Source organism: Trichomycterus rosablanca, chromosome 3, assembly GCF_030014385.1.
Source record: "Trichomycterus rosablanca isolate fTriRos1 chromosome 3, fTriRos1.hap1, whole genome shotgun sequence".
Classification (NCBI taxonomy): Eukaryota; Metazoa; Chordata; class Actinopteri; order Siluriformes; family Trichomycteridae; genus Trichomycterus; species Trichomycterus rosablanca.
Genome location: NC_085990.1, coordinates 4,423 through 76,511, shown reverse-complemented (window position 1 = coordinate 76,511; position 72,089 = coordinate 4,423). Strand labels below are relative to the sequence as shown.

Here is a 72,089-nt window from a genome sequence, read left to right as displayed (position 1 = left end):
TCGGTAAGTGCGTTCACACGCGTGTTTTCCGTCGATTGCGCGCGTGCGAGACAGAAACAGACCCTATCCGAGTGTCTCTTCTTCTTTTTCTTCCCGTAGAATCTCTCAAGAATGGTTCGACGGAGAACTTGCATCAGGTCTTTGGCCTGTTGACGGGTTATTTCATATCCTTCTCCGGTCACAGGGCCGGCGTTCTCAAGAACCTGAAGGTGGAGGAGGTGTGCACTGCAAAAAATCAAATCTTGACAAGGCAGAAAATCTTAAAAATAAACAATAGATCTTGTTTTTTTTATTTTAAGATTAACTGACTTGACTAGATTTGCATGTGCAAGATTAATAATCTAGATTTAAGAAACTTTGTCTACAATTGTCTTAATTAGAAAAATTTGCTAATTATACAGACTTCTTACAATGAAACAAGAAACTTTTTCTAGAGAACTGAAAAGTATTGACCCTCTCCACTACGTAAAAAGAAATTTAAGACAATTTTACTTAATTTAAGAATACAATGTGTTCTGAATATTTCTTTTTTAAGATTATAAAGCTAAACATCCCCACTCATGTTTCCCTTAATTTGATGACACATTTTTATGTGACTGACAAGAATTCTATTGGTATTTTCGATTTGCTGTTGGGTTTCTTTTAACCAAATGCTCATTACACAAAACACAAATTTCAAAAAAGGTGAAGCATTTTTTTTGTTTTATAACACATTTTACAAAAAAGTGCAAATAAATAAAGTACAATAGTGCAAAAAAAAACAAAGACATACAGTGTATCACAAAAGTGAGTACACCCCTCACATTTCTGCAAATATTTTATTATATCTTTTCATGGGACAACACTATAGACATGAAACTTGGATATAACTTAGAGTAGTCAGTGTACAGCTTGTATAGCAGTGTAGATTTACTGTCTTCTGAAAATAACTCAACACACAGCCATTAATGTCTAAATAGCTGCAACATAAGTGAGTACACCCCACAGTGAACATGTCCAAATTGTGCCCAAAGTGTCAATATTTTGTGTGACCACCATTATTATCCAGCACTGCCTTAACCCTCCTGGGCATGGAATTCACCAGAGCTGCACAGGTTACTACTGGAATCCTCTTCCACTCCTCCATGATGACATCACGGAGCTGGTGGATGTTAGACACCTTGAACTCCTCCACCTTCCACTTGAGGATGCGCCACAGGTGCTCAATTGGGTTAAGTCCATCACCTTTACCTTCAGCTTCCTCAGCAAGGCAGTTGTTGTGTTTGGGGTCGCTATACCTTGGTAGACTTTGCTGGACCTTGGTAGACTTTGCTATACCTTGGTAGACTTTGCTATACCTTGGTAGACTTTGCTGGACCTTGGTAGATTTTGCTATACCTTGGTAGACTTTGCTGGACCTTGGTAGACTTTGCTATACCTTGGTAGACTTTGCTATACCTTGGTAGACTTTGCTATACCTTGGTAGACTTTGCTGGACCTTGGTAGACTTTGCTATACCTTGGTAGACTTTGCTGGACCTTGGTAGACTTTGCTGGACCTTGGTAGACTTTGCTATACCTTGATAGACTTTGCTATACCTTGGAAGACTTTGCTGGACCTTGGTAGACTTTGCTATACCTTGGTAGACTTTGCTACACCTTGGTAGACTTTGCTGGACCATGGTAGACTTTGCTATACCTTGGTAGACTTTGCTGGACCTTGGTAGACTTTGCTATACCTTGGTAGACTTTGCTATACCTTGGTAGTCTTTGCTGGACCTTGGTAGAATTTGCTGGACCTTGGTAGACTTTGCTATACCTTGGTAGACTTTGCTATACCTTGGTAGACTTTGCTATACCTTGGTAGACTTTACTATACCTTAGTAGACTTTGCTGGACCTTGGTAGACTTTGCTGGACCTGGGTAGACTTTGCTATACCTTGGTAGACTTTGCTATACCTTGGTAGACTTTGCTGGACCTTGGTAGACTTTGCTGGACCTGGGTAGACTTTGCTATACCTTGGTAGACTTTGCTATACCTTGGTAGACTTTACTATACCTTGGTAGACTTTGCGATACCTTGGTGGACTTTGCTGGACGTTGGTTGACTTTGCTGGACCTTGGTAGACTTTGCTGGACCTTGTTAGACTTTGCTATACTATTGGTAGACTTTGCTGGACCTTGGTAGACTTTGTTATAATTTGGTAGACTTTGCTACACCTTGGTAGACTTTGCTGGACCATGGTAGACTTTGCTATACCTTGGTAGACTTTGCTGGACCTTGGTAGACTTTGCTATACCTTGGTAGACTTTGCTATACCTTGGTAGTCTTTGCTGGACCTTGGTAGAATTTGCTGGACCTTGGTAGACTTTGCTATACCTTGGTAGACTTTGCTATCCCTTGGTAGACTTTGCTGGATCTTGGTAGACTTTGCTATACCTTGGTAGACTTTGCTATACCTTGCTAGACTTTGCTATACCTTGGTAGACTTTGCTGGACCTTGCTAGACTTTGCTATACCTTGGTAGACTTTGCTGGACCTTGCTAGACTTTGCTATACCTTGGTAGACTTTGCTGGACCTTGGTAGACTTTGCAGGACCTTGGTAGACTTTGCTGGACCTTGGTAGACTTTGCTATACCTTGGTAGACTTTGCTATGACTTGGTAGACTTTGCTATGCCTTGGTAGACTTTGCTGGACATTAGTAGACTTTGCTGGACCTTGGTAGACTTTGCTATACCTTGACAGACTTTGCTGGACCTTGGTAGACTTTGCTATACCTTGGTAGACTTTGCTATACCTTGCTAGACTTTGCTATACCTTGGTAGACTTTGCTGGACCTTGCTAGACTTTGCTATACCTTGGTAGACTTTGCTGGACCTTGCTAGACTTTGCTATACCTTGGTAGACTTTGCTGGACCTTGGTAGACTTTGCAGGACCTTGGTAGACTTTGCTTTACCTTGGTAGACTTTGCTGGACCTTGGTAGACTTTGCTATACCTTGGTAGACTTTGCTATGCCTTGGTAGACTTTGCTGGACATTAGTAGACTTTGCTGGACCTTGGTAGACTTTGCTATACCTTGACAGACTTTGCTGGACCTTGGTAGACTTTGCTATACCTTGGTAGAATTTGCTATACCTTGGTAGACTTTGCTGGACCTTGGTAGACTTTGCTATACCTTGGTAGACTTTGCTATACCTTGGTAGACTTTGCTGGACCTTGGTAGACTTTGCTGGACCTGGGTAGACTTTGCTATACCTTGGTAGACTTTGCTATACCTTGGTAGACTTTACTATACCTTGGTAGACTTTGCTGGCCGTTGGTTGACTTTGCTGGATCTTGGTAGACTTTGCTGGACCTTGGTAGACTTTGTTATAATTTGGTAGACTTTGCTACACCTTGGTAGACTTTGCTGGACCATGGTAGACTTTGCTATACCTTGGTAGACTTTGCTGGACCTTGGTAGACTTTGCTATACCTTGGTAGACTTTGCTATACCTTGGTAGACTTTGCTATACCTTGGTAGTCTTTGCTGGACCTTGGTAGAATTTGCCGGACCTTGGTAGACTTTGCTATCCCTTGGTAGACTTTGCTGGACCTTGCTAGACTTTGCTATACCTTGGTAGACTTTGCTGGACCTTGGTAGACTTTGCAGGACCTTGGTAGACTTTGCTATACCTTGAAAGACTTTGCTATACCTTGACAGACTTTGCTGGACCTTGGTAGACTTTGCTATACCTTGGTAGAATTTGCTATACCTTGGTAGACTTTGCTGGACCTTGGTAGACTTTGCTATACCTTGGTAGACTTTGCTATACCTTGGTAGACTTTGCTATACCTTGGTAGACTTTACTATACCTTAGTAGACTTTGCTGGACCTTGGTAGACTTTGCTGGACCTGGGTAGACTTTGCTATACCTTGGTAGACTTTGCTATACCTTGGTAGACTTTGCTGGACCTTGGTAGACTTTGCTGGACCTGGGTAGACTTTGCTATACCTTGGTAGACTTTGCTATACCTTGGTAGACTTTACTATACCTTGGTAGACTTTGCGATACCTTGGTGGACTTTGCTGGACGTTGGTTGACTTTGCTGGACCTTGGTAGACTTTGCTGGACCTTGTTAGACTTTGCTATACTATTGGTAGACTTTGCTGGACCTTGGTAGACTTTGTTATAATTTGGTAGACTTTGCTACACCTTGGTAGACTTTGCTGGACCATGGTAGACTTTGCTATACCTTGGTAGACTTTGCTGGACCTTGGTAGACTTTGCTATACCTTGGTAGACTTTGCTATACCTTGGTAGTCTTTGCTGGACCTTGGTAGAATTTGCTGGACCTTGGTAGACTTTGCTATACCTTGGTAGACTTTGCTATCCCTTGGTAGACTTTGCTGGATCTTGGTAGACTTTGCTATACCTTGGTAGACTTTGCTATACCTTGCTAGACTTTGCTATACCTTGGTAGACTTTGCTGGACCTTGCTAGACTTTGCTATACCTTGGTAGACTTTGCTGGACCTTGCTAGACTTTGCTATACCTTGGTAGACTTTGCTGGACCTTGGTAGACTTTGCAGGACCTTGGTAGACTTTGCTGGACCTTGGTAGACTTTGCTATACCTTGGTAGACTTTGCTATGACTTGGTAGACTTTGCTATGCCTTGGTAGACTTTGCTGGACATTAGTAGACTTTGCTGGACCTTGGTAGACTTTGCTATACCTTGACAGACTTTGCTGGACCTTGGTAGACTTTGCTATACCTTGGTAGACTTTGCTATACCTTGCTAGACTTTGCTATACCTTGGTAGACTTTGCTGGACCTTGCTAGACTTTGCTATACCTTGGTAGACTTTGCTGGACCTTGCTAGACTTTGCTATACCTTGGTAGACTTTGCTGGACCTTGGTAGACTTTGCAGGACCTTGGTAGACTTTGCTTTACCTTGGTAGACTTTGCTGGACCTTGGTAGACTTTGCTATACCTTGGTAGACTTTGCTATGCCTTGGTAGACTTTGCTGGACATTAGTAGACTTTGCTGGACCTTGGTAGACTTTGCTATACCTTGACAGACTTTGCTGGACCTTGGTAGACTTTGCTATACCTTGGTAGAATTTGCTATACCTTGGTAGACTTTGCTGGACCTTGGTAGACTTTGCTATACCTTGGTAGACTTTGCTATACCTTGGTAGACTTTGCTGGACCTTGGTAGACTTTACTGGACCTTGTTATACTTTGCTATACCTTGGTAGACTTTGCTATACCTTGGTAGACTTTGCTGGACCTTGGTAGACTTTGCTGGACCTGGGTAGACTTTGCTATACCTTGGTAGACTTTGCTATACCTTGGTAGACTTTACTATACCTTGGTAGACTTTGCTGGCCGTTGGTTGACTTTGCTGGATCTTGGTAGACTTTGCTGGACCTTGGTAGACTTTGTTATAATTTGGTAGACTTTGCTACACCTTGGTAGACTTTGCTGGACCATGGTAGACTTTGCTATACCTTGGTAGACTTTGCTGGACCTTGGTAGACTTTGCTATACCTTGGTAGACTTTGCTATACCTTGGTAGACTTTGCTATACCTTGGTAGTCTTTGCTGGACCTTGGTAGAATTTGCCGGACCTTGGTAGACTTTGCTATCCCTTGGTAGACTTTGCTGGACCTTGGTAGACTTTGCTATACCTTGGTAGACTTTGCTGGACCTTGGTAGACTTTGCTATACCTTGGTAGACTTTGCTATACCTTGCTAGACTTTGCTATACCTTGGTAGACTTTGCTGGACCTTGGTAGACTTTGCTGGACCTTGGTAGACTTTGCTATACCTTGGTAGACTTTGCTATACCTTGGTAGACTTTGCTGGACCTTGCTAGACTTTGCTATACCTTGGTAGACTTTGCTGGACCTTGGTAGACTTTGCAGGACCTTGGTAGACTTTGCTATACCTTGGTAGACTTTGCTATACTTTGGTAGACTTTGCTGGACCTTGGTAGACTTTGCTATACCTTGGTAGACTTTGCTGGACCTTGGTAGACTTTGCTATACCTTGGTAGACTTTGCTATACCTTGGTAGACTTTGCTATACCTTGGTAGACTTTGCTATACCTTGGTAGACTTTGCTGGACCTTGGTAGACTTTACTGGACCTTGGTATACTTTGCTATACCTTGGTAGACTTTGCTATACCTTGGTAGACTTTGCTGGACCTTGGTAGACTTTGCTATACCTTGGTAGACTTTGCTATACCTTGGTAGACTTTGCTATGCCTGGGTAGACTTTGCTGGACATTAGTAGACTTTGCTGGACCTTGGTAGACTTTGCTATACCTTGGTAGACTTTGCTATACCTTGGTAGACTTTGCTATACCTTGGTAAACTTTGCTGGACCTTGGTAGACTTTGCTGGACCTTGGTAGACTTTGCTATCCCTTGGTAGACTTTGCTCTACCTTGGTAGACTTTGCTCTACCTTGGTAGACTTTGCTATACCTTGACAGACTTTGCTATACCTTGGTAGACTTTGCTATACCTTGGTAGACTTTGCTGGACCTTGGTAGACTTTGCTATACCTTGGTAGACTTTGCTGGACCTTGGTAGACTTTGCTATACCTTGGTAGACTTTGCTGGACCTTGGTAGACTTTGCTATACCTTGGTAGACTTTGCTGGACCTTGGTAGACTTTACTGGACCTTGGTATACTTTGCTATACCTTGGTAGACTTTGCTATACCTTGGTAGACTTTGCTGGACCTTGGTAGACTTTGCTATACCTTGGTAGAGTTTGCTGGACCTTGGTAGACTTTGCTATACCTTGGTAGACTTTGCTGTACCTTGGTAGACTTTGCTGGACCTTGGTAGACTTTGCTATACCTTGGTAGACTTTGCTATACCTTGGTAGACATTGCTGGACCTTGGTAGACTTTGCTATACCTTGGTAGACTTTGCTATACCTTGGTAGACTTTGCTGGACCTTGGTAGACTTTGCTATACCTTGGTAGACTTTGCTATACCTTGGTAGACTTTGCTATACCTTGGTAGACTTTGCTGGACCTTGATAGACTTTGCTGGACCTTGATAGACTTTGCTATACCTTGGTCGACTTTGCTGGACCTTGGTAGACTTTGCTATACCTTGGTAGACTTTGCTTTAACTTGGTAGACTTTGCTGGACCTTGGTAGACTTTGCTATACTTTGGTAGACTTTACTGGACCTTGGTAGACTTTGCTATACCTTGGTAGACTTTGCTATACCTTGGTAGACTTTGCTATACCTTGGTAGACTTTGCTATACCTTGGTAGACTTTGCTGGACCTTGGTAGACTTTGCTATACCTTGGTAGACTTTGCTATACCTTGGTAGACTTTGCTATACCTTGAAAGACTTTGCTATACCTTGACAGACTTTGCTGGACCTTGGTAGACTTTGCTATACCTTGGTAGAATTTGCTATACCTTGGTAGACTTTGCTGGACCTTGGTAGACTTTGCTATACCTTGGTAGACTTTGCTATACCTTGGTAGACTTTGCTATACCTTGGTAGACTTTGCTGGACCTTGCTAGACTTTGCTTTACCTTGGTAGACTTTGCTGGACCTTGGTAGACTTTGCAGGACCTTGGTAGACTTTGCTATACTTTGGTTGACTTTGCTGGACCTTGGTAGACTTTGCTATACCTTGGTAGACTTTGCTGGACCTTGGTAGACTTTGCTGGACCTTGGTAGACTTTGCTGGACCTTGGTAGACTTTGCTATACCTTGGTAGACTTTGCTATACCTTGGTAGACTTTGCTATACCTTGGTAGACTATGCTGGACCTTGGTAGACTTTACTGGACCTTGGTATACTTTGCTATACCTTGGTAGACTTTGCTATACCTTGGTAGACTTTGCTATACCTTGGTAGACTTTGCTGGACCTTGGTAGACTTTGCTATACCTTGGTAGAGTTTGCTTTAGCTTGGTAGACTTTGCTGGACCTTGGTAGACTTTGCTATACCTTGGTAGACTTTGCTATGCCTTGGTAGACTTTGCTATGCCTTGGTAGACTTTGCTGGACATTAGTAGACTTTGCTGGACCTTGGTACACTTTGCTATACCTTGGTAGACTTTGCTATACCTTGGTAGACTTTGCTGGACCTTGGTAGACTTTGCTATACCTTGGTAGACTTTGCTGGACCTTGGTAGACTTTGCTATACCTTGGTAGACTTTGCTGGACCTTGGTAGACTTTACTGGACCTTGGTATACTTTGCTATACCTTGGTAGACTTTGCTATACCTTGGTAGACTTTGCTGGACCTTGGTAGACTTTGCTATACCTTGGTAGAGTTTGCTGGACCTTGGTAGACTTTGCTATACCTTGGTAGACTTTGCTGTACCTTGGTAGACTTTGCTGGACCTTGGTAGACTTTGCTATACCTTGGTAGACTTTGCTATACCTTGGTAGACATTGCTGGACCTTGGTAGACTTTGCTATACCTTGGTAGACTTTGCTATACCTTGGTAGACTTTGCTGGACCTTGGTAGACTTTGCTATACCTTGGTAGACTTTGCTATACCTTGGTAGACTTTGCTATACCTTGGTAGACTTTGCTGGACCTTGATAGACTTTGCTGGACCTTGATAGACTTTGCTATACCTTGGTCGACTTTGCTGGACCTTGGTAGACTTTGCTATACCTTGGTAGACTTTGCTTTAACTTGGTAGACTTTGCTGGACCTTGGTAGACTTTGCTATACTTTGGTAGACTTTACTGGACCTTGGTAGACTTTGCTATACCTTGGTAGACTTTGCTATACCTTGGTAGACTTTGCTATACCTTGGTAGACTTTGCTATACCTTGGTAGACTTTGCTGGACCTTGGTAGACTTTGCTATACCTTGGTAGACTTTGCTATACCTTGGTAGACTTTGCTATACCTTGAAAGACTTTGCTATACCTTGACAGACTTTGCTGGACCTTGGTAGACTTTGCTATACCTTGGTAGAATTTGCTATACCTTGGTAGACTTTGCTGGACCTTGGTAGACTTTGCTATACCTTGGTAGACTTTGCTATACCTTGGTAGACTTTGCTATACCTTGGTAGACTTTGCTGGACCTTGCTAGACTTTGCTTTACCTTGGTAGACTTTGCTGGACCTTGGTAGACTTTGCAGGACCTTGGTAGACTTTGCTATACTTTGGTTGACTTTGCTGGACCTTGGTAGACTTTGCTATACCTTGGTAGACTTTGCTGGACCTTGGTAGACTTTGCTGGACCTTGGTAGACTTTGCTGGACCTTGGTAGACTTTGCTATACCTTGGTAGACTTTGCTATACCTTGGTAGACTTTGCTATACCTTGGTAGACTATGCTGGACCTTGGTAGACTTTACTGGACCTTGGTATACTTTGCTATACCTTGGTAGACTTTGCTATACCTTGGTAGACTTTGCTATACCTTGGTAGACTTTGCTGGACCTTGGTAGACTTTGCTATACCTTGGTAGAGTTTGCTTTAGCTTGGTAGACTTTGCTGGACCTTGGTAGACTTTGCTATACCTTGGTAGACTTTGCTATGCCTTGGTAGACTTTGCTATGCCTTGGTAGACTTTGCTGGACATTAGTAGACTTTGCTGGACCTTGGTACACTTTGCTATACCTTGGTAGACTTTGCTATACCTTGGTAGACTTTGCTATACCTTGAAAGACTTTGCTATACCTTGACAGACTTTGCTGGACCTTGGTAGACTTTGCTATACCTTGGTAGAATTTGCTATACCTTGGTAGACTTTGCTGGACCTTGGTAGACTTTGCTATACCTTGGTAGACTTTGCTATACCTTGGTAGACTTTGCTGGACCTTCGTAGACTTTACTGGACCTTGGTATACTTTGCTATACCTTGGTAGACTTTGCTATACCTTAGTAGACTTTGCTGGACCTTGGTAGACTTTGCTGGACCTGGGTAGACTTTGCTATACCTTGGTAGACTTTGCTATACCTTGGTAGACTTTACTATACCTTGGTAGACTTTGCGATACCTTGGTAGACTTTGCTGGACGTTGGTTGACTTTGCTGGACCTTGGTAGACTTTGCTGGACCTTGTTAGACTTTGCTATACTATTGGTAGACTTTGCTGGACCTTGGTAGACTTTGTTATAATTTGGTAGACTTTGCTACACCTTGGTAGACTTTGCTGGACCATGGTAGACTTTGCTATACCTTGGTAGACTTTCCTGGACCTTGGTAGACTTTGCTATACCTTGGTAGACTTTGCTATACCTTGGTAGTCTTTGCTGGACCTTGGTAGAATTTGCTGGACCTTGGTAGACTTTGCTATACCTTGGTAGACTTTGCTATCCCTTGGTAGACTTTGCTGGACCTTGGTAGACTTTGCTATACCTTGGTAGACTTTGCTATACCTTGCTAGACTTTGCTATACCTTGGTAGACTTTGCTGGACCTTGCTAGACTTTGCTATACCTTGGTAGACTTTGCTGGACCTTGCTAGACTTTGCTATACCTTGGTAGACTTTGCTGGACCTTGGTAGACTTTGCAGGACCTTGGTAGACTTTGCTATACCTTGAAAGACTTTGCTATACCTTGACAGACTTTGCTGGACCTTGGTAGACTTTGCTATACCTTGGTAGAATTTGCTATACCTTGGTAGACTTTGCTGGACCTTGGTAGACTTTGCTATACCTTGGTAGACTTTGCTATACCTTGGTAGACTTTGCTGGACCTTCGTAGACTTTACTGGACCTTGGTATACTTTGCTATACCTTGGTAGACTTTGCTATACCTTAGTAGACTTTGCTGGACCTTGGTAGACTTTGCTGGACCTGGGTAGACTTTGCTATACCTTGGTAGACTTTGCTATACCTTGGTAGACTTTACTATACCTTGGTAGACTTTGCGATACCTTGGTAGACTTTGCTGGACGTTGGTTGACTTTGCTGGACCTTGGTAGACTTTGCTATACTATTGGTAGACTTTGCTGGACCTTGGTAGACTTTGTTATAATTTGGTAGACTTTGCTACACCTTGGTAGACTTTGCTGGACCATGGTAGACTTTGCTATACCTTGGTAGACTTTGCTGGACCTTGGTAGACTTTGCTATACCTTGGTAGACTTTGCGATACCTTGGTAGACCCTGCTATACCTTGGTAGACCCTGCTATACCTTGGTAGACCCTGCTATACCTTGGTAGACCCTGCTATACCTTGGTAGACTTTGCTGGACCTTGGTAGACCCTGATATACCTTGGTAGACCCTGCTATACCTTGGTAGACCCTGCTATATCTTGGTAGACCCTGCTATACCTTGGTAGACCCTGCTATACCTTGGTAGACCTTGCTATACCTTGCTAGACTTTGCTATACCTTGGTAGACCCTGCTATACCTTGGTAGACCCTGCTATACCTTGGTGACTTTGCTATACCTTGGTAGACCCTGCTATACCTTGGTAGACCTTGCTATACCTTGGTAGACTTTGCTGGACCTTGGTAGACCTTGCTATACCTTGGTAGACTTTGCTGGACCTTGGTAGACAGTGCTATACCTTGGTAGACCCTGCTATACCTTGGTAGACTTTGCTATACCTTGGTAGACCCTGCTATACCTTGGTAGACCTTGCTATACCTTGGTAGACTTTGCTGGACCTTGGTAGACCTTGCTATACCTTGGTAGACTTTGCTGGACCTTGGTAGACCCTGCTATACCTTGGTAGACTTTGCTATACCTTGGTAGACTTTGCTATACCTTGGTAGACCCTGCTATACCTTGGTAGACCCTGCTATACCTTGGTAGACTTTTCTGGACCTTGGTAGACCCTGCTATACCTTGGTAGACCCTGCTATACCTTGGTAGACTTTGCTGGACCTTGGTAGACCCTGCTATACCTTGGTAGACTTTGCTATACCTTGGTAGACCATGCTATACCTTGGTAGACTTTGCTGGACCTTGGTAGACCCTGCTATACCTTGGTAGACTTTGCTGGACCTTGGTAGACCCTGCTATACCTTGGTAGACTTTGCTATACCTTGGTAGACCCTGCTATACCTTGGTAGACCCTGCTATACCTTGGTAGACCCTGCTATACCTTGGTAGACTTTGCTATACCTTGGTAGACCCTGCTATACCTTGGTAGACCCTGCTATACCTTGGTAGACCCTGCTATACCTTGGTAGACTTTGCTATACCTTGGTAGACTTTGCTATACCTTGGTAGACCCTGCTATACCTTGGTAGACCCTGCTATACCTTGGTAGACTTTTCTGGACCTTGGTAGACCCTGCTATACCTTGGTAGACCCTGCTATACCTTGGTAGACTTTGCTGGACCTTGGTAGACCCTGCTATACCTTGGTAGACTTTGCTATACCTTGGTAGACCATGCTATACCTTGGTAGACTTTGCTGGACCTTGGTAGACCCTGCTATACCTTGGTAGACCCTGCTATACCTTGGTAGACCTTGCTATACCTTGGTAGACTTTGCTATACCTTGGTAGACCCTGCTATACCTTGGTAGACCCTGCTATACCTTGGTAGACCCTGCTATACCTTGGTAGACTTTGCTGGACCTTGGTAGACCTTGCTATACCTTGGTAGACTTTGCTGGACCTTGGTAGACCCTGCTATACCTTGGTAGACCCTGCTATACCTTGGTAGACTTTGCTATACCTTGGTAGACCCTGCTATACCTTGGTAGACTTTGCTGGACCTTGGTAGACCCTGCTATACCTTGGTAGACCCTGCTATACCTTGGTAGACCCTGCTATACCTTGGTAGACTTTGCTATACCTTGGTAGACCCTGCTATACCTTGGTAGACCCTGCTATACCTTGGTAGACTTTGCTGGACCTTGTTAGACCCTGCTATACCTTGGTAGACCCTGCTATACCTTGGTAGACTTTGCTATACCTTGGTAGACCCTGCTGGACCTTGGTAGACTTTGCTATACCTTGGTAGACTTTGCTATACCTTGGTAGACTTTGCTGGACCTTCGTAGACTTTACTGGACCTTGGTATACTTTGCTATACCTTGGTAGACTTTGCTATACCTTAGTAGACTTTGCTGGACCTTGGTAGACTTTGCTGGACCTGGGTAGACTTTGCTATACCTTGGTAGACTTTGCTATACCTTGGTAGAGTTTACTATACCTTGGTAGACTTTGCGATACCTTGGTAGACTTTGCTGGACGTTGGTTGACTTTGCTGGACCTTGGTAGACTTTGCTGGACCTTGTTAGACTTTGCTATACTATTGGTAGACTTTGCTGGACCTTGGTAGACTTTGTTATAATTTGGTAGACTTTGCTACACCTTGGTAGACTTTGCTGGACCATGGTAGACTTTGCTATACCTTGGTAGACTTTGCTGGACCTTGGTAGACTTTGCTATACCTTGGTAGACTTTGCTATACCTTGGTAGTCTTTGCTGGACCTTGGTAGAATTTGCTGGACCTTGGTAGACTTTGCTATACCTTGGTAGACTTTGCTATCCCTTGGTAGACTTTGCTGGACCTTGGTAGACTTTGCTATACCTTGGTAGACTTTGCTATACCTTGCTAGACTTTGCTATACCTTGGTAGACTTTGCTGGACCTTGCTAGACTTTGCTATACCTTGGTAGACTTTGCTGGACCTTGCTAGACTTTGCTATACCTTGGTAGACTTTGCTGGACCTTGGTAGACTTTGCAGGACCTTGGTAGACTTTGCTATACCTTGAAAGACTTTGCTATACCTTGACAGACTTTGCTATACCTTGGTAGACCTTGCTATACCTTGGTAGAATTTGCTATACCTTGGTAGACTTTGCTGGACCTTGGTAGACCCTGCTATACCTTGGTAGACCCTGCTATACCTTGGTAGACTTTGCTATACCTTGGTAGACCCTGCTATACCTTAGTAGACTTTGCTGGACCTTGGTAGACCCTGCTATACCTTGGTAGACTTTGCTATACCTTGGTAGACTTTGCTATACCTTGGTAGACTTTACTATACCTTGGTAGACTTTGCGATACCTTGGTAGACTTTGCTGGACGTTGGTTGACTTTGCTGGACCTTGGTAGACTTTGCTGGACCTTGTTAGACTTTGCTATACTATTGGTAGACTTTGCTGGACCTTGGTAGACTTTGTTATAATTTGGTAGACTTTGCTATACCTTGGTAGACTTTGCTGGACCTTGGTAGACTTTGCTATACCTTGGTAGACTTTGCTATACCTTGGTAGTCTTTGCTGGACCTTGGTAGAATTTGCTGGACCTTGGTAGACTTTGCTATACCTTGGTAGACTTTGCTATCCCTTGGTAGACTTTGCTGGACCTTGGTAGACTTTGCTATACCTTGGTAGACTTTGCTATACCTTGCTAGACTTTGCTATACCTTGGTAGACTTTGCTGGACCTTGCTAGACTTTGCTATACCTTGGTAGACTTTGCTGGACCTTGCTAGACTTTGCTATACCTTGGTAGACTTTGCTGGACCTTGGTAGACTTTGCAGGACCTTGGTAGACTTTGCTGGACCTTGGTAGACTTTGCTATACCTTGGTAGACTTTGCTATGACTTGGTAGACTTTGCTATGCCTTGGTAGACTTTGCTGGACATTAGTAGACCTTGGTAGACTTTGCTATACCTTGGTAGACTTTGCTATGACTTGGTAGACTTTGCTATGCCTTGGTAGACTTTGCTGGACATTAGTAGACTTTGCAGGACCTTGGTAGACTTTGCTATACCTTGACAGACTTTGCTGGACCTTGGTAGACTTTGCTATACCTTGGTAGACTTTGCTATACCTTGCTAGACTTTGCTATACCTTGGTAGACTTTGCTGGACCTTGCTAGACTTTGCTATACCTTGGTAGACTTTGCTGGACCTTGCTAGACTTTGCTATACCTTGGTAGACTTTGCTGGACCTTGGTAGACTTTGCAGGACCTTGGTAGACTTTGCTTTACCTTGGTAGACTTTGCTTTACCTTGGTAGACTTTGCTGGACCTTGGTAGACTTTGCTATACCTTGGTAGACTTTTCTATGCCTTGGTAGACTTTGCTGGACATTAGTAGACTTTGCTGGACCTTGGTAGACTTTGCTATACCTTGACAGACTTTGCTGGACCTTGGTAGACTTTGCTATACCTTGGTAGACTTTGCTGGACCTTGGTAGACTTTGCTATATCTTGGTAGACTTTGCTATACCTTGGTAGACTTTGCTGGACCTTGGTAGACTTTACTGGACCTTGTTATACTTTGCTATACCTTGGTAGACTTTGCTATACCTTGGTAGACTTTGCTGGACCTTGGTAGACTTTGCTGGACCTGGGTAGACTTTGCTATACCTTGGTAGACTTTGCTATACCTTGGTAGACTTTACTATACCTTGGTAGACTTTGCTGGCCGTTGGTTGACTTTGCTGGATCTTGGTAGACTTTGCTGGACCTTGGTAGACTTTGTTATAATTTGGTAGACTTTGCTACACCTTGGTAGACTTTGCTGGACCATGGTAGACTTTGCTATACCTTGGTAGACTTTGCTGGACCTTGGTAGACTTTGCTATACCTTGGTAGACTTTGCTATACCTTGGTAGACTTTGCTATACCTTGGTAGTCTTTGCTGGACCTTGGTAGAATTTGCCGGACCTTGGTAGACTTTGCTATCCCTTGGTAGACTTTGCTGGACCTTGGTAGACTTTGCTATACCTTGGTAGACTTTGCTGGACCTTGGTAGACTTTGCTATACCTTGCTAGACTTTGCTATACCTTGGTAGACTTTGCTGGACCTTGGTAGACTTTGCTATACCTTGGTAGACTTTGCTATACCTTGGTAGACTTTGCTATACCTTGGTAGACTTTGGTAGACCTTGGTAGACTTTGCTATACCTTGGTAGACTTTGGAAGACCTTGCTATACCTTGGTAGACTTTGCTATACCTTGGTAGACCTTGCTATACCTTGATAGACTTTGCTATACCTTGGTAGACTTTGCTTTAACTTGGTAGACTTTGCTGGACCTTGGTAGACTTTGCTATACTTTGGTAGACTTTACTGGACCTTGGTAGACTTTGCTATACCTTGGTAGACTTTGCTATACCTTGGTAGACTTTGCTATACCTTGGTAGACCTTGGTAGACTTTGCTGGACCTTGGTAGACTTTACTGGACCTTGGTATACTTTGCTATACCTTGGTAGACTTTGCTGGACCTTGGTAGACTTTGCTATACCTTGGTAGACTTTGCTATACCTTGGTAGACTTTGCTATGCCTGGGTAGACTTTGCTGGACATTAGTAGACTTTGCTGGACCTTGGTAGACTTTGCTATACCTTGGTAGACTTTGCTATACCTTGGTAGACTTTGCTATACCTTGGTAAACTTTGCTGGACCTTGGTAGACTTTGCTGGACCTTGGTAGACTTTGCTATCCCTTGGTAGACTTTGCTATACCTTGGTAGACTTTGCTCTACCTTGGTAGACTTTGCTATACCTTGACAGACTTTGCTATACCTTGGTAGACTTTGCTATACCTTGGTAGACTTTGCTGGACCTTGGTAGACTTTGCTATACCTTGGTAGACTTTGCTGGACCTTGGTAGACTTTGCTATACCTTGGTAGACTTTGCTATACCTTGGTAGACTTTGCTGGACCTTGGTAGACTTTGCTATACCTTGGTAGACTTTGCTGGACCTTGGTAGACTTTACTGGACCTTGGTATACTTTGCTATACCTTGGTAGACTTTGCTATACCTTGGTAGACTTTGCTGGACCTTGGTAGACTTTGCTATACCTTGGTAGAGTTTGCTTTACCTTGGTAGACTTTGCTGGACCTTGGTAGACTTTGCTATACCTTGGTAGACTTTGCTGTACCTTGGTAGACTTTGCTGGACCTTGGTAGACTTTGCTATACCTTGGTAGACTTTGCTATACCTTGGTAGACATTGCTGGACCTTGGTAGACTTTGCTATACCTTGGTAGACTTTGCTATACCTTGGTAGACTTTGCTGGACCTTGGTAGACTTTGCTATATCTTGGTAGACTTTGCTATACCTTGGTAGACTTTGCTATACCTTGGTAGACTTTGCTGGACCTTGATAGACTTTGCTGGACCTTGATAGACTTTGCTATACCTTGGTAGACTTTGCTGGACCTTGGTAGACTTTGCTATACCTTGGTAGACTTTGCTTTAACTTGGTAGACTTTGCTGGACCTTGGTAGACTTTGCTATACTTTGGTAGACTTTACTGGACCTTGGTAGACTTTGCTATACCTTGGTAGACTTTGCTATACCTTGGTAGACTTTGCTATACCTTGGTAGACTTTGCTATACCTTGGTAGACTTTGCTGGACCTTGGTAGACTTTGCTATACCTTGGTAGACTTTGCTATACCTTGGTAGACTTTGGTAGACCTTGCTATACCTTGGTAGACCTTGCTATACCTTGGTAGACTTTGCTATACCTTGGTAGACTTTGCTATACCTTGGTAGACTTTGGTAGACCTTGGTAGACTTTGCTATACCTTGGTAGACTTTGGAAGACCTTGCTATACCTTGGTAGACTTTGCTATACCTTGGTAGACCTTGCTATACCTTGATAGACTTTGCTATACCTTGGTAGACTTTGCTTTAACTTGGTAGACTTTGCTGGACCTTGGTAGACTTTGCTATACTTTGGTAGACTTTACTGGACCTTGGTAGACTTTGCTATACCTTGGTAGACTTTGCTATACCTTGGTAGACTTTGCTATACCTTGGTAGACCTTGGTAGACTTTGCTGGACCTTGGTAGACTTTGCTATACCTTGGTAGACTTTGCTATACCTTGGTAGACTTTGCTATACCTTGGTAGACCTTGGTAGACTTTGCTGGACCTTGGTAGACTTTGCTATACCTTGGTAGACTTTGCTATACCTTGGTAGACTTTGCTATACCTTGGTAGACTTTGCTATACCTTGGTAGACTTTGCTATACCTTGGTAGACTTTGCTGGACCTTGGTAGACTTTGTTATACCTTGGTAGACTTTGCTATACCTTGGTAGACTTTGCTGGACCTTGATAGACTTTGCTGGACCTTGATAGACTTTGCTATACCTTGGTAGACTTTGCTTTAACTTGGTAGACTTTGCTGGACCTTGGTAGACTTTGCTATACCTTGGTAGACTTTGCTATACCTTGGTAGACTTTGCTATACCTTGGTAGACTTTGCTGGACCTTGGTAGACTTTGCTATACCTTGGTAGACTTTGCTATACCTTGGTAGACTTTGCTATACTTTGGTAGACTTTGCTGGACCTTGGTAGACTTTGCTATACCTTGGTAGACTTTGCTGGACTTTGGTAGACTTTGCTGGACCTTGGTAGACTTTGCTATACCTTGGTAGACTTTGCTGGACCTTGGTAGACTTTGCTATACCTTGGTAGACTTTGCTATACTTTGCTATACTTTGCTATACCTTGGTAGACTTTACTGGACCTTGGTAGACCCTGCTATACCTTGGTAGACCCTGCTATACCTTGGTAGACTTTGCTGGACCTTGGTAGACCCTGATATACCTTGGTAGACCCTGCTATACCTTGGTAGACTTTGCTATACCTTGGTAGACCTTGCTATACCTTGGTAGACTTTGCTGGACCTTGGTAGACCCTGCTATACCTTGGTAGACCCTGCTATACCTTGGTAGACCCTGCTATACCTTGGTAGACCCTGCTATACCTTGGTAGACTTTGCTGGACCTTGGTAGACCTTGCTATACCTTGGTAGACTTTGCTGGACCTTGGTAGACCCTGCTATACCTTGGTAGACCCTGCTATACCTTGGTAGACTTTGCTATACCTTGGTAGACCCTGCTTTACCTTGGTAGACTTTGCTGGACCTTGGTAGACCCTGCTATACCTTCGTAGACCCTGCTATACCTTGGTAGACTTTGCTATACCTTGGTAGACCCTGCTATACCTTGGTAGACTTTGCTGGACCTTGGTAGACCCTGCTATACCTTGGTAGACCCTGCTATACCTTGGTAGACTTTGCTGGACCTTGGTAGACCCTGCTATACCTTGGTAGACTTTGCTGGAACTTGGTAGACCCTGCTATACCTTGGTAGACTTTGCTGGACCTTGGTAGACCCTGCTATACCTTGGTAGACTTTGCTATACCTTGGTAGACCCTGCTATACCTTGGTAGACCCTGCTATACCTTGGTAGACTTTGCTATACCTTGGTAGACCCTGCTATAACTTGGTAGACTTTGCTATACCTTGGTAGACCCTGCTATAACTTGGTAGACTTTGCTATACCTTGGTAGACCCTGCTATACCTTGGTAGACTTTGCTATACCTTGGTAGACCCTGCTATACCTTGGTAGACTTTGCTATACCTTGGTAGACCCTGCTATACCTTGGTAGACTTTGCTGGACCTTGGTAGACCCTGCTATACCTTGGTAGACTTTGCTATACCTTGGTAGACCCTGCTATACCTTGGTAGACTTTGCTATACCTTGGTAGACCCTGCTATACCTTGGTAGACCCTGCTATACCTTGGTAGACCCTGCTATACCTTGGTAGACTTTGCTATACCTTGGTAGACCCTGCTATACCTTGGTAGACTTTGCTATACCTTGGTAGACCCTGCTATACCTTGGTAGACTTTGCTGGACCTTGCTAGACTTTGCTATACCTTGGTAGACTTTGCTGGACCTTGGTAGATTTTGCAGGACCTTGGTAGACTTTGCTATACCTTGGTAGACTTTGCTATACTTTGGTAGACTTTGCTGGACCTTGGTAGACCCTGCTATACCTTGGTAGACCCTGCTATACCTTGGTAGACTTTGCTATACCTTGGTAGACCCTGCTATACCTTGGTAGACCCTGCTATACCTTGGTAGACTTTGCTATACCTTGGTAGACCCTGCTATACCTTGGTAGACCCTGCTATACCTTGGTAGACTTTGCTGGACCTTGGTAGACCCTGCTATACCCTGGTAGACCCTGCTATACCTTGGTAGGCCCTGCTATACCTTGGTAGACCCTGCTATACCTTGGTAGACTTTGCTGGACCTTGGTAGACCCTGCTATACCTTGGTAGACCCTGCTATACCTTGGTAGACTTTGCTATACCTTGGTAGACCTTGCTATACCTTGGTAGACTTTGCTATACCTTGGTAGACCCTGCTATACCTTGGTAGACCCTGCTATACCTTGGTAGACCCTGCTATACCTTGGTAGACTTTGCTGGACCTTGGTAGACCTTGCTATACCTTGGTAGACTTTGCTGGACCTTGGTAGACCCTGCTATACCTTGGTAGACCCTGCTATACCTTGGTAGACTTTGCTATACCTTGGTAGACCCTGATTTACCTTGGTAGACTTTGCTGGACCTTGGTAGACCCTGCTATACCTTGGTAGACTTTGCTGGACCTTGGTAGACCCTGCTATACCCTGGTAGACCCTGCTATACCTTGGTAGGCCCTGCTATACCTTGGTAGACCCTGCTATACCTTGGTAGACTTTGCTATACCTTGGTAGACCCTGCTATACCTTGGTAGACTTTGCTGGACCTTGGTAGACCCTGCTATACCTTGGTAGACCCTGCTATACCTTGGTAGACTTTGCTGGACCTTGGTAGACCCTGCTATACCTTGGTAGACTTTGCTGGAACTTGGTAGACTTTGCTATACCTTGGTAGACCCTGCTATACCTTGGTAGACTTTGCTATACCTTGGTAGACCCTGCTATACCTTGGTAGACTTTGCTGGACCTTGGTAGACCCTGCTATACCTTGGTAGACTTTGCTATACCTTGGTAGACCCTGCTATACCTTGGTAGACTTTGCTATACCTTGGTAGACCCTGCTATACCTTGGTAGACCCTGCTATACCTTGGTAGACCCTGCTATACCTTGGTAGACTTTGCTATACCTTGGTAGACCCTGCTATACCTTGGTAGACTTTGCTGGACCTTGGTAGACCCTGCTATACCTTGGTAGACCCTGCTATACCTTGGTAGACTTTGCTATACCTTGGTAGACCCTGCTATACCTTGGTAGACCCTGCTATACCTTGGTAGACTTTGCTGGACCTTGGTAGACCCTGCTATACCCTGGTAGACCCTGCTATACCTTGGTAGGCCCTGCTATACCTTGGTAGACCCTGCTATACCTTGGTAGACTTTGCTGGACCTTGGTAGACCGTGCTATACCTTGGTAGACCCTGCTATACCTTGGTAGACTTTGCTATACCTTGGTAGACCTTGCTATACCTTGGTAGACTTTGCTATACCTTGGTAGACCCTGCTATACCTTGGTAGACCCTGCTATACCTTGGTAGACCCTGCTATACCTTGGTAGACTTTGCTGGACCTTGGTAGACCTTGCTATACCTTGGTAGACTTTGCTGGACCTTGGTAGACCCTGCTATACCTTGGTAGACCCTGCTATACCTTGGTAGACTTTGCTATACCTTGGTAGACCCTGATTTACCTTGGTAGACTTTGCTGGACCTTGGTAGACCCTGCTATACCTTCGTAGACCCTGCTATACCTTGGTAGACTTTGCTATACCTTGGTAGACCCTGCTATACCTTGGTAGACTTTGCTGGACCTTGGTAGACCCTGCTATACCTTGGTAGACCCTGCTATACCTTGGTAGACTTTGCTGGACCTTGGTAGACCCTGCTATACCTTGGTAGACTTTGCTGGAACTTGGTAGACCCTGCTATACCTTGGTAGACTTTGCTGGACCTTGGTAGACCCTGCTATACCTTGGTAGACTTTGCTATACCTTGGTAGACCCTGCTATACCTTGGTAGACCCTGCTATACCTTGGTAGACTTTGCTATACCTTGGTAGACCCTGCTATACCTTGGTAGACCCTGCTATACCTTGGTGGACTTTGCTATACCTTGGTAGACCCTGCTATACCTTGGTAGACCCTGCTATACCTTGGTAGACCCTGCTATACCTTGGTAGACTTTGCTATACCTTGATAGACCCTGCTATACCTTGGTAGACTTTGCTATACCTTGGTAGACTTTGCTGGACCTTGGTAGACCCTGCTATACCTTGGTAGACTTTGCTATACCTTGGTAGACCCTGCTATACCTTGGTAGACTTTGCTATACCTTGGTAGACCCTGCTATACCTTGGTAGACTTTGCTATACCTTGGTAGACCCTGCTATACCTTGGTAGACTTTGCTATACCTTGGTAGACTTTGCTGGACCTTGGTAGACCCTGCTATACCTTGGTAGACTTTGCTATACCTTGGTAGACCCTGCTATACCTTGGTAGACCCTGCTATACCTTTGTAGACTTTGCTATACCTTGGTAGACCCTGCTATACCTTGGTAGACTTTGCTATACCTTGGTAGACCCTGCTATACCTTGGTAGACTCTGCTATACCTTGGTAGACTTTGCTATACCTTGGTAGACCCTGCTATACCTTGGTAGACCCTGCTATACCTTTGTAGACTTTGCTATACCTTGGTAGACCCTGCTATACCTTGGTAGACTTCGCTATACCTTGGTAGACTTTGCTGGACCTTGGTAGACCCTGCTATACCTTGGTAGACTTTGCTGGACCTTGGTAGACTTTGCTATACCTTGGTAGACTTTGCTATACCTTGGTAGACCCTGCTATACCTTGGTAGACCCTGCTATACCTTGGTAGACTTTGCTGGACCTTGGTAGACCCTGCTATACCTTGGTAGACTTTGCTGGACCTTGGTAGACCCTGCTATACCTTGGTAGACTTTGCTGGACCTTGGTAGACCCTGCTATACCTTTGTAGACTTTGCTATACCTTGGTAGACCCTGCTATACCTTGGTAGACCCTGCTATACCTTGGTAGACCCTGCTATACCTTGGTAGACTTTGCTGGACCTTGGTAGACCCTGCTATACCTTGGTAGACTTTGCTGGACCTTGGTAGACCCTGCTATACCTTGGTAGACTTTGCTGGACCTTGGTAGACCCTGCTATACCTTTGTAGACTTTGCTATACCTTGGTAGACCCTGCTATACCTTGGTAGACCCTGCTATACCTTGGTAGACCCTGCTATACCTTGGTAGACCCTGCTATACCTTGGTAGACTTTGCTGGACCTTGGTAGACCCTGCTATACCTTGGTAGACTTTGCTGGACCTTGGTAGACCCTGCTATACCTTGGTAGACTTTGCTGGACCTTGGTAGACCCTGCTATACCTTGGTAGACTTTGCTATACCTTGTCCGGTTTCCGGTGGTACGCACACTGAGACTGTAGCCTAGTTGTTTGTTTGTAGCCATTAGCTAAATAACTTTTTATATACGTATGTTTTAAACGTTAATCTTTTGCACGTAGTTGATATAGAGTGTTATTTTGTCTATCGTAAAAAAGCGCTTGTGTTTACGCTTGTTTACTAACGTAAATCCGTGCTTGTGAAAACTTCTGCTACCGGCATCCGAACGAAGCCGGTTTTAGTTTGTTTTGTAATTCAGCGCATAAACATTTTATTCATCCAGAATTAAAACCGCTTTCTGTCCGCACGAAGCGCGTTTGTGTTTGTTTGTTTTTGTATTTTAGCGCTTAAACATATTTGCTTTGTGGAGAGTTAAAGCAGAGTCTGTTCGTAGGAACCGCGTTCTGTTTATTTATTTTGTACACCAGAGCATAAACACCGTTTTCCTTTAGAATTACAGCCGGTTTTGTCGGAAACAAAGCGCGTTTGTGTTTGTTTGTTTTTGTACTTCAGCGCTTAAACACCTTTGTTTTGTGGGAAGTTAAAACCGTTTTCTGTCCGTAGGTACCGCGTTCTGTTTATTTGTTTTGTACACAAGCGCATAAACACCGTTTTCCTTAAGAATTACAGCCGTTTTATCCGAACGAAGCGCATTTGTGTTGTTTGGTTGTTGGTTTTTGTATTTCAGCTTATCAACGCCTGTTTCGTCCGGAATTAAAGCCGTTTTTCTGTGACTACCAGCAGAAGCGCCGGTGAAACCAACATAAACATCAACTCCAACATAAACATCAACTTCAACTCATCTTCTAAAGCTAAGTATTGTTATTATGGCCCCAGCAGGAGCATTATTTCCCTGTTCCGAGTGCAACATGTTCAGTTATTCCTTCTCCGTGTTTAGTGATAACTTTAAATGTGATAAGTGTAGATTAGTTGTTAGTCTGACGGAGAAGATCTCAGTGTTAGAAGGGCGCATTCGGGCATTAGAACAGACTACTACTAGTGAGGGCTTAGATTCAGCTGTAGCAGTCCCGAATGCCAGCAGTTCAGGTATAGAACCCCAGACTCCGGCATTAGAGCCCTCACAGCGGGGCGACTGGGTGACGTCTCGGCGACATAGTCGTAGGCAGGGCTGGACTGGGAACAATATTCAGCCCTGGACTTTTTTCTTGACCAGCCCACTACAAGCACATCGCGCCACACATATCAGCCCCTAATCAAATGTTAGATGATTGATATTAATAGTTTTCATCTACTGTATGTTACCACTAAAGTTAATAACTCACTATAATAAAAATTAAAATAATAAAAAAATAACTACAAACAAATATATATATTTCCAACACTTTCCTTTGGGATTAATAGTTCTATCCATCTATCACACACATAAAATTTACAATTTCTTAAATGGTTCTATTGGATTTCCCCATCCTGTTTCATTAAACCGCAAGAAATAAAATTAAACCTTTCTTTCATTTAACCTTTAACACTGGTAAATATGCTTTTTTCGCACTTTTATTCACATGTGATTCACGTTTGTTCCAAATTAGTGCATTGCTCCGATGAGCAAAGAAATAAATCGCATGTGTAAATACTTTACATGTTGACAAGGGAAATTAACCATGTGCGCTATGCACATAATCACTCTAAAAATTTCCTGAACAACTGCATTTTCCTTTCTGTATTATAGAGGACAATATAGTGTTTACTTTTTCTGAAGAGCAGAGACTAATGGTACCATCTCAAATTATATCCACCGCGCTATGTAGTGCACTATGTTGGACATGATATCATAGAACTTTTACAAAAATCGTCCTTAAAACGGCTGGTTTAAAGTCCCTGGTATTATTAATAAGTAGTAGATAACTACTTATTATTCATTCAGTGACTGTTAAAAGAAATGTTTTGTACTGTTAGGAAGTACCCTAAGTAGGGCATAGGCGACATTTGAGATGGGCCCACAGTCTCTTCTTAAACGGCGTTACTAACGAAGCAGAGTCACTGAACACTAACTAGAACTTTTCCTTTTCTGCTCTGTGGATATGCTGTAGTTTCTCACTGCCAAACAGGTTGTCCAGTTTCCTGCACTTTTCTGCATCTGCTTGCAGCTTTTTCTGTGTTTTATCACGGGCTTTTTCTGCACCTCCTTTACACTTTTTCGACCCTTTCTCCATCTCGCACTCATTCATAGTTTTTGTACTGGTGATTGTGATTACGGTTTATCCTGGGGGAGGGACATTTCTGTGATTGGCCAATGGACATGCAGCGAGGATACTGTGGTGGGCCAATGCACACTTCAGGATTATTATTCAGGAATATTTAAAACAGAATTTATTTTTCACTCTCTCAGCGGCCCACACACAGAGCGGCCCACCGGGAAAACTCCCGACCCTCCCGATGGCCAGTCCATCCCTGGTCGTAGGGCAAAGCACCGACCATCTCAGTTGCACGTGTCCAACAGGTTTTCCCCACTCAGTGAGCCACCCACTGAGCAGCCTGTTAATGTAAGTGCTCTGGTTATAGGAGATTCTCAGCTCCGACACGTGCGTATTGCGACCCCCATAGAGACACCAGCAACCATAGTCACTTGTATTCCGGGGGCCAGGGCGCCTGACATCAGAGCAAATCTAAAAGTGCTGGCTAATGCTAATCGTAGATTTTCGAAGATTGTTATCCACGTCGGCACTAATGATGTTCGTTTACGGCAGTCTGAGGTTACTAAGAGTAATGTTAAAGAGGTGTGTGAGTTAGCTAGGTCGATGTCTGAGGCAGTAGTGTGCTCTGGCCCCTTACCGATTCGACCCAGTGTCGAAACCTACAGCAGGTTGTTGTCGCTGAACCGCTGGATGTCTAAATGGTGCTCAGAAAACTGCATTGATTTTGTAGATAACTGGTCCACCTTTGAGGGAAGGCCTGGTCTTTTGAAGCGGGATGGTGTCCACCCCACGTGGGAGGGTGCTGCTCGCATTTCTTGCAGCATAGGTGACAGGCTTTACCACCGCGTTAGTGTAGCGGCAGATAGTGTTAAATGACTATCCAGAGCCAAGACCAGGCAGCAGACTAACAGGCCTAACCGACTGTCTGCGAGTCGCCATCGGACGTCACCCGGAATCCTTAGGTCACAAACCATTGAGACTGTGTCTGTTTACCGTGGCAGGTGTAAGCCAAAACAAAATCAAAAAGTATGTCATAATAACTTAATTAAAATTAATCTAAATGAGCATCATGAAAACTCTAGTAAGGCTAAACTAAAGTTAGGACTTCTAAATATCAGGTCACTGGCATGCAAAACAGTAATTGTAAATGAAATAATTACAGATAATTGTCTTAGTGCACTTTGTTTAACCGAGACCTGGGCTAGACCTGATGAGTATCTAAGTTTAAATGAAGCACCTCCTCCGGGTTACAGTTATGAACATAAGCCACGTCTTAGTGGTCGTGGTGGAGGAATAGCCACAATTTATGATAAAGACATAAGTCTTACTGTAAACTCAACTCCCATAACAAACTCGTTTGAAGTTCTTATCTCTGACATAACCAATAAATGTTCATCTGATAAAACTAGTATGTTTAAACTGGTTACTGTTTATCGACCCCCTGGTCCTTACTCAGAATTTCTTAACGAATTTGCCGATTTTCTTTCTAAATTAGTCTTATCAACTAAGAAAGCTCTAATTGTTGGTGACTTTAATATTCATTATGAGGATAAGTGTAATCCACTCAAAACTGCGTTTGACTCTATTTTAGAATCCTTAGGCATCACCCAAAATGTAACAGGACCCACTCACGGCTGTAAACATACCTTAGATTTAATGGCTTACTTATGGTATAAACATAGACAACCTGGAAATTGTACCACAGAATGACTTAATCTCTGATCACTCCCTACTAATTTATGAAGTGTCCCTGTCCAATAATATACAGCAACCACATCGTTTTAAATGTAAGCGCACTATTACATCTGCAACTGCAGCAGCGTTCATAAACTGCCTACCAGAATTACCAAATATATCAGCATCAGAACCTAAAGAACTAGATCAGGCGACTCAAAACCTAGAGACCGTACTGCGCACAACCTTAGATAACGTAGCCCCACTCAAAACTAAACTGATTAGGGAGAAAAAACTTGCTCCATGGTACAATGACCACACATGCGCACTTAAACAAGCAGCACGAAAATTAGAACGCAAGTGGCGTCACACTACACTGGAGGTGTATAAGATTGCTTGGAAAGATGCTCTAACTGAGTATAAACATGCACTTATAAAAGCTAAATCTTTATATTATTCGTCCCTAATAGAGAAAAATAAAAACAATCCTAGATTCCTTTTCGAGACAGTGTCCATATTAACTAAAAACGCCAATGAAACTGAATCTAATATACCGCCTGACTGTACCAGCGATGATTTTTTAAAATTCTTTAATGACAAGATAGAAAAAATACGACTTCAGAGTCAGAGTGTGTCACCTGCCAATGTTAAGTATGGACTCACTCCGAGCAGCATTGGTGATAACAGTGATGATAACAGTAACGAGTTAATCCAACTAAATTCCTTTAATCCAATCTCCCAAAATGAACTAACTGTGTTGATTAAATCATCGAAGTCATCATCGTGTATACTCGATCCTGTTCCAACTCGTCTACTTAAAGATTTACTCCCAGCTATTGTAGAGCCCCTGCTTACATTAATCAATGCATCCCTTAGCCTTGGATATGTACCTAAATTGTTTAAAAGTGCTGTTATTAAACCCCTGATTAAAAAACCTAATCTTGATCCACATGTACTAGCTAATTATAGGCCAATTTCAAACCTTCCTTTTGTCTCAAAGATATTAGAAAAAGGTCGTTTCCAAACAGCTATGTTCTTATTTGAATGAAAATTGTATTCATGAAAAATTTCAATCAGGATTTAGACCCAACCATAGAACCGAAACCGCATTAATTAGAGTAGTTAACGAGTTGTTAATGTCTTCTGATAATGGATGTGTCTCTTTTCTTGTTCTATTAGATCTTAGTGCAGCGTTTGATACGGTCGATCAGAACATTTTACTGGAGAGGCTAGAAAATACAGTAGGTGTTAAAGGACTCGCACTCTCTTGGTTTAAATCATATCTGACTAACCGCTCGCAATTCGTTTATGTAAATAATAAATGCTCGGAAACTACAAAAGTAAAGTATGGTGTTCCACAGGGGTCGGTACTGGGACCGCTATTATTTACACTCTATATGCTTCCACTAGGTGAAATTATTCATAAACATGGCATAAACTTTCACTGCTATGCAGATGACACACAGCTGTATATATCAGCCAAACCAAATGATACTGACACAATCAGTAAGATAGAAGATTGTGTAAACGACATAAAAAACTGGATGTCGTGTAATTTTCTTTTACTTAATTCAGATAAAACAGAGGTTTTACTTGTTGGCTCTAAAGCTGCAAGAGACAAGTTGTCTAACCTGGTGCTAAACTTAAACACGTTCTCTGTTACTCCCAGCCCAGATGTAAAAAACTTAGGTGTCACAATAGATTCAGATCTCTCATTTGATACACACGTTAATAATATTACTAGAGTTGCTTTCTATCATTTGCGTAACATTTCTAAAATAAGAAATATACTATCTGTTAATGACGCCGAAAAACTGATCCATGCGTTTATAACTTCTCGGTTAGATTATTGTAATGCTCTTCTAACTGGATGCTCTGGTAGATCCTTAAACAAACTCCAATTAGTTCAAAATGCAGCAGCTCGAGTGCTAACTAGAACTAAAAAATTTTACCATATTACTCCTGTTCTATCATCTCTACACTGGCTGCCAGTTAAATTTCGCATTGATTACAAAATACTTTTACTAACTTATAAAGCGCTACATGGTCTGGCTCCACAGTATCTGAGTGAACTTATTAATCACTACAGCCCAGCGCGTCCACTTCATTCACAAGATGCAGGGTTACTTATAGTTCCTAAAATAAAAAAGATCACGGCTGGTGAAAGAGCGTTTCTTACAAAGCTCCACAACTTTGGAATAATCTTCCTGCCTCTGTTCGGGATTCGGACACGTCTCAATGTTTAAGTCTAGACTGAAAACATATTTATTTTCTCAGGCTTTTGATTAGTATAGACAAAGGCGCAGAGCTTGGGGGTTCTTGGTCATAGAAACTTGTGGTGATCAGGGATGTTGGGTTGCTGTCGTTCTGCCTCTCTTGTCCGATCACTCAGGTTTGATGACGGTGGGGAGATGGGCGCTGATGTCCTGTGAAAGCCTTCATGACCTTGTTACCTGCTCGCTCTCCCTTTTAGTTATGCTGTAATAATTAGGGCTGCCGGAGTCTAAAACTCTCTGTAAAACTGTTTGTCAACTAGCATTGTACATTATTAACTACATTCTCTGTTGTTTTACCCCGAGGGCATTCTGATGGAAACCTGTTTACCCGCCGGGGTTAAGGATTAAAGTCGAGACTGCCGGGACAACGATGTTGCTCCTGTCAGATGTGACGGGTCTGGAGTAATTGCAACGACAAGAAATCACTACAGACTTTATTGAAGACTAGAGCGGATAACAACTCTATTATTATTTAATTGTTTATTTATCTATTTATTACCAGTTATGACTTTTAGATCATTTAATTCTGTGTTTGTATGATTTGTGTAAATCGTGTATTTATTTAAAGTATCCTCCAGGCCACCCAAGAAGGATGGGCCCTGCTGAGTCTGGTTCCTCTCAAGGTTTCTTCCTGTAATTTTCAGGGAGTTTTTCCTTGCCACAGTCGCCCTCGGCTTGCTCAACAGGGGTTTTTGTATCTGTCGGTCCTGGATTTTGTAAAGTTGCTTTGAGACAATGTATATTGTAAAAAGCGCTATATAAATAAAGTTGACTTGACTCTAAGGTCTACCAAGGTCCACTAAGGTCTACTAAGGTCTACCAAGGTCCAGTTAAGTCTACCAAGGTCCACTAAAGTCTACCAAGGTCCACTAAGGTCTACCAAGGTCCACTAAGGTCTACCAAGGTCCACTAAGATCTACCAAGGTCCACTAAAGTCTACCAAGGTCCACTAAGGTCTACCAAGGTCCACTAAAGTCTACCAAGGTCCACTAAGGTCTACCAAAGTCCACTAAGGTCTACCAAGGTCTACCAAGGTCCACTAAAGTCTACCAAGGTTTACAAAGGTCCACTAAGGTCTACCAAGGTCCACTAAGGTCTACTAAGGTCTACCAAGGTCCACTAAAGTCTACCAAGGTCCACTAAGGTCTACCAAGGTCCACTAAGGTCTACAAAGGTCCAGTTAAGTCTACCAAGGTCCACTAAGGTCTACCAAGGTCCACTAAGGTCTACCAAGGTCCACTAAGGTCTACTGAGGTCCACTAAGGTCTACAAAGGTCCAGTTAAGTCTACCAAGGTCCACTAAGGTCCACTAAGGTCTACCAAGGTCTACCAAGGTCTACCAAGGTCCACTAAAGTCTACCAAGGTCCACTAAGGTCTACTAAGGTCTACCAAGGTTCAGTTAAGTCTACCAAGGTCCACTAAGGTCTACCAAGGTCCACTAAAGTCTACCAAGGTCCACTAAGGTCTACCAAGGTCCACTAAAGTCTACCAAGGTCCACTAAGGTCTACCAAGGTCTACCAAGGTCCACTAAGGTCTACCAAGGTCCACCAAGGTCTACCAAGGTCCACTAAAGTCTACCAAATCCACTAAGGTCTACCAAGGTCTACCAAGGTCCACTAAAGTCTACCAAGGTCCACTAAGGTCTACCAAGGTCCACTAAAGTCTACCAAGGTCCACTAAGGTGTACCAAGGTCCACTAAGATCTACCAAGGTCTACCAAGGTCCACTAAAGTCTACCAAGGTCCACTAAGGTCTACCAAGGTCCACTAAAGTCTACCAAGGTCCACTAAGGTCTACCAAGGTCCACTAAAGTCTACCAAGGTCCACTAAGGTCTTCCAAGGTCTAACAAGGTCTACCAAGGTCCACTAAGGTCTACCAAGGTCCACTAAGGTCTACTAAGGTCTACCAAAGTCCAGTTAAGTCTACCAAGGTCCACTAAGGTCTACCAAGGTCCACTAAAGTCTACCAAGGTCCACTAAGGTCTACTTAGGTCCACTAATGTCTACCAAGGTCTACCAAGGTCCACTAATGTCTTCCAAGGTCCACTAAGTTCTACCAAGGTCCACTAAGGTCTACCAAGGTCCACTAAGGTCCACTAAGGTCTACCAAGGTCCACTAAAGTCTACCAAGGTCAACTAAGGTCTACCAAGGTCCACTAAGGTCTACCAAGGTCCACTAAAGTCTACCAAGGTCCAGTTAAGTCTACCAAGGTCCACTAAAGTCTACCAAGGTCCACTAAGGTCTACCAAGGTCCACTAAGGTCTACCAAGGTCCACTAAGATCTACCAAGGTCCACTAAAGTCTACCAAGGTCCACTAAGGTCTACCAAGGTCCACTAAAGTCTACCAAGGTCCACTAAGGTCTACCAAAGTCCACTAAGGTCTACCAAGGTCTACCAAGGTCCACTAAAGTCTACCAAGGTTTACAAAGGTCCACTAAGGTCTACCAAGGTCCACTAAGGTCTACTAAGGTCTACCAAGGTCCACTAAAGTCTACCAAGGTCCACTAAGGTCTACCAAGGTCCACTAAGGTCTACAAAGGTCCAGTTAAGTCTACCAAGGTCCACTAAGGTCTACCAAGGTCCACTAAGGTCTACCAAGGTCCACTAAGGTCTACTGAGGTCCACTAAGGTCTACTAAGGTCTACAAAGGTCCAGTTAAGTCTACCAAGGTCCACTAAGGTCCACTAAGGTCTACCAAGGTCTACCAAGGTCTACCAAGGTACACTAAAGTCTACCAAGGTCCACTAAGGTCTACTAAGGTCTACCAAGGTTCAGTTAAGTCTACCAAGGTCCACTAAGGTCTACCAAGGTCCACTAAAGTCTACCAAGGTCCACTAAGGTCTACCAAGGTCCACTAAAGTCTACCAAGGTCCACTAAGGTCTACCAAGGTCTACCAAGGTCCACTAAGGTCTACCAAGGTCCACCAAGGTCTACCAAGGTCCACTAAAGTCTACCAAATCCACTAAGGTCTACCAAGGTCTACCAAGGTCCACTAAAGTCTACCAAGGTCCACTAAGGTCTACCAAGGTCCACTAAAGTCTACCAAGGTCCACTAAGGTGTACCAAGGTCCACTAAGATCTACCAAGGTCTACCAAGGTCCACTAAAGTCTACCAAGGTCCACTAAGGTCTACCAAGGTCCACTAAAGTCTACCAAGGTCCACTAAGGTCTACCAAGGTCCACTAAAGTCTACCAAGGTCCACTAAGGTCTACCAAGGTCTAACAAGGTCTACCAAGGTCCACTAAGGTCTACCAAGGTCCACTAAGGTCTACTAAGGTCTACCAAAGTCCAGTTAAGTCTACCAAGGTCCACTAAGGTCTACCAAGGTCCACTAAAGTCTACCAAGGTCCACTAAGGTGTACCAAGGTCCACTAAGATCTACCAAGGTCTACCAAGGTCCACTAAAGTCTACCAAGGTCCACTAAGGTCTACCAAGGTCCACTAAAGTCTACCAAGGTCCACTAAGGTCTACCAAGGTCCACTAAAGTCTACCAAGGTCCACTAAGGTCTACCAAGGTCTAACAAGGTCTACCAAGGTCCACTAAGGTCTACCAAGGTCCACTAAGGTCTACTAAGGTCTACCAAAGTCCAGTTAAGTCTACCAAGGTCCACTAAGGTCTACCAAGGTCCACTAAAGTCTACCAAGGTCCACTAAGGTGTACCAAGGTCCACTAAGATCTACCAAGGTCTACCAAGGTCCACTAAAGTCTACCAAGGTCCACTAAGGTCTACCAAGGTCCACTAAAGTCTACCAAGGTCCACTAAGGTCTACCAAGGTCCACTAAAGTCTACCAAGGTCCACTAAGGTCTACCAAGGTCTAACAAGGTCTACCAAGGTCCACTAAGGTCTACCAAGGTCCACTAAGGTCTACTAAGGTCTACCAAAGTCCAGTTAAGTCTACCAAGGTCCACTAAGGTCTACCAAGGTCCACTAAAGTCTACCAAGGTCCACTAAGGTCTACTTACAGTGTATCACAAAAGTGAGTACACCCCTCACATTTCTGCAGATATTTAAGTATATCTTTTCATGGGACAACACTGACAACATGACACTTTGACACAATGAAAAGTAGTCTGTGTGCAGCTTATATAACAGTGTAAATTTATTCTTCCCTCAAAATAACTCAATATACAGCCATTAATGTCTAAACCACCGGCAACAAAAGTGAGTACACCCCTAAGAGACTACACCCCTAAATGTCCAAATTGAGCACTGCTTGTCATTTTCCCTCCAAAATGTCATGTGACTCGTTAGTGTTACTAGGTCTCAGTTGTGCATAGGGAGCAGGTGTGTTCAATTTAGTAGTACAGCTCTCACACTCTCTCATACTGGTCACTGAAAGTTCCAACATGGCACCTCATGGCAAATAACTCCCTGAGGATCTTAAAAGACGAATTGTTGCGCTACATGAAGATGGCCAAGGCTACAAGAAGATTGCCAACACCCTGAAACTGAGCTGCAGCACAGTGGCCAAGATCATCCAGAGTTTTAAAAGAGCAGGGTCCACTCAGAACAGACCTCGCTTTGGTCGTCCAAAGAAGCTGAGTGCACGTGCTCAGCGTCACATCCAACTGCTGTCTTTGAAAGATAGGCGCAAGAGTGCTGTCAGCATTGCTGCAGAGATTGAAAAGGTGGGGGGTCAGCCTGTCAGTGCTCAGACCATACGCCGCACACTACATCAAATTGGTCTGCATGGCTGTCACCCCAGAAGGAAGCCTCTTCTGAAGTCTCTACACAAGAAAGCCTGCAAACAGTTTGCTGAAGACATGTCAACAAAGGACATGGATTACTGGAACCATGTCCTATGGTCTGATGAGACCAAGATTAATTTGTTTGGTTCAGATGGTCTCAAGCATGTGTGGCGGCAATCAGGTGAGGAGTACAAAGATAAGTGTGTCATGCCTACAGTCAAGCATGGTGGTGGGAATGCCATGGTCTGGGGCTGCATGAGTGCAGCAGGTGTTGGGGAGTTACATTTCATTGAGGGACACATGAACTCCAATATGTACTGTGAAATACTGAAGCAGAGCATGATCCCCTTCCTTCCGGAAACTGGGTCGCAGGGCAGTGTTCCAGCATGATAATGACCCCAAACACACCTCTAAGACGACCACTGCTTTATTGAAGAGGCTGAGGGTAAAGGTGATGGACTGGCCAAGCATGTCTCCAGACCTAAACCCAATAGAACATCTTTGGGGCATCCTCAAGCGGAAGGTGGAGGAGCGCAAAGTCTCGAATATCCGCCAGCTCCGTGATGTCGTCATGGAGGAGTGGAAAAGCATTCCAGTGGCAACCTCTGAAGCTCTGGTAAACTCCATGCCCAGGAGAGTTAAGGCAGTTCTGGGAAATAATGGTGGCCACACAAAATATTGACACTTCAGGAACTTTCACTAAGGGGTGTACTCACTTTTGTTGCCGGTGGTTTAGACGTTAATGGCTGTATATTGAGTTATTTTGAAGCAAGAATAAATTTACACTGTTATATAAGCTGCACACAGACTACTTTTCATTGTGTCAAAGTGTCATTTTGTCAGTGTTGTCCCATGAAAAGATATACTTAAAAATCTGCAGAAATGTGAGGGGTGTACTCACTTTTGTGATACACTGTAGGTCCACTAATGTCTACCAAGGTCTACCAAGGTCCACTAATGTCTTCCAAGGTCCACTAAGTTCTACCAAGGTCCACTAAGGTCTACCAAGGTCCACTAAGGTCCACTAAGGTCTACCAAGGTCCACTAAAGTCTACCAAGGTCAACTAAGGTCTACCAAGGTCCACTAAGGTCTACCAAGGTCCACTAAAGTCTACCAAGGTCCACTAAGTCTACCAAGGTCCACTAAGGTCTACCAAGGTCCAGTTAAGTCTACCAAGGTCCACTAAGGTCTACCAAGGTCTACCAAGGTCCACTAAGGTCTACCAAGGTCCACTAAGGTCCACTAAGGTCTACCAAGGTCCACTAAAGTCTACCAAGGTCCACTAAGGTCTACCAAGGTCCACTAAGGTCTTCCAAGGTCCACTAAAGTCTACCAAGGTCCACTAAGGTCTACCAAGGTCCACTAAGGTCTACCAAGGTCCACTAAAGTCTACCAAGGTCCACTAAGGTCTACCAAGGTCTACCAAGGTCCACTAAAGTCTACCAAGGTCCACTAAGGTCTACCAAGGTCCACTAAGGTCTACCAAGGTCTACCAAGGTCCACTAAAGTCTACCAAGGTCCACTAAGGTCTACCAAGGTCCACTAAGGTCTACTGAGGTCCACTAAGGTCTACTAAGGTCTACAAAGGTCCAGTTAAGTCTACCAAGGTCCACTAAGGTCCACTAAGGTCTACCAAGGTTTACCAAGGTCTACCAAGGTCCACTAAAGTCTACCAAGGTCCACTAAGGTCTACTAAGGTCTTCCAAGGTTCAGTTAAGTCTACCAAGGTCCACTAAGGTCTACCAAGGTCCACTAAAGTCTACCAAGGTCCACTAAGGTCTACCAAGGTCCACTAAAGTCTACCAATGTCCACTAAGGTCTACCAAGGTCTACCAAGGTCCACTAAGGTCTACCAAGGTCCACCAAGGTCTACCAAGGTCCACTAAAGTCTACCAAATCCACTAAGGTCTACCAAGGTCTACCAAGGTCCACTAAAGTCTACCAAGGTCCACTAAGGTCTACCAAGGTCCACTAAAGTCTACCAAGGTCCACTAAGGTGTACCAAGGTCCACTAAGATCTACCAAGGTCTACCAAGGTCCACTAAAGTCTACCAAGGTCCACTAAGGTCTACCAAGGTCTACCAAGGTCCACTAAAGTCTACCAAGGTCCACTAAGGTCTACCAAGGTCCACTAAAGTCTACCAAGGTCCACTAAGGTCTACCAAGGTCTAACAAGGTCTACCAAGGTCTACCAAGGTCCACTAAGGTCTACCAAGGTCCACTAAGGTCTACTAAGGTCTACCAAAGTCCAGTTAAGTCTACCAAGGTCCACTAAGGTCTACCAAGGTCCACTAAAGTCTACCAAGGTCCACTAAGGTCTACTTAGGTCCACTAATGTCTACCAAGGTCTACCAAGGTCCACTAATGTCTTCCAAGGTCCACTAAGTTTCTACGAAGGTCCACTAAGTTCTACCAAGGTCCACTAAGGTCTACCAAGGTCCACTAAGGTCCACTAAGGTCTACCAAGGTCCACTAAAGTCTACCAAGGTCAACTAAGGTCTACCAAGGTCCACTAAGGTCTACCAAGGTCCACTAAAGTCTACCAAGGTCCACTAAGTCTACCAAGGTCCACTAAGGTCTACCAAGGTCCAGTTAAGTCTACCAAGGTCTACCAAGGTCTACCAAGGTCCACCAAGGTCCACTAAGGTCTACCAAGGTCCACTAAGGTCTACCAAGGTCCACTAAAGTCTACCAAGGTCCACTAAGGTCTACCAAGGTCCACTAAGGTCTTCCAAGGTCCACTAAAGTCTACCAAGGTCCAGTTAAGTCTACCAAGGTCCACTGAGGTCTACCAAGGTCCACTAAGGTCTACCAAGGTCCACTAAGGTCTACCAAGGTCCACTAAGGTCTACCAAGGTCTACCAAGGTCCACTAAAGTCTACCAAGGTTCACTAAGGTCTACCAAGGTCCACTAAGGTCTACTAAGGTCTTACAAGGTCCAGTTAAGTCTACCAAGGTCCACTAAGGTCTACTAAGGTCCACTAAAGTCTACCAAGGTCCACTAAGGTCTACCAAGGTCCACTAAAGTCTACCAAGGTCCACTAAAGTCTACCAAGGTCCACTAAGGTCTACTAAGGTCCACTAAGGTCTCCCAAGGTCTACCAAGGTCCACTAAAGTCTAGAAAGGTCCACTAAGGTCTACTTAGGTCCACTAAGGTCTACCAAGGTCTACCAAGGTCTACCAAGGTCCACTAAGGTCTACCAAGGCCCACTAAGGTCTACCAAGGTCCACTAAGGTCTACCAAGGTCCACCAAGGTCTACCAAGGTCCACTAAGGTCTACCAATGTCCACTAAAGTTTACCAAGGTCCACTAAGGGTTCCCAAGGTCCACTAAAGTCTACCAAGGTCCACTAAAGTCTACCAAGGTCCACTAAGGTCTACCAAGGTCCACTAAGGTCTACCAAGGTCTACTAAGGTCTACTAAGGTCTACCAAGGTCCAGTTAAGTCTACCAAGGTCCACTAAAGTCTACCAAGGTCCAGTAAAGTCTACCAAGGTCCAGTTAAGTCTACACTGTAAAAAATAATTTTGGCCTTAAGTTATCCTAACTTAAATATTGTTGTTGGTATGACTACCAATCACTGAATTTGTTGTGATAACTTAATATTCCATGTTTTTATTTTCTCAACTAATAAAAAGTTTTTAAAACTTAGAAAATCAAGTCATCATAAATCAAGAGAATAGTCGAAACGATGTACGTGTCATAACGTCGTGATTTCTTCGTATATTACATCAGCACGTTCTACGTGCTGCTGCAAAGAGCCCGCCATTTCGCCATATTTTCTTTCTGCCTTCAAGCTGGGGACTGAAGTTAATCTCTGTGCTTCGGCGCTTGTTTACATTTAAGGTAAGTTTCTTAAGTTCTTCTCACTTTTACTATCTCGTTGAGACCATTAAACATTTTTAAAAGGTTCTACTAACATGACTGATAGTAGTTTAGACACATTAAGTGAAGATACGTGGGGTTTCCATTTTTGTGATTAACGCTTGTTGTTTTAAAGACCGTTACACACAGAACACGTCGTTCTCATCAAACAATTCACACTTTTGAGTGACTTTTGTGTAATTTTGCCAAGTTGTGTTCAGGTGAACTGAATCAACTGTGAACCGAAACTAACGTACTGTGGAGCGTCTAAAAACAACTCGGAGTTAACACAAACGAGCAGTGTGCAGAAACCAATCTCACCCTGTTATTCCCTACATAGTGCACTACATCACAAAAGTCATTAACCAGTAACTAAACATTACATAGTCTTGTTTAACCTGTTGATGAATATAAATGAATTTATTTTGGTTATACCATGCTCTGTTTGGGTGGAGGTATTGCTGTTTTATGACATGGAGGGTGCACTGCGTAGGGAGGAAGGAATGATTTAGGACAAGACATTAATTAGCGTCCATGATTTGCAGGAACATAGAGATTCAGCGAGGAGATTAAACTTCAGGAGTGTTTGTGTACACAGCTCAGATGTCCATCGGCTGTTTTGGAACTTTCCCCCTCATAGGTGAGGACACGCAGTTAAAATTCCTAGTTTGCGCTTCAGTTAGTTGAACTTTTATAACAGAGAGACGTCGCAAAAATAGAGCAGAGGGCGGGAAAATCTCAGACAAATCCAGTTCGGTGTGAAAGGCTTCGTAAGTGTAACTGCTATCAGTCATGTTAGTAGAACCTTTTAAAACTGTTTAAGTGTTTGAAATAATGTTTTAAAACTGTTAACGTAAACCAACTTGGACTGAACTGAGGCTGTCTCAACAAATACAAACAAATGTAACTAACTAACTTGGTGATTCTTGTAACTAACAAATCAGTCACTGATGGTAGATCTATTTTGTTTACCACCTCGTGAGCGCAGGTCTGTTCAAAAGTAACCGGCCATGCCGATTATTTACGAAAGGCTACAATTGGCTACTGCGGTAAAGTTAGTTTTATATTCGACAGTATTTATATACTGATTTTAACTATAAATTAAAATAAATTAAAAATAAAAGTATTATTTAAAAAACAAGTTTTGTAGGATGTGAGGGACATTAGTATGTGTATATTAAAAATAGTTTGGGTTTATTATATTAAATTATATCAGAGTTAAATAGATGTATCTCTTGTACACATTTATTACGTATTCATTGATCTTAACTGTAAATTAAAATAGAGTAGAAATAAAAGCAGTATCTATAAAACAACTTTTGTAGGATGTGAGGGACATTAGAATGTGTATAATAAAAATAGTTTGGGTTTATTGTATTAAATGATATCAGAGTTTAATAGATTTCTGTAGTTCCAATATAAAAGTATTATGGTTTTCTTTGATCTTAAGTATAAATTAAAATAAATCAGAAATAAAATTATTATTTAAAAAACAAGTTTTGTAGGTTGTGAGGGACATTAATATGTGTATATTAAAAATAGTTTGGGTTTATTATATTAAATCATGTAAGTGTTTAATAGATTTATGTAGTTCCAATATAAGTGTATTATGGATTCATTGATCTTAAGTATAAATTAAAATAAACTAAAAATGAAATTATTATTTAAAAAAGAAGGTTTGTAGGATGTGAGGGACATTAATATGTGTATATTAAAAATAGTTGGGGTTTAGTATATGAAATCATGTAAGAGTTTAATAGATTTATCTCTTATACACACATTACATATTCATTGATCTTAATTATAAATAAAAAATAAAAATAAAAGTGTTATTTAAAAAAACAACTTTTGTAGGATGTGAGGGACATTAATATGTGTATATTAAAAATAGTTTGGGTTTAGTATATTACATCATGTTAGAGTTTAATAGAATTATTTAGTTACAATATAAAAGTATTACGTATTCATTAATTTTAACTATTAATTAAAATAAACTAAAAATGAAATTATTATTTAAAAAAAACATTTTTTGTAGGATGTGAGGGACATTAGTATGTGTATAATAAAAATAGTTTGGGTTTAGTATATTAAATGATTTCAGAGTTTAATAGATTTCTTTAGTTCCAATATAAAAGTATTATGGATTCATTGAACCTAAGTGTAAATTAAAATAAATTAAAAATAAAAGTAGTATCTATAAAACAACTTTTGTAGGATGTGAGGGACATTAATATGTGTATGGTAAAAATATTTTGGGTTTATTATATTAAATCATGTAAGAGTTTAATAGATTTATCTGTTATACACACTTATTACGTATGCATTGATATAAACTATAAATTAAAATAAATTAAAAATAAAAGTATTATTTAAAAAAGAAGGTTTGTAGGATGTGAGGGACATTAGTATGTGTATATTAAAAATAGTTTGGGTTTCTTATATTAAATCATGTAAGAGTTTAATAGATTTATCTCTTATACACACATTACGTATTCATTGATCTTAAGTATAAATTAAAAAAAAAAAAAAAAGTATAATTTAAAAAACAACTTTTGTAGGATGTGAGGGACATTAGTATGTGTATATTAAAAATAGTTTGGGTTTCTTATATTAAATCATGTAAGAGTTTAATAGATTTATTTAGTTCCAATATAAAAGTATTACGTATTCATTGATCTTAAGTATAAATAAAAATAAAATAAAAATAAAGGTATCATCTATAAAACAAGGTTTGTAGGTTGTGAGATACATTATTTTGTGTTCATAAAAAATAGATTGACATGAATCCATTAATACATTACAAGACTTTAATGGATGTATTTCTCTGTAATAAGTGCAGAGTAAATGTTTCCTACGTTTTTCTGATAGTTTGATGACGCTCCCTAACGCTTTAGCTGAACTTGGCGCTTAATCAGCGGTTTCATTTTAATCTTTCTTTAAATAAATACATTTAACCTCAAAATTACAATAAAATAATTTTTGTAGTATACTTAAATCTGTGCAAGAAATCGTAAAATAAATAGGTGTTAGGTGTTTTTTGAACCATTTATATAGATCGGAATGGCGAATGTTAAACGAATGTCGAATATAAAACTAACTACCGCAGTCAATTGGCTGGCCAGTTAATCGACCTGTCACTTTTGAGCTTCAATCGTGAAGTTAAACCTAACTAACCATAAGCAAACAAGCATTCACTGAAATTGTAGAGGCATTTGAATTACCAGATACAAATCAGATATATATTTGTTTTAGTTTTTTTTTTCCTTAGTGCACATTGCAAGATTGTATTGCCTGTTTCATTCAAAGTTGAGTTAGTGCCAAATAAGTAATTAGTATCATTTTAAAGTATGTCTGGGTGGTTGTCATAGCTAGTTAAAACATGTTTGTGTTTGTTTAAGATGTTTGTCATTTTAATGGTGGTCATGCTTGTTAGTTGTATTTTATCTGTAGCTGTTATACTGTCACTTTATCTTTCAGGTTTTGATTGGATGGCAGCTGTTATTGTATGAGGTGGACATGTAAGTTTTGCACTTACTTCACAAACAATCGTCGAAAAATACTTGAGCATTATAGATCCAGTCACGGTCATTATGGAGGAGGATTACCACTTCATTGCATTTACAGTGATTGTGTGTGCTATTTTAAGTCACACAAGGCTCTGGCAACACACGTGAGAAGTCATGGATTTAAATGTGGTGAATCTGTAAACTTCAAAATTAGATGCCTGTTATGTGACTTTAACCAACCTGCAAGTGTTAAACAATACTTCTGTCATCTTAACACATTTGAGAAAAAAAGAAACTCATTTGTCCTTTTAATCATTGTGCTTTTAAGTCAAGGGTTTATTCAAGTTTTACTTCACACAAAAGTCGATATCATAGCTCTGCTTTGTTACAAGACTTTAAAGCTGAACTTCTTTCTTGCCCACCACTGAGTGAACACTCCGGTGTTAAACTAGATGCTGGCGGGAACTCCTCTAATAACACTGAGTCACCTGATGTGGATTTTGATTTACAGTTTGATGATGATGATGATTATGATGCTGGAGTTGAACATGATAACATTGGTGACAAAATTAAGAGTAGACTTGCATCTTTGCTTCTACGTATGCAATCGGTCTTGCATGTATCTATATCAGCTACTCAGGAAATAGTAAATCAAATGTGATGTTACATTTGATTTTTCCAAAACTTTGTCAATCACAGTCAGGTCAGTACAGATCATTTTATGATGGGCTATACTTCAAAGAGAGTGAAATTGTTTCTCATGAGTTGTCAGTTTACTTAGGGTTATATATAGACGAATTTGAAATTTGTAACCCTTTGGGAACTTCAAGAAAAAAAACATAAAATAACTGCTATTTATTGGGTAATTGCAAATTTGCCTATCAGGTACAGATCAGCCTTGTCCAGTATATATGTAGCCTTGCTGTGCAATAGTACTGATGTGAAAACATTTGGTTATGAACGAGTTGTTGAACCACTACTCAAAGAGCTTTGTATATTTGAGAATCAAGGATTTTACATTAGTAGACCGGGTACTTATGTGTCATCAGATAATTTAGGAGCACATTCCTTTTGCTGGCTTTCAGGAGTCGTTTTCTGTTGATAAACTTTGCAGATTCTGCTTAGCCAGCCGCAGTGAAATACAGAGTACATCTGTCAGAACTGGTTGCTTTCCACTTAGAACAAAAATATCATACAATGAAGCTGTTCAGAAGCTTAAAGAGCAAGAGAGCATAGTTGTCAATGGTATTAAAAGTGACTGTCTTAAATAAGCTAAACTTTTTTCACTGTGTAACAGCCTTTCCACCTGACTTTTTACATGATTTGCTGGAAGGAATAGTGCCTGTGGAGCTGTGTTTGTGTTTAAAGACATTGATTGCTAAGAAATATTTTACTTTAGAGGAACTAAATACTGCAATTCAGCGTTTCCCATACAAGTTTTCAGACAAAACAAACAGGCCACATAAAATTCCAAACACATTTATGTTAAAAGGGACAATTGGTGGGAATGGACATGAGAATTGGACACTTTTGAGGCTGCTGCCATTACTGATTGGGGATAAAGTGTCAGAGAATGATACAGCTTGGTGTGTCCTTACAGATCTTAAAGACATTGTGGAAATTTTAGCTTCATCCACATTTACAGAAGAAAAGCTTTTCTGCCTTGAAGCCAAAATCTTTGAACATCGGCAGCTTCTGCAAGAAGCTTTTCCTGCTTTTAAGTTGAAACCGAAGCACCACTATCTTGAACACTACCCCTATCTAATTCGCTGTTTTGGTCCTCTACTTGACTTCTGGACAATAAGATTTGAGGCCAAGCACAGCTTTTTTTAAGAAAGTTGTCCGGGACGTTAATAACTTCAAAAATATTTTGATGACTTTAGCTTCAAGGCACCAGCTCATGTTAGCTTATAATATGGACATGCCTAACCTGTTCAAACCAACAGTGCAAGTTGGAAAAATTTCAACTGTTTCTTTTGAGATTTTGGACCTCTCAGTTAAGGACGCTATCAAAAGGAAATACAAAAGTGTGACTTCTGTGTCTCTTGCTACAACTGCTTTCATCCATGGGACCAAATACACTCAAGGAATGTTTTTATCCACAGGAAGCACAAGTGGACTTCCTGATTTTGGGAAAATGATAAATGTGCTAATTGTGGAAAACACACCCTGTTTTATTGTGGAACCTTATACAGCTTGGTACCTGGAACACCTGAGATGCTATGAAGTCTGCAAGAACTACTCTGCAAAGCTGCTTGTAGTCCAGCCAGAGGAACTCAACGATTACTTCCCCCTGTCAGCTTATATGGTGCGAGGCAGACTGTTGATCCCTCCAAAAGCATTTCTGCTACATTGAGGTAAGTTTGACCAAATTGTCAGATTATTCCTAAACTTGATGTATTTTCATGCTAAGAGATGTTGCAATTTAAGTGATGTGATTAAGTGAACTCAGATGTGTATATTTAATGCATTGCTGAACAGTTGAACTGGATAAGACTTGGCCATACCAACACGATTAATTTTAAGCCTAATGTCAGGGCTGCAAGATTAATTAAATGTTTATCGTTATTACAATATTAGTTATTGTAATAAACACATTGTAAGAATTGTGATAACACTTCATTTTTCAAGGAAATATTTAAATCTTTACAATTTAAATATTTATACCCTCATAAATTTTACCGTTGTTCTCAGCATTGTGGAATTCGTAGGACACCATTATTAGTGATTGTAACTGCAGCAGCTCTTTGATGATGCATCATAATCTGCACAATGCATTAGTAAAATATGTGTCAGGTAAATGCTGTAAATATTAATGGGAATTACCCATAGAAAGACTAAATTCTAAACATATTTCAGGTGGACAAAGGCAGAATGGGACTGGTTAGTTTGGGAACAAAACATGGTATTAAGGCAATAAGGTGATGCTATTTTTTATTTATTCTCTCCCAGTGTCCAGAATCCAAAATGCTACTGAGAATCATTCTAAACAAAGATGACATTAGGAAGATACGTACAGTACTGACAGTGAGCCAGAGACTCTTGATTCCTTTCACACTTTTTTGAAGTGCAAGCTTGGTTTGGAAGGTGACTTTGTAGTGCAATTTCAAGATTCAGACTTTGACAATGAGTTCTGCAACTTGGTAAACTTGTCTGAACTTCCTAAAGAGAAGGCAACTCTTAAGATCATTATCAAGCAAGCCCCTGAGTCGTATCATACTGACTCAACACTGGACACAGCAAGTCTTTCATCACCATCGTCCGTTGAGGACAGTCCTATTTGCCGTCGACCTTGGCCTGACCCTTTTGTCATTCCTAAATTTTCGTATGATGTGGAATTGAAGCTCAAACATGGTAATGAAGCATACCAGGAGAACGGAACCCTTCTCAATATAAGCAAAGACACAAAATCTGAGATACTTGACAAGTTTATTGTTTTATTTGGATCCCCATTAGCTACTATTTCCATAGCAGCTATTCTTCCTGGGGTCCGACAAACAGAAAATACATACAAAACAATTAAATAGTACATAAGTAACACATTACATTAAAATTTCTCTGTTTTAGCTTAAACTGCCCGGTTATTGATCTTACTAGCACTGATTCAGCTAATCTTTACATTTGTTAAATAATGTCTTTTTAGTGATTTCTTAAAACATATTTTACTCTCAATTTTAAGTAGTGAAACAGGCAAAGAGTTCCACTCCTTAATAGCTCTGTAAACCACAGTTCTACACATGTAATTAGTTCTTGCTCTTGGTAATTTAAAATAGTTTTTTGTTGAATATCTTGTGGTATTAGTTTCTCTCGCTCTTATTTGTTCTAACTGATCATAAAGGCTCGCTGGATATTTTAGCTCATAAGTATTCTTTATGAGTTCCACAAGGTTTGTCTTCCACTATCTTCAACCTTTAGCCACTCTAGTTCCTTGTGCATTTTATCAATGTTGGTTCTATATGGGCAATGCAGTGCTGTTCTTGCTGCCTTATTCTGCATTATCTGTAATTTCATCAGATGTTTTTTTGCTGCATTAGACCATACTGCTGCACAGTAATCTAAGTTAGATAATACCAAAGATTTTATTACTAGTTTTAATGCCTTCTGTGTGAAAAATTCTGAACATCTTCTTATTACAGCTAAGCATTTGCCCATTTTTGTTATCGTATTCTCAATATGCTTTTCCCATGATAATCTATCATCTATTATGACCCCCAATAGTTTTACTTCTTTTACTTGTTTAATTATTTTGTAACGGTTGTATTTTCAATTTTATACCGTCACTATTAATAAATCAGGGTCACACTAGTCTGTCATATGTCGTACTACAATATAATCATTCTCAACCATAGAAAATATCAGCCAAGTGTGTATTATAAACATGTACAAAAAAACGAACAATATTAACCACATATAACCCAAATCTTTTCACCACAATATAATTATACATACACTATATTCTTTTACAGAATGTCCATTTATGTAACTACCTGACTTGGATCGATCTCACCCGTTAGTCCTTTTGTTGATATGATAGAGATACCCATATGAATACAGATGGACTTGCTACCCTGGAGATCCTGAAGTCCAATAAACTTTTCTTCCATGCAGCTCCTTTGCCACCTTTTGCATAAGTCCAGTAATAATCCACCCGTTCTTATGAGCCTGCGGTTAGGAACACCAAAGCCATGAAATCTACAAATCCGTATTGAGCATGAAAACAGCGTTTTCTCAATCTGTATCTCCTAAACACCATTAAACCGCTGGTTGTGTTTGTTTTTTTCTTTTGGTCCAGTGTTCTTCTTCTTTTATCCCCTTTTCCTCAACTCTCCATCTCATTATCAGTCCCTATTGGTCAGCGCCGGCATAACATTTAAATTTATTATGGAACCGCAGGGAAATCGGTTACAATTTCTTCGTCTATCTTTAATGTCACCTCCGATTTTCTTTCTGGTGATAATGTAGATTCAATTATAATGGTCTTTGTTTTTGGTATGTTTAAAATAAGCTTATTGTCTTTGATCCAGTTTGTTACTGACTTTAATTCCTCCTCCAACTCATTAGATAGATCATTCATTGTTTCAGCTGATGCATAAAGAGTAGTATCATCAGCATACATCTGTAACTTGGCTTTATTCAACACTAGTGGCAGATCATTTATATATATTGAGAACAACAGTGGACCAAGACAGCTTCCTTGTGGGACTCCAAGATCCACCTGCTTGCTTTCTGACAAACTTCCATTGTAAAAAACCCTTTGACTCCTATCCGAAAGATAACTTTGAAACCATGCAATAACAGGCGCATCAATCCCATAACAAACTAGCTTATTCAACAACAGCTCATGATTCAGCACATCAAACGCTGCACTAAGGTCTAAAAGTATTACTCCTACTAATCTTTTATCTTCTAGTTCTTTTAACCAATCATCATTCATTTGTATTAATGCAGTGCATGTTGAATGTCCTTTCCTATAAGCATGCCGACAGTTAGAGATTAGATTGTTCTCAGATAAATAGCTTTGTATTCTAGATGTCATTACTTTCTCTAACAATTTTCCCAAACTTGGTAGTAGACTTACAGGTCGACCATTGGGTCCATTTAAGGGACTTTTGATATCTTTAGGTATTGGGATCACTTTTGCTTCCTTCCACAATTTGGGGTATATCCCCTTTCTTAAACTTAATTTAAAGATATAGCAGACCGGTTTAGTTATATATTTTACAGCCATTTTTAAAATTCTCCCATCTAAGTTGTCAATTCCCGATGTTCTTTCATTTTGTATATTGTTTATAAGTTTTTCAACCTCTTCCTCACTTACATGGAAGTTTTTAAATTGACAGTTTTTCTCTTTCATTATTAACTCTTTTATATTTAAACGGTATTGTTTGTCCTTTTGTTTGGTCCTCTTACTTTGAAGGATATCTGTTTTATTAATGAAATAATTGTTAAAATAATTAGCTATTGACTTTGGTTTTGTTAAAAATGATCCTTCGACCTCGATAGAAAATGGCAACAGATTTCCCTTCCTACCTAATATAGATTTTACTGTCTTCCATAGTTCCTTTCCATTGTTAATTGAATCCCCAATCCTATTTTTGTAATACTCTTTTTTTTCTTTTTCCTATTGATTTTGCAAACATAATTTCTCAATTTATAATATACCTTCCAAAGTACAGTACTGCCATTTTTTTATAGCTTCCCTTTTTGCCTCATCCCTTTGGACCATGCTGTTCTTTAATTCTTCATCCATCCATGGAAACTTTATGTTCCTTACTGTGGACTTTTTCAAGGGTGCGTGTTTCTCTACCACTAGCATAAACAACTCCATAAATTTTTCAAGTGCATTATCTGGGTTTTCCTGTTCGTATATATCAGTCCAGCATACAGTTTTTATATCTTCAATGAATTTGTCTAATTTAAACTGCCTATAAGATCGTTTTATAGCTACTCGTGGTGCAGCTTTCGGCATTTTAGTTTTTCTTGTTATAATTACTATATTATGATCACTGCTGCCTACTGGCACAGAAATAGCCTTAGAACACTGATCACTTGCATTTGTACAAATATGATCTATGCATGTAGATGTTTTTATTCCCGCCTTATTTGTTACGGTTCTTGTTGGAACAGTTACTACTTGTTCTATGTAACAGGTATTTAATATATTTAACCACTTCTTTTTAAGTGGACAAGATGTTGATAGCCAGTCAATGTTGATGTCGCCCAACAAATATATTTCCCTATTTCCATCAGTCACTTTATCCATCATTTCCCCCATCAATTCAAAATATCTACTATCAGCATTTGGTGGTCTATAGCAGCATCCTACAAGTAGAGGTTGCAGATGAGGTAACTGTATTTGTAACCACAAGGCTTCTAGTTCATTAAAAGACAAGTCAGTTCTAAGTTTTGCTACTATATGTGTTTGGATATAGATCGCAATCCCGCCACCATAGCTATTCCTATCTTTCCTATAAATATTAAACCCTTGTATTGCTACAACATCATTTTCAAAGGTAGAGTCTAGATGTGTTTCTGATACTGTTAAAACATGAATTTTATGATCTTCCAATATTTCAGCTATTTCATGAATTTTGTTTCTTAAACTGCATATATTAAGATGTGCTATATTTAACCCTTTCTTTGAAAGTTTATTTACAGATGGCATTATCTATTTATATTCATAACTATGCTTTACATCATACAATGAACTTCTTAATATTACACATTTTGTGTTTGTGTTCTAATTCGCGTACGTACCGCTAGACTCCCACTAGGGCTGGGCGATATGGATCAAAAATAATATCTCGATATTTTTTGCTGAACGGCGATATACGATATATATCTCGATATTTTTTTAAAAAGACACTTCTGAGACAAAGCTACATGTTCCAATTTTTTTACAGCCACTTTTATTAATATTCATGCTGGGGAAGCTTCACACAAGAATAATTTTTCCTTAAAAAAAAAAAAAAAAGAGCTATTCTAAGAAAAAAAAAAGTTGTTTTCTAAGGCATCGCCTGTCGTCTAATGTGAATTACAGATATATTGTCTGGTCCTTTAAGAATGTTAAATGTACTATAGGGCGCAGGGAGCGAGTGTGTAGGGAAGATGTTGGAATGACACGGTTTCCGGCTGAGCTTGTGTGACATTAAAAGTAAAACCCCGTTAAAGTAAACCCCTCGTTAACCCCCCACCCCCCCATGTTTGGACTTTATACATTATTTTATGTATATGTCGCCACAACATTAACATTTACATTAATATTTTATTTTACTGTGTAGAACTCTGTAATACAGGCAGAACTAATCGTTCATGTTGCTGTGTAACTATTACAACATCTAATGCATTTTAATCAGCGTTCTGCTGATGCACTTTATTATTCACTTTATTATTATTTAACAGCTTTATTTGTTGTTTAATTGCTGTTTGCTCCTTGTTTACTGCAGAGTTAGTGCATGCAATTTAATAATGTTTGGTTGTTTATTGGCCGACAACAAGAATTACTATAATAGAAGATAAATAAATAAATGATGTGTCGGACGTCGGGCGATCGTCCTGTATAAACTAACACGACCACGTACAACATCCAGTACAGAAATCCCCATAATGTTTGTATTTACAGATAGAGCAAATACAGGGGTTGGACAAAATAACTGAAACACCTGGTTTTAGACCACAATAATTTATTAGTATGGTGTAGGGCCTCCTTTTGCGGCCAATACAGCGTCAATTCGTCTTGGAAATTACATATACAAGTCCTGCACAGTGGTCAGAGGGATTTTAAGCCATTCTTCTTGCAGGATAGTGGCCAGGTCACTACGTGATGCTGGTGGAGGAAAACGTTTCCTGACTCGCTTCTCCAAAACACCCCAAAGTGGCTCAATAATATTTAGATCTGGTGACTGTGCAGGCCATGGGAGATGTTCAACTTCACTTTCATGTTCATCAAACCAATCTTTCACCAGTCTTGCTGTGTGTATTGGTGCATTGTCATCCTGATACACGGCACCGCCATTGGATGCACATGGTCCTCCAGAACGGTTCGGTAGTCCTTGGCAGTGACGCGCCCATCTAGCACAAGTATCGGGCCAAGGGAATGCCATGATATGGCAGCCCAAACCATCACTGATCCACCCCCATGCTTCACTCTGGGCATGCAACAGTCTGGGTGGTACGCTTCTTTGGGGCTTCTCCACACCGTAACTCTCCCGGATGTGGGGAAAACAGTAAAGGTGGACTCATCAGAGAACAGTACATGTTTCACATTGTCCACAGCCCAAGATTTGCGCTCCTTGCACCATCGAAACCGACGTTTGGCATCGGCACGAGTGACCAAAGGTTTGGCTATAGCAGCCCGGCCGTGTATATCGACCCTGTGGAGCTCCCGACGGACAGTTCTGGTGGAAACAGGAGAGTCGAGGTGCACATTTAATTCTGCCGTGATTTGGGCAGCCGTGGTTTTATGTTTTTTGGATACAATCCGGGTTAGCACCCGAACATCCCTTTCAGACAGCTTCCTCTTGCGTCCACAGTTAATCCTGTTGGATGTGGTTTGTCCTTCTTGGTGGTATGCTGACATTACCCTGGATACCGTGGCTCTCGATACATCACAAAGACTTGCTGTCTTGGTCACAGATGCGCCAGCAAGACGTGCACCAACAATTTGTCCTCTTTTGAACTCTGGTATGTCACCCATAATGTTGTGTGCATTGCAATATTTTGAGCAAAACTGTGCTCTTACCCTGCTAATTGAACTTTCACACTCTGCTCTTACTGGTGCAATGTGCAATTAATGAAGATTGGCCACCAGACTGGTCCAATTTAGCCATGAAACCTCCCACACTAAAATGACAGGTGTTTCAGTTATTTTGTCCAACCCCTGTATATGCACATCACATATACAAACACGAGTCAGAACAACAGGAGACGCACCGTTACGTTATTATTACTTTCTCAACACTTGATGTGAAGTAAATACGTGCATGTCAGCGCAGCTTGTGTTGGTTTTTAAAACGAATAACGACTCGTTTTCTTGTTTTTTAACTTTGGGATTTGAAGTGAAAAACGAATGAAGGTACACGGAGCTGGAACCTTTTGTCTGGACTTGTTTTCGGCATTCTCTACAGAATACATTATTCTGCTGCTCATCTGACACTTTGAATTCGAACCATCTCCAAATAATTCCAAAAAGAGTCATTATTTTTCTTTTCAGTAAGCAGCTCCTCTTCGATAGCTTCTGTCATGTCTTTATCCGTCTCCATGCTATCGCTGCCTGCAGGACTTACTGGTGAAGCAGTGGGGAGGGGCGAGTTGTGTTCAGTGAGGCAGAGGGGCAGGGCAGGTGAACATGTGCAGAGACAAACTGGGAGAAGAGAAAGACGAACTGTCGGATCTAACTGGAACGCAACATCTATATCGATATAGGCGATATTGTCTTATCTTATATCGCGTATGAAAATATATCGATATTTTATAAAATCTCGATATATCGCCCAGCCCTAACTCCCACCTCTTATATTATGCATCTCCTTTGCTTTCTCCATCCTATTGGGAGGATGTACTACTAGTTTATCATATCTAAGATATGCCACATCACCCCTCTCTCTTGCAGCTCTCAAGGCTGGCATAAGTTCTTTCCTCTTCTGACGAACAGCTTCTATACTATCTTCACTAACGTAGATGTTACTCCCTTTTAGATTTTTAGAATTTGCTAAGGCAGTTGCTTTGTCTTTGTGTCGTAGAAATTTCACCACTACAGGACGTGGTCTGGACTCATTGTTAGCAATTTTACCTGTCCTATGCGCTCGTTCAATTTTAACTGTTGTACTATCCATGTTCAGTTTCTCAGCCATCAGTTTTTTTACTTTGTCTTCTGTTTCAGACCAGTTTTCATTTGGAGTTTCTGGAATACCGTCCACTACAATGTTGTTTCTCCTAGACTGACCCTCCAAATAGTCCATCTTTCCAGTCATTGTTATCATGGATTCACATATCGTCTTTGTCAGTTTGTATTGATTTTAAATCTATTTTGATTCTTTTGATATCCCCACTCATCTCCTCAATATCCTTTTGAGAAAACTGTAGGCTGGCCTTTAGCTCACATGTCTCTCTCACAATCTCATCGACTCTTTTATTCATTGTCTCCATTATAAGTTGAACGGATCCTTTAAAATTACTCTCTTGCTGCTGTAGGAGTTGAACATAGAAGTCTTTTTGCTGGTGTAACAATTCTTTTACTTGTTGAAGGGAAACACTATCCTCACTTGCCATTCCTGCTCCTTTAGGCGGCATGACTGTTTAGAGCTAGCGCGATGTAGCAGCCCCCTTCAGTCGGCCTCCGTGCAGAGCGTTCTGAGCGAGCGCGTAGTTGAAACGGTGTTACAAGCTCGCACTTAATCGCCGATCTCCGATCGTCTTTCCCTATACGAAAACAGCTTTACCCGATCATCTATCCAACCTCCAACCGAATTCCTTAATCAAATCCAGCAGTTTATTCCTTAAAAAAATATCGGCAGCGATCCGGCCGTGCCAAACAGGAAAACAGCGTGACAGGAAATGACGTTCCTGTAGTCAGTCATAATGTTGAGGAGATGAAGAAGAAGAAAGTAGATTGGAAGAAAGTTACTGACATGATGGCCAGCACATTCTCTCTACGACGAAAAGAAATAGTCGAAGAACAACCACTTGTGGCAGAGGTGAAAGCCAAATGGCCAGCTTTGTTCACTGATCGACAGGTAAATGTTATGTTAAAAATCCTCTACATTACCGATTATGTACCATGACGTACACATTGCATGAATAAATTTTTCTGTTTTCTTGTCTTGTTTACTGTAGATTGAAGCTGAATTCACTCGACTTACGTCCATTGGCTTGTGGGATTCGTTTGTTTCTGGGCTGGACCAGCATTTGGCTAGATTCTTGCAGATGTACAGGGCCAAGAGTCACTGCATTTCAGAGCCTCCTGACTATGCTTGATTATGATGTGAGTATTACAGCTGTGTCCGAGAAATATGCAGTTCACTCAGATGTGATGTGGTAATGAGTGTTGCACTGGTGAGTGGATCAGACTCAGCACTGTGCGAGTACAGCAGACACTGGAGTTTTTAAACACTGTGTCCTTTCACAGTCAGCTCTATTACCTTGTTGGTCCACTTTGTGATGTAATGTCAGGGACAATAGCTCATCTTTTCGTACACAGTTTACATTAGTCATCCTGTAGTCCATTAGTTGCCACAGGACACTGTTGGCTGGATGTTTTTGGTTGGTGGGCTATTCTCAGTCCAGCAGTGACACTGGTCTGCTGATACAAGTGGAAGACACAACACACACTAAAACACTACCACCATGTTGGTGTCCCTGCAATGCTGAGAATGATCCACCACTTAAATAATGCATGTGGTGGTCCTGTGAGGCTCTTTTAAAAGTACTGATTTTGGTACCCAACCCATGTACCACACCACACACTCATTGGCCACTGTGCTTGCACAAATTAGAATTAGTCCTCTGCATTTTACCCGTCCATGCAGTGAAACACACATACACATTAGTGAACACACACTAGGAGGCAGCCTTATCAACGGCGCCCAGAGAACAGTTGGTTAGGTGACTTGCCCAAGGTTCTGTCAGAGGATCGAACCGGCAACCTTACGATCACAAGATTGGTTCCCTAACCAATTTAATTGTAGTTACTCATACTGACATGCCTTATGTGCTCTGTCTTCAACAGAATTCACTCCAAAATAAAAGGTCAGTCACGCTTAGAGGCCTTCCACACTTTCTCAGAGAGGATCCATCCAAGTTTTTAAAGACTGCTGAGGTAAGTGTGATCAGAACATGTATTGCATGTGTAACATAACTTGTAGAGTTTAAGGTATCAAACATGGTAATGTAAAATGAGTGTTCATTTTCTAAACTCCAGAATGAAACTCTCTATACTCAAACTCATCAGATCCCAGACAGAAGCTGGGTTTATCGCTAAAGATGATGTGGTTCCAGTATATAGCAGTCCAGGTTTCTTGTTCATGATGCCACTGCAGCCTGGTTAGAACAGCCTAGATGGTGGGCAGTTATCATGCATATTGGCACAACTACAATATCTCTCAGCCAAGCAAGCACATTGCACGGTCTGAACTAACTGTGGATTTTATACTTTATATTTGAAACTGATTCATATTGGTTATTAACCAGTTTGGTGAAAGCATTTAATTTTTAATGTGTGCATAATCATATACACTCTGAACTGGTCTTGTGATTTTAAAATGACATGAAATAACCCTTTAGTAAATATGATTTCATTACTGCTGAAAGTTCATTATGGCCTGCTATTTTTTTAATCTGTTTTGAACATGTTATTAAACAGTTTTTAATCAAAGATATGTGGTGTTGACACTTAAAGTGGAATGTTAACTGATTTTTTTTTAATCCTTTGCATTGCTTGGCATTTAGAGAGAGCAGATCTGTATATGATTATGATTGAATAAGGAATTGTGAGATTGTGACATTGTAGTTTATATAATAGTTTATATATTTACATAGAATTAGTTTAAAGGTGCTTCTTTTGACATTTTTATGCAGATGGGAGACACATGTACCCAAAGTAAACACTATTTAAGATTATTGATTTTAGAGCATTCAGTTGTTGGTAAGATCAGTACAATTGGTATGCTAGGAGGCCTTACCTATTACCTGATTGATTTACTACTAAATAATAACAAATAGCCTTTTTGATACTCCTGTTAAAGTTAGTTTTAGTGTTGGGTACAGAGGTTAAGCATATGGGTTAGGTGTAGGCATAGGTATAGTATTTGCCTACGGTAATATGAAAATCGCTTATGGATGTACTCACAAACATGCATGTGTGTTTCCTTTTTTTATTTGGGCCAGAGGAAATGTAACATTTAATTAATTTTATTTCCTTTTGTTACTTGTAGGCTACAGAGAGTGAGGAACGTATGGGAAAAGGAGTGAATGTTGGTATCCTGCTGGTAAAAGAAGGAGAGGACGTCTTTGACTTTTCGGTGGTGCTGGAGGAGCAGATTGTCCTGAGTAACATTCAGAAGGTTCTAATGAACATTGGTGGTGAACAGTGTTCTGCCAGGGTTCATGGACTTCGAAACAGACTTCTGTGTGAAACTCTGTAGTTAAGAGTTGAATATACTGGAATATTTTTCACTGGATATAGTGGATTTATAAATTTTTTCTGTGTTTTATGTATTGCCAAAAATTGCACTTGCAAGTGCAATTATGTTCATGGGCATTTGGTACTAAATAGGTGTTGCTGTTTTGTTCTTAAAGGGGACTACATCTAAAGTTCTGCATGATTCAATAGTTCATATATAAAGAGGTAAGTGGTAAGGCCCCATTGTAGTACTGACTTACATTTCTTTTCAGTGGTGGTGAGAGAACTCCACGTTTTATTTGCTATCCAAAAACACATGAGTAAAAGCTACACATCTGGGGTTTTTATTTTTAAACAATGTCTTGCACCATATCTTTAAAAAAATCGTATCACCAATACACAACATTACTGTAATAGCTTTCTGTTGGGTAGTTTTTAGGGGTCAAGTGCTTTAGATGTAATTATTACTGCACTGTGGATAATTCTGCCACACTTTCACATAGTATTTCAAGTCAGACAGGGTTAGGGTTAGGGGATGTTTAACCAATGTGGCTTTTTTCCCATTGGCGGAGACACGAAGTGGGATAGGCCAAGATCGTTTTTGCCGAACCTAACTTTCCCATGCATTAGTATAGCGAACGGGCCCCGACCAAGTTGGCCTGTACTGCATGACGGGGGGCAGAATTTCGCGGTCTCGGGCCAATGCCAACTTAAGTCACACCACGAAATCGACTCGACGGTGGCCAGGGTACCGAAACGTCCCCGTGCCCATTCGGTCATATTTTCCTCGACACATGGCCGACGGCCCCGGGACCCGGTGGGTGGGTCCGGGGGGGCGTGGCCAGAGCGCCGAAGGGTCCCCGTGCCCACCCGGTAATATTTTCGGCAAGAGTCGTCCCACGGCCCCGGGACCCGGTGGGTGGGTCCGTGGGGGCGTGGCCAGAGCGCCGAAGGGTCCCCGTGCCCACCCGGTAATATTTTCGGCAAGAGTCGTCCCACGGCCCCGGGACCCGGTGGGTGGGTCGGGGGGGGCGGGGGGGGGCCCCCCCCGCGACCCCCGAGGACTTTCTGCGACGCGTTCCCCGAGACTCGCCCGATCGTCCCCAGGCCCGTCCGGGGGGGCGTGGGCGGGCGGGGGGGGCGGACCGCGGCGGTCCCGCGTCTCTAGGACCTCCCCGAGTCTACTTCCGGTTCCCGCCCACTGGGGGGGCGGGGCTTCGGGGGGGCGGCCGGGCGCGGCCGGGGGGGCGCCCCCACCGAGTACGGGCCCGGTACGAGCACCCCGTGTGGAGAGATCGCTCAGAGAAGGCTTCTTCGTTGGGGGGGGGGGGGGGGCGGGATGGGGGGGGTGGGTGTCGTCTTTAGGGGCGAGGGGGGTACCCCCCCCCCCCACTCGGGCTTTCCCAGATGAACCGTTGGATATGTCTTACCTTTCACTCAGCCAGAGCAGTGTGTGTGTGTGTGTGTGAGAGAGCTGAAAACCAGGACTTTTTGCCATAGGACTGTATGTCGAAAAGTGTGAAAAAAGGCAGTTTTCGAAAGGTCGTCGTATCGCCACCGAAATCGGAGGGGTCGTACGGGGGCGCGACCCGAGCGACATATCCGAGCCCCGCGTCCGTGGGTCGAGAGGCCTCCGAGATACGGCCCCCGGGGCGTACGCGAGTAGGCCTAGGCCCGAAAAGCACGTCCGGGGGTCCCGCGAGGGAGGCGGAGGTCGCGGGGACTCGGGAATCGGAGAGGGCGTAGGGGGGCGCGTCCCGAACGACATACCGGAGACCCGCGGCCGTGGGTCGTACGGCCTCCGAGATACGGCCTCCCGGGCGTACGCGGATAGGCACGGGCCCGAGGACCACGTCCGGGGGTCCCGCGAGAGAACCTCAGGTCTCGTGGATTCGGGAATCGGAGAGGGCGTACGGGGGCGCGTCCCGAGCGACATGTCGGAGCCCCGCGGACGCGGGTCGGACGGCCTCCGAGATACGGCCCCCGGGGCGTACGCGGATAGGCCCGGGCCCGAGGAGCACGTCCGAGGGTCCCGCGAGGGAAGCGGAGGTCGCGGGGACTCGGGGATCGGAGAGGGCGTACGAAGGCGCGTCCCGAGCGACATATCGGAGCCCCGCGACCGTGGGTCGAGAGGCCTCCGAGATACGGCCTCCCGGGCGCACGCGAATAGGCCCGGGCCCGAGGATCACGTCCAGGGGTCCCGCGAGGGAAGCGGAGGTCGCGGGGACTCCGGACTCGGAGAGGGCGTACGGGGGCGCCTCCCGAGCGACATATCGGAGCCCCGAGACCGTGGGTCGAGAGGCCTCCGAGATACGGCCTCCCGGGCGTACGAGCCTAGGCGGAGGCTCGGGTGGCGGGGGGTTCGGGGGGGGCCCCCCCCCGAATCAGAGGGGTTGGGGGGGGGGGACCCCCCCCCACACGTCGGACTCTCGTACAAACTGTTGCATCTGCCTCCGTGTCTCTGCGCACGACCGTACGCTCGAAGGGTGCGAGAAGCCTCCAGAGCCACGCCGTGTGCCGGGGGAGAACGTGACTTTACGGAGTCGTCGCTGGTGACGCTTCGGTGATATATTTTACTAACCGGCCAGTTTATGTCCAGAACGAAAAAGCCTTCAGGGCCACTCGGGACCCAGAGTCGAGCGCTCCCGTCCGGGTCCCGCGTCCCTAGGACCTTCCCGAGTCTACTTCCCGTTCCCGCCCACCCGGGGGGCCGGGCTTCGGATACGCGGCGCGTCAGGCCCGGGGGGCGACCCACGCCGGGTCTCGGACCCGTACGGGCGACCCGGGCGTCGGTGCGCTCTGAGGCTTCGTCCAGGCACTCGGGTGTTAGACTCATACTCTGGCAGATTCTGTGCCTAGCGTTCGGGTGGAAAGAGACGGAATTTCGCCAAGCGAGGTCGCAGGCCCGCGGGATCCGAGTACGACGGACCGGGCCGCCGTGGGGGCGACATATCGGAGCCCCGTGACCGTGGGCCCTTCGGTCCGGGAGCCAGGGCCCCAGAAAGGAGTGGTCCCAGGTGACACTTCGGTGATATAAATCACTAACCGGCCCGTTTAAGCCCAGGAACGAAAGCGTCCAGGGCGACTACGTACGGCGAGTCGAGCGCTCCCGTCCGGGTCCCGCGTCCCTAGGACCTTCCCGAGTCTACTTCCCGTTCCCGCCCACCCGGGGGGCCGGGCTTCGGATATGCGGCGCGTCAGGCCCGTGGGGCGACCCACGCCGGGTCTCGGACCCGTACGGGCGACCCGGGCGTCGGTGCGCTCTGAGGCTTCGTCCAGGCACTCGGGTGTTAGACTCATACTCTGGCAGACTCTGTGCCTAGTGTTCGGGTGGAAAGAGACGTAATTTCGCCAAGCGAGGTCGCGGGCCCGCGGGATCCGAGTATGACGGACCGGGCCGCCGTGGGGGCGACATATCGGAGCCCCGTGACCGTGGGCCCTTCGGTCCGGGAGCGAGGGCCCCAGAAAGGAGTGGTCCCAGGTGACACTTCGGTGATATAAATTACTAACCGGCCCGTTTAAGCCCAGGAACGAAAAAGCCTTCAGGGCTACTCGGGACCCAGAGTCGAGCGCTCCCGTCCGGGTCCCGCGTCCCTAGGACCTTCCCGAGTCTACTTCCTGTTCCCGCCCACCCGGGGGGCCGGGCTTCGGATATGTGGCGCGTCAGGCCCGGGGGGCGACCCACGCCGAGTCTCGGACCCGTACGGGCGACCCGGGCGTCGGTGCGCTCTGAGGCTTCGTCCAGGCACTCGGGTGTTAGACTTATACTCTGGCAGACTCTGTGCCTAGTGTTCGGGTGGAAAGAGACGGAATTTCGCCAAGCGAGGTCGCAGGCCCGCGGGATCCGAGTACGACGGACCGGGCCGCCGTGTGGGCGACATATCGGAGCCCCGTGACCGTGGGCCCTTCGGTCCGGGAGCCAGGGCCCCAGAAAGGAGTGGTCCCAGGTGACACTTCGGTGATATAAATCACTAACCGGCCCGTTTAAGCCCAGGAACGAAAGCGTCCAGGGCGACTACGTACGGCGAGTCGAGCGCTCCCGTCCGGGTCCCGCGTCCCTAGGACCTTCCCGAGTCTACTTCCGGTTCCCGCCCACTGGGGGGGCGGGGCTTCGGGGGGGCGGCCGGGCGCGGCCGGGGGGGCGCCCCCACCGAGTACGGGCCCGGTACGAGCACCCCGTGTGGAGAGATCGCTCAGAGAAGGCTTCTTCGTTGGGGGGGGGGGGGGGGGGGGGCGGGATGGGGGGGGTGGGTGTCGTCTTTAGGGGCGAGGGGGGTACCCCCCCCCCCCACTCGGGCTTTCCCAGATGAACCGTTGGATATGTCTTACCTTTCACTCAGCCAGAGCAGTGTGTGTGTGTGTGTGTGAGAGAGCTGAAAACCAGGACTTTTTGCCATAGGACTGTATGTCGAAAAGTGTGAAAAAAGGCAGTTTTCGAAAGGTCGTCGTATCGCCACCGAAATCGGAGGGGTCGTACGGGGGCGCGACCCGAGCGACATATCCGAGCCCCGCGTCCGTGGGTCGAGAGGCCTCCGAGATACGGCCCCCGGGGCGTACGCGAGTAGGCCTAGGCCCGAAAAGCACGTCCGGGGGTCCCGCGAGGGAGGCGGAGGTCGCGGGGACTCGGGAATCGGAGAGGGCGTAGGGGGGCGCGTCCCGAACGACATACCGGAGACCCGCGGCCGTGGGTCGTACGGCCTCCGAGATACGGCCTCCCGGGCGTACGCGGATAGGCACGGGCCCGAGGACCACGTCCGGGGGTCCCGCGAGAGAACCTCAGGTCTCGTGGATTCGGGAATCGGAGAGGGCGTACGGGGGCGCGTCCCGAGCGACATGTCGGAGCCCCGCGGACGCGGGTCGGACGGCCTCCGAGATACGGCCCCCGGGGCGTACGCGGATAGGCCCGGGCCCGAGGAGCACGTCCGAGGGTCCCGCGAGGGAAGCGGAGGTCGCGGGGACTCGGGGATCGGAGAGGGCGTACGAAGGCGCGTCCCGAGCGACATATCGGAGCCCCGCGACCGTGGGTCGAGAGGCCTCCGAGATACGGCCTCCCGGGCGCACGCGAATAGGCCCGGGCCCGAGGATCACGTCCAGGGGTCCCGCGAGGGAAGCGGAGGTCGCGGGGACTCCGGACTCGGAGAGGGCGTACGGGGGCGCCTCCCGAGCGACATATCGGAGCCCCGAGACCGTGGGTCGAGAGGCCTCCGAGATACGGCCTCCCGGGCGTACGAGCCTAGGCGGAGGCTCGGGTGGCGGGGGGTTCGGGGGGGGCCCCCCCCCGAATCAGAGGGGTTGGGGGGGGGGGACCCCCCCCCACACGTCGGACTCTCGTACAAACTGTTGCATCTGCCTCCGTGTCTCTGCGCACGACCGTACGCTCGAAGGGTGCGAGAAGCCTCCAGAGCCACGCCGTGTGCCGGGGGAGAACGTGACTTTACGGAGTCGTCGCTGGTGACGCTTCGGTGATATATTTTACTAACCGGCCAGTTTATGTCCAGAACGAAAAAGCCTTCAGGGCCACTCGGGACCCAGAGTCGAGCGCTCCCGTCCGGGTCCCGCGTCCCTAGGACCTTCCCGAGTCTACTTCCTGTTCCCGCCCACCCGGGGGGCCGGGCTTCGGATATGTGGCGCGTCAGGCCCGGGGGGCGACCCACGCCGGGTCTCGGACCCGTACGGGCGACCCGGGCGTCGGTGCGCTCTGAGGCTTCGTCCAGGCACTCGGGTGTTAGACTTATACTCTGGCAGACTCTGTGCCTAGTGTTCGGGTGGAAAGAGACGGAATTTCGCCAAGCGAGGTCGCAGGCCCGCGGGATCCGAGTACGACGGACCGGGCCGCCGTGTGGGCGACATATCGGAGCCCCGTGACCGTGGGCCCTTCGGTCCGGGAGCCAGGGCCCCAGAAAGGAGTGGTCCCAGGTGACACTTCGGTGATATAAATCACTAACCGGCCCGTTTAAGCCCAGGAACGAAAGCGTCCAGGGCGACTACGTACGGCGAGTCGAGCGCTCCCGTCCGGGTCCCGCGTCCCTAGGACCTTCCCGAGTCTACTTCCTGTTCCCGCCCACCCGGGGGGCCGGGCTTCGGATATGCGGCGCGTCAGGCCCGGGGGGCGACCCACGCCGGGTCTCGGACCCGTACGGGAGATCCGGCCCGGCGGCCCTTCCGAGGCCGTGAGGTGTCAGACTCATACTCTGGCAGAAGATGTGCCTAGTGTTCGGGTGGAAGAAGGTGCGATTTCGTAATAGGAGACACTTCGGTGATATAAATTACTAACCAGCCCGTTTATGTCCAGGACAAACGGCCTTCAGAGCGACCCTGGACGGGGGGTAGGGGGGGGGACCCCCCCGACTCGGGGGGGTTGGGGGGGGGGAACCCCCCCCCCCACACGTTGGATCTCCAGCCAAACTTTTTGATATGTCAGTCCTCGTACTTTGCCTGTGCACTGTCTCTTTGTGTAACGAGTGGGGAAAAAGACCTCGAGCCCAACTCTTTGATATGTCGGTCCTCGTACTTTGCCAGAGGACTGTCTCTCTGTTTAACGAGTGGGAAGAAGACCTCGAGCCAAACCCTTCGATACGTCGGTCCTCGTACTTTGCCAGAGCGAGCGTCTCGGCCACTTCTGCGATCTGGGACGCTTAGATGACATAGTCCCTAACCACCGAGAGACGCCCAGACCCGACCCCTACCCTGGGGTCGTGAACCCCGAAATTAGAGGGTTAGGGTCAGACGACACGTGGCAAATCTAAGGACACTTTGGTCGTTCCCAACATTCCCTCGGTCCGGGGACCTGTGCTAGAGAGGTTCCCGGCCTCAGAGAGACCAGGGGAACGTGTCCCGGACGTCGGATCCGGTCGTGATATGCCACTTTGGTACCAATATGCCACTTTGGTAATATGATGCCACTTTTGTACTAGCTAAACACTAACCCGTGAGCCCTCCTGGGACGCTTTTGTACTCTGATGCCACTTTGGTACCACGACCCTACCTCGCTTCGGATGGCGAAACTAAGCCGTGAGCCAACCCTTTTTTTCCTTTGGGTACACTTTTGCAATCTGAGGCCACTTTTGTAATATCCAAACACTAACCCGTGAGCGTCCCGGGGTTTGAAGGGGACGCTTTTGTACTCTGATGCCACTTTGGGAATTGCAACCCTCCGGAGCTCCAGAACGGACTCTGTGCCGACCCGGCGTCTCCCCGGTGCCCCAGAACACCCCAGAGGGTGGTGTCTGGGGTCCGGTGTCTAGCTGACCTTCCTGTACTTTTCTGTGAGAGACGACACGTCCACCCAATCTTCCAACCCGTACATCACAGAGAGCGCTGGTCGATAATGTCCATTCCGACCTTCGACACACGTCTACTGGCTCTCCTCGGGGCCGTGTCCTCTCTCCACTTCTCTTCATCCTATGTACCGATGACTGCAGATCCACGCCACCCTCCTGGTCGAGTATGCCGACGATACAGTTCTTCTGTTCATGCTGTCGGGCGCATCACAGACCCATGGTCCAGGCTCGCGCCCAGGGTCGAACGCTCCGGTCAAAAGGTGCGTCTCGGCCAGGGCTTCGGCCGTGGCGGAGTCCGGAGAGGTTCTGACCTCGTGGGCGCCTTTGGATGTGGAAAAACCACTCCTGCGATCTGGGACGCTTCGATGATATAGTCCCTAACCACATAGAGACGGGTCGCCCCTAGGGTCAAACGCTTCGGTCAAAAGGTGCGTCTCGGCCAGGGCTTCGCCGTGGCGGAGTCCGGTGAGGTCTGTAGGTCCTGGGTGCCTTTGGATGTAGAGAAACCACTTTGGGAATCCTGGACACTTTAGTGATACGTCCCCTAGGTCATGCCAAAACGAAGCCGGAAGACCCCCGTCGTACCGGTGATCTCACGGTCTGTACCGACGGTCCTCGCCCGAAAGACCGTCACGGTCACGGTCCGGGACCTTCTGGCTGCGAGTGACGAGAAAGACCACGGTTAGGGCCAAAATTACCAAAGTGTCTCGGATTCCCAAAGAGGTTTCTTAGGGTCCCAGGCCGAACCGAAGGCCCAGAGCTCGCCAGATCCCCACAGGAGGCTCGGCGTGCCGAGACGCACCATACGGCAAAGTCCCGGCTCTCTCGGGTCAGAGTGACGATAAAGACCACGGTTAGGGCCGAAATTACAAAAGTGTCCCGGATTCCCAAAGAGGTTTCTTAGGGTCCCAGGCCGAACCGAAGGCCCAGGCCTCGCCAGATCCCCACAGGAGGCTCGGCGTGCCGAGACGCACCATACGGCACTGTCCGGGTCCTTCTGGCTGCGAGTGATGAGAAAGACCACGGTTAGGGCCAAAATTACCAAAGTGTCTTGGATTCCCAAAGAGGTTTTTTAGGGTCCCAGGCCGAACCGAAGGCCCAGACGTAGCCAGATCCCTACAGGAGGCTCGGTGTGCCGAGACGCACCATATGGCACTGTCCAGGACCTTCTGGCTGCGAGTGAGTAGAAAGACCTTGGTTAGGTCCAAAATTACAAAAGTGTCCCGGATTCCCAAAGAGGTTTTTTAGGGACCCAGGCCGAGCCCAAGGCCCAGGCCGAGCCAGATCCCTACAGGAGGCTCGGCGTGCCGAGACGCACCATATGGCAAAGTCCCGGCTCTCTCAGGTCAGAGCGACGATAAAGACCATGGTTAGGTCCCAACGCACGAAAGTGTCCCGGATTCCAGAAGTGGTTTTTCGGGGTCCCAGGCCGAACCGAAGGCACAGACCTCGCCAGATCCCTACAGGAGGCTCGGTGTGCCGAGACGCACCATATGGCACTGTCCAGGACCTTCTGGCTGCAAGTGAGTAGAAAGACCTTGGTTAGGTCCAAAATTACAAAAGTGTCCCGGATTCCCAAAGAGGTTTCTTAGGGTCCCCGGCCGTACCGAAGGTCCGGACGTCGACGGATCGCCCCGGGAGGCTCCGCGTGCCGAGACGCAGCACCCGTCCACGTCTCGAGCGAGTCCTTTCACGTTTCACTCTGAAGGCCTTTCACCCTGTTTCCCTCTCGATGTTTCTGGGTGTGATTTTCAGGGAGCGTCTGTCGGTCATGGATTTCGTGAAGATGCTTCGAGACAACGGTCCACTGTAAGAAGCACTACGTAAATAAAGTAGGGTTGTCTCGATTTAACTTTTCTCTTTTTTTTTTCACATGTAGATGGAAGGAGTGTCAGGCACGTGCAGAGACAGACCCCTAGTGGTGCATTTTGGCCATGCCAACTTCAGCCTCATCAAACTAACAGAAAAACGTGGGAAGCATTTACTCTGCACTTATTACAATAAATCCATTCGAATCTTTTAATATATAGATGGAATGTTGTGAAACTATTTCTTATAGACACATAGTATTGTCCTCACAACCTACAGACCTTGTTTTGTTTATACTGCTTTTATTGTCATTTTATTTGAATCGATAGTTAAAACCTGTAAATCCATATGTTTATATCGAAGACCAACAAATCTAGTACACTCTAAGACAATGTGTTGTGATGACGTCAAACTTTTTTTTAACGTACACCAATTACAGTTTTTCTCGATCGCTAAAACACTAAAACCCATTCTTGGAACACGACTGTCGACCGCCAAAACTTGTCTATCGAATGACTCACTAATGTACGATTTAACGTACGATTTGAACAAACCACACAGACACAGAATGAAATGATCTAAAAGTGATAACTGGTAATAGATAGATAAATAACAATGGACTTGTGTGTAGTGATTTCTTGTCATTCTTGGTGCAGATCACTCCAGACCCGTCACATCCGGCACGAGGTATTGTCAGTGTCGTCACAGGTTTCCATCAGAATGCCTTTGGAGTTAAACAACAAGGAATGTGGTTAATAATGTACAACGCTAGTGGAGTGAAACATTTTCACAGAGAGTTTTAGACGATGACGTATACCCTATATGTAGATTCAGTAAGACACTCTCGATCGTCGTGCACAACGTCGATTCATCTGATTGACAAAATTTGCAGCCTAACGCCAAGAACAGAAAGGTTACAAAAACATTGTCACAAAAGCAAGTCATTCGATTATATGTGTATTGTGTGTGTTAACAATATAGATATGTAAGTTAAATATCCTACTGTTTTTTTTCTGTTTGTTTTTTTTTTTCGATAAAAATTTTGGCGATATGTGCCCTTTTCTTTGGCTTGCGCACCTGCACAGGTAAGTGAGTCACAGGCTTAGGTTTAGACACACACACACACACTGATCGACCTCGGCCGTACTCGAAAACCTCTGGGTTAGGGTCCTACGACACGTGGGATATCTCTAGTGACGCCTAAAATTCTCTCAAGTCGGGAACCTTCTACCATATGGTCGGTGAGGATGGCTTGGTAATCTCGATGACGACTCGGTAATAATAACCCCTAACAGCTTCAAATTGGACAACGAAAACACCTCGTCCTGACCCCGATCCAGCCATAAACCCTTCACCCGACCTGTTGCGACGGTAGTGATGAGTAATAAGTGTGTGTTCACATTTGTGGGCACTCGTGTGCACAGGCAATAACAGCACATCTACCTACACCTTATGTACATAGATCTGCATATTTTCATACTTTTTTCTCACATTTCCATTATTGCACTGTGGTTCACTTTACACTTTAAAATTGATTTCAACAGTGACGTTTTACAGTACAAGAAAAAGTAATTACTCGAATTTCATAACAGATTTTTTTGGTTCATAATTCTGGGTTACCAAAGAGAAAAGTGTGAGTGTAGCCTGCTGTCGGGACCCGATGAGGGAACATCCACCGGATCGGAAGTGATCCGGACTTGGTGAATACTAGCTTTTACATTAAGACTAACTCACATCTTCTGTACCTTTCTATAAAGAGATATCAATGTGCAGTTTTCTATCGTTTGCGTGTAAACATAAAATATTAATAATAATAATAATAATAATGAGTTATCGGAGTGTCTCAGCCCAGACCCGACCCCTACCCTGGGGTCGTGAACCCCGAAATTAGAGGGGATAGGGTCAGACGACACGTGGCAAATCTAGGGACACTTTGGTCGTTCCCAACATTCCCTCGGTCCGGGGACCTGTGCTAGAGAGGTTCCCGGCCTCAGAGAGACCAGGGGAACGTGTCCCGGACGTCGGATCCGGTCGTGATACGCCACTTTGGTACCAATATGCCACTTTGGTAATATGATGCCACTTTTGTACTAGCTAAACACTAACCCGTGAGCACTCCTGGGACGCTTTTGTACTCTGATGCCACTTTGGTACCACGACCCTACCTCGCTTCGGATGGCGAAACTAAGCCGTGAGCCAACCCTTTTTTTCCTTTGGGTACACTTTTGCAATCTGAGGCCACTTTTGTAATATCCAAACACTAACCCGTGAGCGTCCCGGGGTTTGAAGGGGACGCTTTTGTACTCTGATGCCACTTTGGGAATTGCAACCCTCCGGAGCTCCATAACGGACTCTGTGCCGACCCGGCGTCTCCCCGGTGCCCCAGAACACCCCAGAGGGTGGTGTCTGGGGTCCGGTGTCCGACCGGCCTCCCTCTACTCCGCTGCGAGAGACGACACGTCCACGTGCCCTGTCGGTGACGTAGGGTCGGCCCGGTGCCAACACAGCACTCCGTCGGGGCTCGGAGCGACATCGGAAGCCGGTGTTACGGTCTGGGAATCTAATAACGGTTTCATAATCCTTCCCTTCCCAGCCCAGAACTCGACCCGTCGACCACCCGACACCGCCCTCGTGCCTCACGCCACCGGTTAGGGTCGCATTTCGGCTCCCGCCTTCAAGTCACGGAGTCCGATCGGAGAGGCGACCTCACCGTCGCGTCGGGCCCGGCCAGGCGGTCTCCGTGATGTGGTTTTCGAGGCGCCCAGTGGCCCGTGTCAAAAGTTAGTCTTTCCCGGCCTTTTCGTGGTGACCGATGACCCTATCACGGCCCCGGGGGGTCGCCCTGCGAGTCTCGGGCCCTTCCGAGTCGTCCGACCCCGAAGGCCCCCTGGGACCCCAGGGACACTTTGGTGCTACTGGGGGCGTGTCCCAGGACACATCTGTCATTTCTGGGGAAGGGAGACCCCTGGTGGGATACGCGGTCAGGGGTTAGCAAATCTAGTACCAAGTGGGCACAGGGGTCAAGCGGTCACTTCCTCTGTCGTACGCCACCGGGGTGGCCGGAGTGAGGGACTGCAGGCAGAGTAACCGGAGAACCGGAGGGGGTGGGGGCTCCGTTCCAATTTTCACCGGGACCTGGGCCCCGGGGGGGAAGGCTCAGGGAGTTTGGGATTTTTAGCGCACCCCGTGGCCGCGCGATAAATCGGAGAAAAATCCCTATGGGATTTTACATGTGTTTTTTGCCGACTTTAAACGCCCATAACTCCGCCTACGAGCGTCTGAGACGCCCGGTGCAATTATGTTTTTTGCTCCATTTTTCACGTAGAGTACGAATCTGGTGTCCGATACCAATGTGTCCTCGGCCACTAATTAGGGTTAGGGTTAGGGTTAGGGTTAGGGTTAGGGTTAGGGTTAGGGTTAGGGTTAGGGTTAGGGTTAGGGTTAGGTATAGAGTTGAAATGCCTAGTGGCATGCAAATTAGTGGCATTCAAATGAGCTGTATGCTAATCTTTGCTCTCCTATTGGCTGGAGGTAGCAGTATGCAAATGTTTGCTCTCCTATTGGCCGTATGCAAATGTCTGGACTCCCATTGGTTGAAACTCAAACCTGTCTGGTCTTGCCCCTTTTTGCTGGTTTGTAATGTCAATGATGTGTGTTGTATTGTGCTACAGGGGCTTTCATGTCCTTGGGGATCAGTAAAGCATCCATCAATCCATGTGTCTGTCTATCTATTTGCCTACCTTTTATTTATTTATTTCAGCAGGACATGATCTGAGTCAGACCTGGAGCAGAAGATCCGTCCGTGGCCAAGGTGGGCAGCACACGACCCACAGATCCACGAGACCAGGAACCTCTGCGACACACACACGAAAACACAAAAACACACACAAAAACACACACAAGAACAAAAACCAACAAAGAAAGAAAGTAAGTAGCAAAACAATTGACAAAGCAGAAAATATTGCAATGATAGTCTTTCAGGAACACGGGCGAGTGTTTAAAACCCCTGGTATCAGAACGAGATTCACAAGAGTATGTGGACACACACACAGGCAATTAGCAGTGTGTGGAATGTTAAAAAAGTGAGCAAAAGGGAAAAACAAAGGGAAAAGAAGAATGAAAGTGCACAGACAGATCACCTGAGTGCATGGAATGAAGATGTGAAGCGGTGGGTTGACATCCTTCTGACGCGTCCTTCAAGACAGGAGCCAAGAAAACGTGAGTATGGGCTGAAAGCTGTGTGGGGTACAAAGAAAGGTAGATGTTTGGCTTTGCCCTGGACTTTAAAAGACCCAAAATGGTGGTGAGAGATAGGTGCCCTTGAAAACACAAAGAGGACGTAATGATTAAAACTTACCACAAGATGGCAGCATGGGATAAGGAATGAAGACAGTCTCATTTCTCTCCCAAGCTGAGTTGTGGCGACCATATGGTCGGAGGTTAACGGCCTAGGAGAAAAATATGAGCCACACTGTCAAACAGACACTTAATGCTAGTCTAGGGTCAACTGAGGCCTGTCAGCTCCCAGTCTAGGGTTAGTTTGAAAGTTCCTCAGTCATCCTAGTTCTATTTCTTGTAGTTTTTAAGTCTTGGCTTGCATTTGTACTAGACCTAGTCTGGGTTTTTAGCTCGGAGTTTGTTTTGTAATGACTTTTAGGTGCCTGCAACTAGAGAAATCAGGTTTAGGGTTAGGTTTAGGGTTAGGATTAGGTTTGGGGTTAGGATTAGGGTTATAAATGGTTAGGATTAGGGTTAGGATTAGGTTTAGGGTTAGGATTAGGGTTAGGATTAGGTTTAGGGTTAGGGTTATAAATGGTTAGGGTTTAGGGTTAGTGTTTAGGATTAGGGTTGAGATCAGTAAGTGGGACCAGCATATAGGTCAGTCTGGAGTTAGGGTTAGTTTTGTAATGACCTGAAAAAAAAGAAAATAGGCCTAATTTGGATTGATGTCACAGCTTTTGCTAGAGATAGATGTAGCAATGATTGCTTATTACAAGGGTTACAATCTGTGCACTAAAGCTGAAAATGTACATTATAATTTGGGTTTTCATGTGTGGTCAGATGCAGTGACTAACCCTAACCAGCAGGGGGCCTTCTGGAGAGTGTTTAGGGTCATGTGTAGTGACTAACCCTAACCAGCAGGGGGCCTTCTGGAGAGTGTTTAGGGTCATGTGTAGTGACTAACCCTAACCAGCAGGGGGCCTTCTGGAGAGTGTTTAGGGTCATGTGTAGTGACTAACCCTAACCAGCAGGGGGCCTTCTGGAGAGTGTTTAGGGTCATGTGTAGTGACTAACCCTAACCAGCAGGGTGTTAGGGTTAGGGTTAGGGTTAGGGTTAGGGTTAGGGTTAGGGTTAGGGTTAGGGTTAGGGTTAGGGTTAGGGTTAGGGTTAGGGTTAGGGTTAGGGTTAGGGTTAGGGTTAGGGTTAGGGTTAGGGTTAGGGTTAGGGTTAGGGTTAGGGTTAGGGTTAGGGTTAGGGTTAGGGTTAGGGTTAGGGTTAGGGTTAGGGTTAGGGTTAGGGTTAGGGTTAGGGTTAGGGTTAGGGTTAGGGTTAGGGTTAGGGTTAGGGTTAGGGTTAGGGTTAGGGTTAGGGTTAGGGTTAGGGTTAGGGTTAGGGTTAGGGTTAGGGTTAGGGTTAGGGTTAGGGTTAGGGTTAGGGTTAGGGTTAGGGTTAGGGTTAGGGTTAGGGTTAGGGTTAGGGTTAGGGTTAGGGTTAGGGTTAGGGTTAGGGTTAGGGTTAGGGTTAGGGTTAGGGTTAGGGTTAGGGTTAGGGTTAGGGTTAGGGTTAGGGTTAGGGTTAGGGTTAGGGTTAGGGTTAGGGTTAGGGTTAGGGTTAGGGTTAGGGTTAGGGTTAGGGTTAGGGTTAGGGTTAGGGTTAGGGTTAGGGTTAGGGTTAGGGTTAGGGTTAGGGTTAGGGTTAGGGTTAGGGTTAGGGTTAGGGTTAGGGTTAGGGTTAGGGTTAGGGTTAGGGTTAGGGTTAGGGTTAGGGTTAGGGTTAGGGTTAGGGTTAGGGTTAGGGTTAGGGTTAGGGTTAGGGTTAGGGTTAGGGTTAGGGTTAGGGTTAGGGTTAGGGTTAGGGTTAGGGTTAGGGTTAGGGTTAGGGTTAGGGTTAGGGTTAGGGTTAGGGTTAGGGTTAGGGTTAGGGTTAGGGTTAGGGTTAGGGTTAGGGTTAGGGTTAGGGTTAGGGTTAGGGTTAGGGTTAGGGTTAGGGTTAGGGTTAGGGTTAGGGTTAGGGTTAGGGTTAGGGTTAGGGTTAGGGTTAGGGTTAGGGTTAGGGTTAGGGTTAGGGTTAGGGTTAGGGTTAGGGTTAGGGTTAGGGTTAGGGTTAGGGTTAGGGTTAGGGTTAGGGTTAGGGTTAGGGTTAGGGTTAGGGTTAGGGTTAGGGTTAGGGTTAGGGTTAGGGTTAGGGTTAGGGTTAGGGTTAGGGTTAGGGTTAGGGTTAGGGTTAGGGTTAGGGTTAGGGTTAGGGTTAGGGTTAGGGTTAGGGTTAGGGTTAGGGTTAGGGTTAGGGTTAGGGTTAGGGTTAGGGTTAGGGTTAGGGTTAGGGTTAGGGTTAGGGTTAGGGTTAGGGTTAGGGTTAGGGTTAGGGTTAGGGTTAGGGTTAGGGTTAGGGTTAGGGTTAGGGTTAGGGTTAGGGTTAGGGTTAGGGTTAGGGTTAGGGTTAGGGTTAGGGTTAGGGTTAGGGTTAGGGTTAGGGTTAGGGTTAGGGTTAGGGTTAGGGTTAGGGTTAGGGTTAGGGTTAGGGTTAGGGTTAGGGTTAGGGTTAGGGTTAGGGTTAGGGTTAGGGTTAGGGTTAGGGTTAGGGTTAGGGTTAGGGTTAGGGTTAGGGTTAGGGTTAGGGTTAGGGTTAGGGTTAGGGTTAGGGTTAGGGTTAGGGTTAGGGTTAGGGTTAGGGTTAGGGTTAGGGTTAGGGTTAGGGTTAGGGTTAGGGTTAGGGTTAGGGTTAGGGTTAGGGTTAGGGTTAGGGTTAGGGTTAGGGTTAGGGTTAGGGTTAGGGTTAGGGTTAGGGTTAGGGTTAGGGTTAGGGTTAGGGTTAGGGTTAGGGTTAGGGTTAGGGTTAGGGTTAGGGTTAGGGTTAGGGTTAGGGTTAGGGTTAGGGTTAGGGTTAGGGTTAGGGTTAGGGTTAGGGTTAGGGTTAGGGTTAGGGTTAGGGTTAGGGTTAGGGTTAGGGTTAGGGTTAGGGTTAGGGTTAGGGTTAGGGTTAGGGTTAGGGTTAGGGTTAGGGTTAGGGTTAGGGTTAGGGTTAGGGTTAGGGTTAGGGTTAGGGTTAGGGTTAGGGTTAGGGTTAGGGTTAGGGTTAGGGTTAGGGTTAGGGTTAGGGTTAGGGTTAGGGTTAGGGTTAGGGTTAGGGTTAGGGTTAGGGTTAGGGTTAGGGTTAGGGTTAGGGTTAGGGTTAGGGTTAGGGTTAGGGTTAGGGTTAGGGTTAGGGTTAGGGTTAGGGTTAGGGTTAGGGTTAGGGTTAGGGTTAGGGTTAGGGTTAGGGTTAGGGTTAGGGTTAGGGTTAGGGTTAGGGTTAGGGTTAGGGTTAGGGTTAGGGTTAGGGTTAGGGTTAGGGTTAGGGTTAGGGTTAGGGTTAGGGTTAGGGTTAGGGTTAGGGTTAGGGTTAGGGTTAGGGTTAGGGTTAGGGTTAGGGTTAGGGTTAGGGTTAGGGTTAGGGTTAGGGTTAGGGTTAGGGTTAGGGTTAGGGTTAGGGTTAGGGTTAGGGTTAGGGTTAGGGTTAGGGTTAGGGTTAGGGTTAGGGTTAGGGTTAGGGTTAGGGTTAGGGTTAGGGTTAGGGTTAGGGTTAGGGTTAGGGTTAGGGTTAGGGTTAGGGTTAGGGTTAGGGTTAGGGTTAGGGTTAGGGTTAGGGTTAGGGTTAGGGTTAGGGTTAGGGTTAGGGTTAGGGTTAGGGTTAGGGTTAGGGTTAGGGTTAGGGTTAGGGTTAGGGTTAGGGTTAGGGTTAGGGTTAGGGTTAGGGTTAGGGTTAGGGTTAGGGTTAGGGTTAGGGTTAGGGTTAGGGTTAGGGTTAGGGTTAGGGTTAGGGTTAGGGTTAGGGTTAGGGTTAGGGTTAGGGTTAGGGTTAGGGTTAGGGTTAGGGTTAGG

The 72,089-nt window shown here is 44.8% G+C and overlaps 2 long non-coding RNA genes across 2 annotated transcripts; both read left to right on the top strand.

The window, feature by feature from the left end:
- The first annotated feature begins 41,283 nt into the window (after positions 1-41,283).
- On the top strand, positions 41,284-64,205 carry LOC134310128 (uncharacterized). The gene is made up of 3 exons (XR_010011268.1): positions 41,284-41,312; positions 43,496-43,657; positions 64,078-64,205. It is a non-coding gene; the product is annotated as an uncharacterized LOC134310128 (long non-coding RNA).
- On the top strand, positions 51,982-55,417 carry LOC134310127 (uncharacterized). Its single transcript, XR_010011267.1, has 4 exons — positions 51,982-52,534; positions 52,635-52,782; positions 53,527-53,616; positions 54,731-55,417. It is a non-coding gene; the product is annotated as an uncharacterized LOC134310127 (long non-coding RNA).
- Positions 64,206-72,089: the final 7,884 nt, after the last annotated feature.